This window comes from Bombina bombina, chromosome 9 (assembly GCF_027579735.1).
Source record: "Bombina bombina isolate aBomBom1 chromosome 9, aBomBom1.pri, whole genome shotgun sequence".
Classification (NCBI taxonomy): domain Eukaryota; kingdom Metazoa; phylum Chordata; class Amphibia; order Anura; family Bombinatoridae; genus Bombina; species Bombina bombina.
Genome location: NC_069507.1, coordinates 288698921 through 288771009, shown reverse-complemented (window position 1 = coordinate 288771009; position 72089 = coordinate 288698921).

The window sequence follows — 72089 nt, the reverse complement described above, 5'->3', positions numbered from 1 at the left end:
CGGAATTTACAATGGGTTTCACCCCACATGCTCTCCACAACTGGTTGGTAATCTCGGCCGTAAACTGGGTGCCCCGGTCCGAAATAATCTCCTGGGGAAATCCCATGCGGGAGAAGATTTTCATGAGGGCATCAGCCACGGTCTCGGCATGAATATTAGCCAGAGCCACCGCCTCAGGATACCGGGTGGTATAATCCACGACCGTGAGTATATACCTCTTCCCCGAGGGGCTAGGCTTGGCTAGGGGGCCAATGAGGTCCACCGCCACTCGACTAAAAGGCTCCTCTATTATGGGGAGGGAGTGTAGCTTCGCCTTATATCGGTCTCCTCTTTTCCCTACTCGTTGGCAGGTGTCACACGTCTGGCAATACTGCCTAATATCTTTGGTGATCCCTGGCCAAAAGAAATTCTGAGTTAGGCGGTGCTTTGTCCGACTAACTCCTAGGTGGCCTGACAGCGGAATATCGTGGGCAACCCGTAGCAGTTCTCGTCTATACCTCTGAGTTACTATTAACTGCTGAACGGACAGGGGAATAGATCCAGCCACTATCTTCTCTGCATACCTGTACAGTAACCCCTTGTCCCAACCGTACTTCTCTCCTTCCAACCCCGCCTGATTCTGGCCTACCTTATCCCTATATACTTGCAATGAGGGGTCAGTGGCCACTTCGCTACCAAACTCTAGTGGAGGGGCCCAAGAGACATTAGGGGGGTGATTGTTTACCTGAGCCTCAGAGTGATCAGCCAGTGCGTTGGTGCGGGCCTGTTGTCGGGTAACCACGGGCAGTGCTGCTTGTGGGGAGGTTTGGGGTGCAAACGCTGAAGTCAGCTCCCCTAAGTCGTTGCCCAAAATAACGTCTGCGGGCAAATTTTGCATAAGGCCCACTTCTACGTTCCCCGACCCTGCTGCCCAATCCAAGTGTACTTTGGCCATGGGAATCTTGTAAATGGCTCCCCCGGCCACCAGGACAGCTACACAGTCTCCGGTGAGTTGATTGGTGGAGACTAAATTTTGCTGGAGCAAGGTTATGGTGGCCCCAGAGTCACGCAGCCATTGGACACGTTGGCCCTCTATATAGACCACCTGGCGGTGGCTTTGTAAGTTGTCCGAAGCGGCCTGTACTGGGTTTACCTCATGTAAGATGCCCAAGGGTTCCTCGTGGAAGACTGCGGGTTGGGTCTGTAGTTGGGGCTTGTGTGGTAGCAGTGTACAGCTGCCCGGTTGTTTGACAAGTTGTTCTGGTTGTTCCAGGTGGATCGGTTCTTGTTCCTGGGACAGTCTCTCTGGATATGCCCTTGTTGGTTACAAAGATGGCAACGGATAGCTGATCGAGTCTGGTATCGGGGAGGGGGTGGGTGGATTCCCCCTCCAGGACGGGGTAGCAGAGGTGTGGGAGCTGCAGTGGGGGTTGGAGTGACCCCAATACTGGAGTGTTGCTGTGTTCGTTGAGCTCTCCGAGCGTCTTGGTATTTGTCGGCCAAGGTCGCTGCGGTATGTACCGTGCATGGTTTTCGATCTCTCAGCCAGTTTTGCAATTCGGTGGACACCCCTTGGAAGAATTGCTCCATCAACAGGAGTTGTAAAAGGTCTTCCAACTGGGTGACTTGGGCTGCCTGCAACCAGCCTTTAGCGGCCCTGGTTAGCCGATGCGCCCACTCAGTGTGGGTATCTTTTTCCAGCTTCTTCAGGTCTCGAAACCGCTGTCGGTATGCCTCCGGGGTAATAGCATACCTAGTAAGGATGGCCTGTTTTACCTTCTGGTAGTCCCTGCTGTCTGGAGGACTATTCCTTTGGCTTGGAGGGGGAGCCAAGTCAGCCCCAAAGGGTAGATGTCTTTACCCCCCCCCCACACCAATATCAGGCCAGTCAGGGATTATACCACCAGGCTGAGTGGGTGCACACCAGTCAGCAATGGGACTACCAGTCCATCCGGAGATCTCCACCATCTGCTTCCCTTGGAAGAGCTCCAGCATCTGAGGAGGAGCATATAGCTGTCAGCATTCCTCAGGCAGCACCTCCTGTCATCATCCCTCAGGCAGCACCAGCTGTGATCCCGCAAGCAGCACCAGCTGTGATCCCGCAAGCAGCACCAGCTGTGATCCCTCAGGCAGCACCAGCTGTGATCCCTCAGGCAGCACCAGCTGTGATCCCGCAAGCAGCTCTAGCTGTCATTCCTCAGGCAGCACCAGCAGTTGAGGATGTTCAAGTTGAAACAGCAGCTAGAGGTGAACCTGCGCCTAGAATCCCTGCTGGTGAAGAGCCTTTAGATCCTCTGACTTCCGCCATGGGCGACAAATACATTGCCCTCCAGAGGAGGCAAACATCAACCTGCGAGAGGCTCACATCAACCTGCGAGAGAATGCAGAGAGACCAACGCAGGTTTTACAGGAGCCAACAGACTTTACTACAGCGTTCCATTGAGCTGCAATGGGACATGGCAGCATCTTTAAGTGGTAACGTCCAGAACCAATCTCAGATGCTGAGAGTTATTTCGGACATGCAGATGCAGAGTGACAACAGATGGCTGGAACAAAACCAACTGTTGGGTGTGTTGGTGGAGCATTTCACACACCAGCAGGACATTGCCTCCAGCCTCTCATCTGTGACCAGCACTCAAGCTGAATCATCGGAATCCGCACAACCCAGAAGAACCAGGAGATCCACTCCAGGCACCTTAGAATCCTCATCCAAGAAGGCCAAAAAAAAAAAATATTTCTCTTGTAAGGTGTATCCAGTCCACGGATCATCCATTACTTGTGGGATATTCTCCTTCCCAACAGGAAGTTGCAAGAGGATCACCCACAGCAGAGCTGTCTATATAGCTCCTCCCCTAACTGCCATACCCAGTCATTCTCTTGCAACTCTCGACAAGCATGGAAGTAGTAAGAGAGAAGTGGTGAAACGTAGTTGTTTTTTTCTTCAATCAAAAGTTTGTTATTTTTAAATGGTACCAGAGTTGTACTATTTTTATCCCAGGCAGAAAATAGAAGAAGAATCTGCCTGTGATCTCTATGATCTTAGCAGGTTGTAACTAAGATCCATTGCTGTTCTCACACATAACTGAAGAGAGAGGTAACTTCAGCTGGGGAATGGCGTGCAGGTTATCCTGCTATGAGGTATGTGCAGTTAATTTTTTTTTATAGAGATGTAAATGCTAGAAAATGCTGCTGTTACCAGATTTATGTAAGGTAAGCCTGAATACAGTGATTTAATAGCGACTGGTATCATGCTTACTTTCAGAGGTAATACTCTTATAGATTTTCAATATAAAACGTTTGCTGGAAATGTTTAAACGTTTTTATATGTGCTTTGGTGATAAAACTTTATTGGGGCCTAGTTTTTTTTCCACATGGCTGGCTTAAATTTGCCTAGAAACAGTTTCCTTAGGCTTTCCACTGCTTAGACATAAGTGGGAGGGGCCTAATTTAGCGCTTTATTGCGCAGTATCTTTTACAGACTGAGACATCCAGCTTTCCTCCAGGAGTCCCCTGAATGCTATAGGACCTCTCTAAAGGGCTCTTAGGCTTTCCAAAGTCGTTTGTTTGGGAAGGTAGGGCCACAGCAGGGCTGTGGCAGTTTGTTGTGACTGTTAAAAAACGTCTATATCGTTTTTTTGATCCGTTTTTTTAACTAAGGGGTTAATCATCCATTTGCAAGTGGGTGCAATGCTCTGTTAGCCTATTATACACACTAAAAATTTTGATTGATTTACTGCTTTTTTCAATGTTTTTCAAATTCTGACCTTTTTTATTTTTCTTAAAGGCACAGTACCGTTTTTATTTTTGCTTGTTAACTTGATTTAAAGTGTTTTCCAAGCTTGCTGGTCTCATTGCTAGTCTCTTTAAACATGTCTGACATAGAGGAAACTCCTTGTTCATTATGTTTAGAAGCCATGGTGGAACCCCCTCTTAGAATGTGTACCAAATGTACTGATTTCACTTTAAGTAATAAAGACCATATTCTGTCTTTAAAAAATTTATCACCAGAGGAATCTGACGAGGGGGAAGTTATGCCGACTAACTCACCCCACGTGTCAGACCCTTTGACTCCCGCTCAAGGGATTCACGCTCAAATGGCGCCAAGTACATCTAGGGCGCCCATGGCGTTTACTATTACAAGACATGGCGGCAGTCATGGATAATACACTGTCAGCGGTATTATCCAGACTACCTGGGTTTCGAGGAAAGCGAGATAGCTCTGGAGTTAGAAGAAATACAGAGCATACTGACGCTTTTGTAGCTATGTCTGATACTCCCTCACAATATGCAGAAGCTGAGGAAGGAGAGCTTCTTTCTGTGGGTGATGTTTCTGACTCAGGGAAGAGGATTCAACCTGATTCTGATATGTCAACATTTAAATTTAAGCTTGAACACCTCCGCGTATTGCTCAGGGAGGTTTTAGCTGCTCTGAATGACTGTGATACAATTGCAGTGCCAGAAAAATTGTGTAGATTGGACAAATACTATGCAGTGCCGGTGTGCACTGATGTTTTTCCAATACCTAAAAGGTTTACAGAAATTATTACTAAGGAATGGGATAGACCAGGTGTGCCGTTCTCTCCCCCTCCTATTTTTAGAAAAATGTTTCCAATAGACGCCACCACACGGGACTTATGGCAGACAGTCCCTAAGGTGGAGGGAGCAGTATCTACCCTAGCTAAGCGTACTACTATCCCTGTCAAGGACAGTTGTGCTTTCTCAGATCCAATGGATAAAAAGTTAGAGGGTTACCTTAAGAAAATGTTTATTCAACAAGGTTTTATTCTACAGCCCCTTGCATGCATTGCCCCAGTCACTGCTGCTGCGGCTTTCTGGTTTGAGTCTCTGGAAGAGGCTTTACAGGTAGAGACTCCATTGGATGACATACTTGACAAGCTTAGAGCACTTAAGCTAGCCAATTCTTTTGTTTCTGATGCCATTGTTCATTTGAATAAACTAACGGCTAAAAATTCTGGTTTTGCTATTCAGGCGCACAGGGCGCTATGGCTTAAATCATGGTCAGCTGATGTTACTTCAAAGTCTAAGCTGCTTAACATTCCCTTCAAGGGGCAAACCCTATTCGGGCCTGGTTTGAAGGAGATCATTTCTGATATCACTGGAGGGAAAGGTCATGCCCTTCCTCAGGATAGGTCCAAATCAAGGGCCAAACAGACTAATTTTCGTGCCTTTCGAAACTTCAAGGCGAGTGCGGCATCAACTTCCTCTAATGCAAAACAAGAGGGAACTTTTGCCCAGTCCAAGTCGGTCTGGAGACCTAACCAGACCTGGAACAAAGGTAAGCAGGCCAAAGAGCCTGCTGCTGCCTCTAAGACAGCATGAAGGATCGGCCCCCTATCCGGTAACGGATCTAGTAGGGGGCAGACTTTTGCTCTTCGCCCAGGCTTGGGCAAGGGATGTCCAGGATCCCTGGGCGTTGGAAATTGTATCCCAGGGATATCTTCTGGACTTCAGAGCTTCTCCTCCAAAAGGGAGATTTCACCTTTCACAATTATCTGCAAACCAGATAAAGAGAGAGGCATTCTTACACTGTGTTCAAGACCTCCTAGTTATGGGAGTGATCCATCCAGTTCCAAAGGAGGAACAGGGACAGGGATTTTACTCAAATCTGTTTGTGGTTCCCAAAAAAGAGGGAACCTTCAGACCAATTCTAGATCTCAAGATCTTAAACAAATTCCTCAGAGTTCCATCATTCAAGATGGAGACTATTCGTACCATCCTACCTATGATCCAGGAGGGTCAATACATGACTACAGTGGATTTAAAGGATGCTTATCTTCACATTCCGATACACAAAGATCATCATCGGTTTCTCAGGTTTGCCTTCCTGAACAGGCATTACCAGTTTGTAGCTCTTCCCTTTGGGTTAGCTACAGCCCCAAGAATCTTTACGAAGGTTCTGGGGTCACTTCTGGCGGTCCTAAGACCGCGGGGCATAGCAGTGGCCCCTTATTTAGACAACATTCTGATACAGGCGTCAAATTTCCAAATTGCCAAGTCTCATACGGACATAGTTCTGGCATTTCTGAGGTCGCATGGGTGGAAGGTGAACAAAGAAAAGAGTTCTCTATCCTCTCTCACAAGAGTTTCCTTTCTGGGAACTCTAATAGATTCTGTAGAAATGAGGATTTACCTGAAAGAGACCAGGTTATCAAAACTTCTAAATTCCTGCCGTGTTCTTTATTCCACTTCTCGCCCTTCAGTGGCTCAGTGTATGGAAGTAATCGGCTTAATGGTAGCGGCAATGGACATAGTGCCGTTTGCACGCCTACATCTCAGACCGCTGCAACTATGCATGCTCAGTCAGTGGAATGGGGATTACACAGATTTGTCCCCTCTACTAAATCTGGATCAAGAGACCAGGGATTCTCTTCTCTGGTGGCTATCTCGGGTCCATCTGTCCAAAGGTATGACCTTTCGCAGGCCAGATTGGACAATTGTAACGACAGATGCCAGCCTTCTAGGCTGGGGGGCAGTCTGGAACTCCCTGAAGGCTCAGGGATCGTGGACTCAGGAGGAGACACTCCTTCCAATAAACATTCTGGAACTAAGAGCGATATTCAATGCTCTTCAGGCTTGGCCTCAGCTAGCGACAATGAGGTTCATCAGATTTCAGTCGGACAACATCACGACTGTGGCTTACATCAACCATCAAGGGGGAACAAGGAGTTCCCTAGCAATGTTAGAAGTCTCAAAGATAATTTGCTGGGCAGAGATTCACTCTTGCCACCTATCAGCTATCCATATCCCAGGTGTGGAGAACTGGGAGGCGGATTTTCTAAGTCGTCAGACTTTTCATCTGGGGGAGTGGGAACTCCATCCGGAGGTGTTTGCACAATTGATTCATCGTTGGGGCAAACCAGAACTGGATCTCATGGCATCTCGCCAGAATGCCAAACTTCCTTGTTATGGATCCAGGTCCAGGGATCCCAAGGCGACTCTGATAGATGCTCTAGCAGCACCTTCGTCTTTCAATCTGGCTTATGTGTTTCCACCGTTTCCTCTGCTCCCTCGTCTGATTGCCAAAATCAAGCAGGAGAGAGCATCAGTGATCTTGATCGCGCCTGCGTGGCCACGCAGGACTTGGTATGCAGATCTGGTGGACATGTCATCCTTTCCACCATGGACTCTGCCGCTGAGACAGGACCTTCTACTTCAGGGTCCTTTCAACCATCCAAATCTAATTTCTCTGAGACTGACTGCCTGGAGATTGAACGCTTGATTTTATCAAAGCGTGGCTTCTCCGAGTCAGTCATTGATACCTTAATTCAGGCACGAAAGCCTGTCACCAGGAAAATCTATCATAAGATATGGCGTAAATATCTTTATTGGTGTGAATCCAAGGGTTACTCATGGAGTAAAGTCAGGATTCCCAGGATATTATCTTTTCTCCAAGAAGGTTTGGAAAAAGGATTGTCAGCTAGTTCCTTAAAGGGACAGATTTCTGCTCTGTCTATTCTTTTGCACAAGCGTCTGGCGGATGTCCCAGACGTTCAGGCATTTTTTCAGGCTTTAGTTAGAATCAAGCCTGTGTTTAAACCTTTTGCTCCGCCATGGAGTTTAAATTTGGTTCTTAAAGTTCTTCAAGGGGTTCCGTTTGAACCTCTTCATTCCATAGATATCAAACTTTTATCTTGGAAAGTTCTATTTTTGGTAGCTATTTCCTCGGCTCGTAGAGTTTCCGAGTTATCTGCCTTACAATGTGATTCCCCTTATCTGATCTTCCATGCAGATAAGGTAGTTTTGCGTACCAAACCTGGGTTTTTACCTAAGGTGGTATCTAATAAGAATATCAATCAAGAGATTGTTGTTCCGTCTTTGTGTCCTAATCCTTCTTCAAAGAAGGAACGTCTATTACACAATCTTGACGTGGTTCGTGCTTTAAAGTATTATTTACAAGCTACTAAAGATTTTCGTCAAACATCTGCTTTGTTTGTTGTCTACTCTGGACAGAGGAGGAGCCAAAAGGCTTCGGCAACTTCTCTTTCCTTTTGGCTAAGGAGTATAATACGCTTAGCTTATGAGACTGCTGGCCAGCAGCTTCCTGAAAGGATTACAGCTCATTCTACTAGAGCTGTGGCTTCCACATGGGCTTTTAAAAATGAGGCTTCTGTTGAACAGATTTGCAAGTCGGCGACTTGGTCTTCGCTTCATACCTTTTCAAAATTCTATAAATTTGATACTTTTGCTTCTTCGGAGGCTATTTTTGGGAGAAAGGTTTTACAGACAGTGGTACCTTCTGTTTAAGTACCTGCCTTGTCCCTCCCTTCATCCGTGTACTTTAGCTTTGGTATTGGTATCCCACAAGTAATGGATGATCCGTGGACTGGATACACCTTACAAGAGAAAACATAATTTATGCTTACCTGATAAATTTATTTCTCTTGTGGTGTATCCAGTCCACGGCCCGCCCTGTCATTTTAAGGCAGGTATTTTTTAACTTTAAACTACAGTCACCACTGCACCCTATGGTTTCTCCTTTCTCTTGCTTGTCTTCGGTCGAATGACTGGATATGGCAGTTAGGGGAGGAGCTATATAGACAGCTCTGCTGTGGGTGATCCCCTTGCAACTTCCTGTTGGGAAGGAGAATATCCCACAAGTAATGGATGATCCGTGGACTGGATACACCACAAGAGAAATAAATTTATCAGGTAATCATAAATTATGTTTCTTATAGTTGACCATAAATCTTGTCCTCTGTTATTTACCATATAATTGTCATCCACATCCATGTGAGGTGTGTTTTAGTACATTAATATTGTTAAAACATATAATAATACCTGTGTTGAAATGGCCCAAAAAGGTATTATTATCATGTTTATGACATATTCCTGTTCTATAAACCACATCACATAGTTGTGTATGAAGGGTACATATAGTAATATTCACTTCTAAGATGTAAATCAAGGTTTCTCACATCCAATATAAATTGACACATGGGTATATCTAACTAATAATGTATTTACAGAAGGTGTGAACATAAGGTATAAACATCCATTATCATCATTCTTAATGATAGTCAATAAATCATAGTGAACTAAACATGAATGAAACAAATGAGAAATATACAGTAATTTGGGTTGTTAAGGGAAGGGGGTTGGGATGTAGTAGTTTCACTTACATGCAGTGGAAATCCGCAGTATGTAATTCTGCAAAACATGATATATACACATGCAATGGTTGGTGAGGTACTGTCAAACATCATAATACATGTGAATGTTACGGTTTACTGTACTTATGAACAAGTAACTTACAGGTGAAGTATTCCCGGATGACAAAATCCCTCACTTCATTCCCCCTCAGTGTCCCCCTGTCCACATCCTCAGGTACAGGAACCAGCTGCTGCTGCTGCTCTGGGTCAATGTCCTCCAACAAACGTGTGTCCACAGCAATGTTGTGTAGAATACAGCAAGCATTGACAATGGAACACACTTTGTTGGGGTTATACTGTAGTGCTCCGCCTGTAACATCCAGACACCTGAACCTGGTTTTTAATAGGCCAAAGCGCCTTTCAATTACATTCCTTGTTCTTATGTGGGCCTCCTGGTACCTGAGTTGTGGCTCTGTAAGGGGGTGCACCAAGGGGGTTAATAGCCATGGTTTGCAGCCGTACCCTGCATCACCTGTCATGTAACATATGTATTCTGATTACTACAGGTACATGATGTGCTTAAAGGGACATAACATGGATTTCATTTAAAAGAAATATTTAACCAAAACATTAAATTTGTGCATTGTAAGCAATCTACTTTTATGCCAGGATTAGTCTAGACCAAAATTCTATTTTAAAGGACCAGTCAACACAGTAGATTTTCATCATCAACAAATGCAAGATAACAAGACAATGCAATAGCACTTAGTCTAAAATCCAAATTTTTTTTTTATGACAATTTAAAAAGTTATGTATTTTTCAACTCCCCCTGTACCATGTGACAGCCATCAGCCATTCACAAATGCATACACACTTATTCTTGCACATGCTCAGTAGGAGCTGGTGACTCAAAAAGTTAAAATATAAAAATACTGTGCACATTTTGTTAATGGAAGTAAATTGGAGAGTTGATTAAAATTAAAAGTCCTATCTGAATAATGAAAGTGTAATTTATACTGTCCCTTTAAAAAGAACCTGCAATTTTTAGCAACTTTATAATTTACTTCTATTAGATCATTTGCTCCATTCTCTAGATAACATTTGCTGACAAGCATATTAGATATGCTCATTAGCTGCTGATTGGTGGCTGCACATAGAAGCCTCATATGATTGGCTCATTTATGTGCATTGCTATTTTTTCAACAAAGGATATCTAAAGAATAAATCAAATGAGATAATAGAAGTGAATTGTAATGCTGTTTAACATTGTATTCTCTATCTGAAACATGAGATAATTAATTTGTGTTTAGTGTCCCTTTAGAAGAAATATACAGACAGAATGAAGGTACTCACCAAGCAGCCATCCTCCAGGGAGTGTTCCATTTTCAAACATATGGAATAAGGAGGTCTGGCGCAGGATGTAGGAATCATGTGCACTCCCCGGGAAGCCTGCATACACATGTATGAATTTCAGAGTGGTATCGCAGACCATCTGGCAATTCAATGAGTGAAACCCTTTCCTGTTAATATAGAGGATTGGCTCCTCATGTGGGGCCACGATACGCACATGTGTGCAATCAATTGCCCCCATGACATTGGGAATACCCCCCAGTCGATAGAAGCCTTGTTTAAGATGGTTCCATTCCTGGGGGGTACGGGGGAAATGAATGTATCGTTGGGTCTGGTTATCTAGAGCATTCAAAACCTCCCCTAGAATCCTGGAGAAGGTAGACTGCGCTAGGCCAGACACAAGCCCCTCTGTTGACTGGTATGAGCCGGTTGCCAGGAAGTGTACAACACACAACAGCTTCTTCATACCAGTCAGAGCTTGGTTCCTATACGCTTGAGGGTCAATATCATCCTTCAAGACCTCATATAGGTTAATGAGGCTTGCAGAAGTCAAGCAATACTTTTCCCTGACCTCCACTTCTGTCATCCCAAACAGGGTGACCCTAACCCTGTGTACCCTTGGTGCTCTTCCCCTCTGCTGATGCCTTCATCGTATAGGCCCTGCTGGCCTATGGCCAGCTGCAGCAACAGCAGCATGGGGAGCACCAGGAACAGGGACAACAGCAGGAGGAGCAGGGAGGGCAGCAGCAGCAGCTGGAGCAGGGACAGCTACAGCACCATGACCAGGGACCTCAGCAGCAGGAATACCATCCAAAACAGGGGCTTGTAGGGGTTCCAGCACCCCTTGTGCCCCACGACACTGTCTCACTCTGAATGCAATATATTGAAAGGGAAACATGGTGGCTAATGAGGGTGTGCATTGGCAGGTGTTTTAAGGCTGCAGGTGAGAGGTTGTGCTGTTTGTGATTGGTTTGACACACTTGCAGGGGCAGGAATAATAAATGCTTTTAAGAGGTTAACTATTTGTGATCAAGCTGCTGCTATGTATATTGTTAAGCATGCATTTGTAAGGCCTTCAGAGAGTTACGTTGGTTTCTAAGTCAGTGCAAGGGTTCCTGTGGCTGAAATTTGTGGCAAGATAAGAATGGAGTAGATTTTCTGAAATCTGCGCGCGTAAGTCCTTACGCCGTATATTGGATACCAAACTGCGTGTGTTTTGTATGTCAGTCTATGGGCCAAAAAACGACGGGTGAAGGCAGAATTATACGCGCGTAAGTTACGCCGTATATAGGATACCAAACCCGCGCAAATATTGGCGTCACCGGCTTTTGCGGGCGACGATTTATATCGGATCGGGCCCAACGTTTTTGAAAGTGCTTAAAGAGAAAATATTCAAAGGGAGCAACGTTAGCGGACAATGTAATAAAGCCTTCAGATGGAACGGTGTAACCAAGTTAGATTCCCAATTATATATAGTAATTTGTTCTTTTTCGGTTATCCAGTCTATGGCAAACCTTGCCAGGGCCGCTAAATTATAAGCTTGAATATTAGGTAGTGCTAGACCGGCTGCCATTTTAGAATTCATGAGTTGGTGGATAGCTATCCAGGGTTTTATCTTTTTCCATAGAAATTTTGTACAAGCTTTGTTATAACTAAGAATATCCGCCTTGTGAATATGAATCGGGATATTTTGAAAAATATATAATAATTTGGGAAAAAGTATCGATTTAATCAAAGCAGCACAAGCTGATAATGAAATGGGAAGAAAAGCCCAATCCTCTAGCTTTTTTTTTACAATTCTCCAAACAGAATATATAATTCAATTTATACCATTCATCTTGGTTATTAGTCAATTTGAGTCCTAGGTAAGTAATTTGAGTTACTTCAATAAATGGGTGAATAATTATAGTTGTTGGTCTTTTATCTATCCATAAAAGTTCCGATTTCAATGGATTAATCTTATAGCCTGAAATTGATCCGAACTTAACAATAATATTCTGTAATATTGGCAAGGTATTCTGTATATTGGTCAAAAATAACAGAAGGTCATCCGCGTATAATAATAGCACTAGTTTTTGACCAGCCAACGAAATACCATCAAGTTCTTGCCGAAGAAGTATTGCTAAAGGTTCCAAAGAAATGTTAAATAGTAATGGGGAAAGGGGATGTGACAGACCCTTCTGTCAGTACTGAAAGAGTTAACTTTGTTCAGCTTTAAGAAGCTATTTTCTAAATACAAGGTTGCTGGCATCAGCTATTGTGTGTTGTAATTAAGTTTAAGTGATAAACATTCACATTGTCTAATCACCTCCAGAGTCAGACTGCTAGTTGATAAGATGGACTGCATTGTTTTCTTGTGTTTAAATTGGTTATCTGCTTAAGTAATGTAATTCTTTCAACCCCCCAGCTGGGGTCAGACCTGCATAAATACTAGGCATATAGCCTTTAATAAATTGCATTCTGTTTTAACCTTCAATGTGGAGCCTGGTCTCATGTTTGAGGGGGGAATTAGCTGGGTTGTGAGTTGTTGATCTCACATTCAGGGCATCTTCCATCTGGTATTAACCCTTGGTATCCTGTTGGTACTGTAACAATTGGTGGCAAGCGACGGGAGGATCCTTATCGCCCAGAAGAGCAACTACACATCCAGACCGAATGGGAATACCGTATGAAAGGCTAAAAAGAGCTACCCTTAAAGACCTGCTAGAACAACGGGGCCAACAAACCAGTAACCTCAGGAAGAGGGAGATTATTACAAGATTGACCGAGATGGATGGAGTACCAGGGCACGAAGGAACCAATGAGCCCAGCATATCAGACAGAACCCCCGAAGAAGCAAGCTTTGACCGGGCGGTCAAAATAAGACTGGCAAATTATGGCCCCAACCCATCTGCGGAAATTATCGACCGGGTCATAGCAGCTGTGGAGGCCAACCTACTTCGCCAAAGCGGCGCTGCAGCAGCCCAAGTCACAGCAACCCCAGTGGAAAAGAGAAAAGTGCATTTTACAGCTTTTAAAAACTTCCTGGAAACAGAAGGAGAGATTGATGGGTACCTTGCGGATTTTGAGAGGCAATGTGCACTACACCAGGTACCCGCAGAGGACTGGGTCACGATATTATCTGGAAAATTATCCGGCCGGGCCAGTGAGGCTTTTCGGGCCATTCCAGATGAGGAAGTCGGGGATTATAATACTGTAAAAGAGGCTCTGCTCTCCAGGTATGCGGTTACACCAGAGGCATACCGGAGGCGGTTCAGAGACACTGTTAAATTAGCTGGTGATTCCTACGTTGAGTGGGCATGTAAGGTGCACCGCACAGCAGCTCACTGGATAGCGGGGTGCCAAGCCGTATCTGGGGAAGAGGTGCTGCAGCTATTCCTGTTGGAACATTGCTTTGACAAGTTATCAGCAGGAGTTAGAGAGTGGGTTTGGGACCGTAAACCCTCCACCCTGCATGAAGCTGCTCGCCTGGCAGATGAGTATATGGATGCCCGCAAACTGGACACTGCTACCACTAAGCCCCCTGCTAGAGTGGAGTACAGACCCCCAGTCACCCCAGCAGCTGCCAGTCACCAACCCCCGGCGCACCGCTATACCACACGGCCTCCAGCCACGAACTACCCTCAGAGAGCCCGGTTAAATTCGCGGGGCTACTCACAACCTATTCGGTGCTTTGGATGTAAGCAACTAGGGCACAAAAGAACAGAGTGTCCCCTAAACGCAGCGAACCAAGCACAGTCCTGGAGAAGACCCGCCGGCGGAATCCCACGTAACCCTCAGCCTGCGGCCCACTACGTAGAGGAGCAAGAATGCTGGGGCATCCTACATGAAGCAGACCCCGTGCAAGCTGCCCACCGGAATAACCGGCAACTGGTTAAAGTGAATGGGAAGGAGGTCAGTGGTCTACGGGATACTGGTGCTACCATGACCTTGCTTCAAAAGAACTTGGTGTCTGAGAAACAGCACACTGGAGACACTGTGGCTGTGAGGGTAGCAGGGGGCACTGTGTTCCGCCTACCTGTTGCCCAGGTACATTTGGATTGGGGAGGGGGCGCTAGACCTGTGAATGTGGGGGTCAAGAAGGACTTACCTGCTGATGTTCTCCTTGGAAATAACTTGGCCCCCCTTGTTTCTGCCTATGCTCCCATGGGTCCCACCGATGTTAACCCTGTGCCTACCCGTGCCCAGATCCGTGCTGCAGAGACTGACCCACCTGCTGCTGAGCCCCGGGACGCTGAGCTCAGTAAATCTCTATCCGCTATTGATACGTGGAAGTCCCGTTACAAGGCGCTGATGAAGGAGAAGAGGAGCGCAGAGGAAAAAGCACGTTTAGAACGGGAATCTCTGCTAGACAAGCTGCACCGACAGACTACAGAAAACACCAGCTTGAGAGTGGAACATGAAACATTAAAGACAAACTTAGTGACACTGGAGGAGAAGATGACGCTGGCTCATAGTGAGGTGCAGCAACTCAAGGGCACCCTATGTCAGTATGAAGGGATTGTGGATACCTATAAAGAGCAGGTACAAAAACCACGTAAAGAAGCCGATGATATTTTGAAGGACTGTTTAGCCCTAGTCGGGGCACTGAAGAGGTTGAACCCTTATTTATATGGACAGGGATTCTCTCTCATAACGGGAATACAGATGGATTGCCCCGGCAAACTGACATGCCTACCACCTCCTAGTCCGGTCATCCCCAGGTTGACCCGCCAAAGGGTCAAGCCGGGTCTGCCGGAGTGTTCCACAAGGGGGGAGCTATGTGACAGACCCTTCTGTCAGTACTGAAAGAGTTAACTTTGTTCAGCTTTAAGAAGCTATTTTCTAAATACAAGGTTGCTGGCATCAGCTATTGTGTGTTGTAATTAAGTTTAAGTGATAAACATTCACATTGTCTAATCACCTCCAGAGTCAGACTGCTAGTTGGTAAGATGGACTGCATTGTTTTCTTGTGTTTAAATTGTTTATCTGCTTAAGTAATGTAATTCTTTCAACCCCCCAGCTGGGGTCAGACCTGCATAAATACTAGGCATATAGCCTTTAATAAATTGCATTCTGTTTTAACCTTCAATGTGGAGCCTGGTCTCATGTTTGAGGGGGGAATTAGCTGGGTTGTGAGTTGTTGATCTCACATTCAGGGCATCTTCCATCTGGTATTAACCCTTGGTATCCTGTTGGTACCGTAACAGAGGATATCCCTGCCTAGTCCCTCTTTTAAGGACAAACCGTCGAGAAATCATATTATTAATAATAACCGCAGATGAAGGAGAACTATAAATTAATCGGATGAAATTATTAAAATAAACTATCAAACCAAATTGCTCCAAGGAAGAAAACAGATGATCCAAACTTATCCGGTCAAAGGCTTTCTCTGCATCTACCGTTAGAATAGCCTTATCGGATGACTCGCAAAGTCTAGAAGTCCTATATTTGTCCCAAAAAAAGTCCAAGAGCACCAGAACCTTCCTTGTGTTTCTTACAGGGTTTCTCCCGGGCATGAATCCTGATTGATTCTCGTGAATTAAATCCCCGATATGAGGTTTAAGTCGGTTAGCTAAAATAGCAGTTAAAAGTTTATAATCGGAATTCAATACCGAGATAGGCCTGTATGAACTAGGTAACTCAGGGTCTTTGTTCTTCTTTAAAATTAAAGAAATGTTAGCAGATGCAAAATATGGTGAGCCGTATTTTAAGAAAAATAATAGTTGAATAACTTATTCAAAATAGGAATAACATGAATTTGTAATATTCTATAAAATTCTATAGGAAGGGCATCGGGCCCCGGAGCTTTATTTAATTTAGCTTTTTTAATAGCTAATAGAATATCATCTTCTGAAATAGGAGAATTAATTTCCAACATAGTTTCTGTCGAAAGTCTAGGCACTTTGATCTTATCCCAAAATTCTTTTTTATTACTTATATTGGGATTTTCACAATTGTATAAATCACTAAAATAGTCAAAAAATACTTTTTCAATATCTGGTTGTTTAGTGAATCTTTCCGTACCCTTTTTAATTGCTGGAATAGCATTCTTTGAGACTGTTTTAGTAATTATAGCAAGAAACTTGGCTGATCTTCCAGTATACCCGCCATATATAGCTTTAACTCTAAGTTCTTCTTGGGCATTTTCTTGTTTAAGCTTAACATCTCGAGCTGTTTTCGCTTTAACATATGTGTCCCAACAAAGTTTATTAGGGTTATCTATATAAGCTCTATATGAGTTTTTAACTTGATTGGCTAGCTGAATTTTGATACGATTAAATTTTTTCTTCTGATGGGACATAAAAGATTTCATTTCACCTCGCAAAACAGCTTTGGCTGTCTCCCAGAACACTTCTATTTTGTTAAGGTAATTTGAATCATTGTTATAAAATTCCACAAATCTATTACTTAACCATTTATGGAAATTAATATTATTGATTAAATGTTTAGGAAAGTAAATGTTATTGTTAACTGGCCCTTTTAAATTAGAGTTGCATTTTAATGATATGGCAGCTTGGTCTGAAATTACAATATCATCAATTTCGGCCACCCAAATTAGTTTAAGTAGGGAATCTGAAATAAAAAATTAATCAATCCTGGATAATGATTGATGTGCTTTGGACATGCATGTGTATGCCTGAACATCAGGGTTTTGAACTCGCCAAATATCTACGAGACCCAATTGAAAACAAAATTTTTGTCAAATTCGTATTTTTCTATCTCTAGTAAATATTGTTTTTTTGTTGGATCTATCTAAAATCGCATCTGCAATTAAGTTAAAGTCGCCGGCTACAATTAAATTTTGTCCAATATATCTATGTAGTTTGTTATGGTTTAACCCCCAAGCATAAAAGGGTTAAACCGCCATTTAGTAGATCTTCCCTTTCAGAGGCACAGCATACAGTTCAGTTGCCATGGAGCCAAAGTCTTTCGTTATACAATTGGGCTACATGGCATAGCAATCTGGGGTATCACTGTCCAAATAGGGCAAGTACTGAATGGCCCGGCTTTCGTGTCTTTGCAGGGGAAAAGTAAGCATTTCAAAATGGGGCCATAGTCTAAAGGCAGCAGGCGGGCAACCAGGCTCCTCCAATGCACAGTGGCGAGATTGGTCTCGTCACATCTCTCCCCTTTTCCAAACAGACTAACAGGGTATCTGACCTCCTGCCGGTCAGTGCCCTGGTTAGTCCAGCAACCCACCCAAGAAACACAATCAGCAGTACAGCCCACCCACAATAAATGGTCACTACACCTGGGTAGAGTAGAAACTTGTCCATGTCCAGGTGCCTCACTACGGCTGTGTGGGGGACTGGTATGCTGAATTGGTGGGTTGCGAGGTGGGCAGAGACCAGCTGTACTCTGCCTTGGTGCCAGCACTACCACGAAAGTAACCTGGTGGGAGCTTGGTTGCTGGAGGGGGAGACCTAATGTCTCCCCTTTGGATACATAGCTGTGCTGCTGGAGGGGGAGACCAATCGTCACCCCTTTGGACAAAGCACCATGCTGCTGTGGGGGGAGACCGACTGTCTCCCCTTTGGCTAAACAGCCCTGTTGCTGGAGGACAGGACCGACTGTCCCTACCCCCTGTGCTGTAAGTGCAGAGACCACGGTCCCATCTGCACGGTTGTGGGGCTTACTGTCTCCCACTGGTGCGTTAAGCTGCCGCTGGGGAGAGGGGGTAACAAGCTCCTCTCCCATACATACTTCCAGCTGCTGGGGAATGAAGACTGGGCTCCCAATCCCCTGCATCTCACTCTGCTGATGGGGGGCAGAACCAACTGTCTCTGCCCCCTGCAACTCAGCCTGCCGCTGGGGAATGGAGTATGGGCTCCCAATTCCCTGCATATCACTCTGCTGCTGGGGGACAGGACCAACTGTCTCTGCCCCTGTAACTCAGCCTGCCGCTGGGGAATGGAGTCTGGGCTCCCAATTCCCTGCAGGACCGGTGGAGAGACCTCGGTCCCATCTCCACCGGCCACCTGGGGTCCTTCCCAGTAAATCTCCACAATATCTTCCCAGCTGAACGGGTCTGGGTCTTTCACCTTGCTGTCCTGCTGAGCCTTCCCAATGGAGTGGAAGAGATCTCGGTAGTCCTGCTCCAGTTCCCACTCCAGGGCTTCTAAGTGAGCCAGGTCTTGCTCTACCTCATGGGGGTAAGCCCAGTCATGCCTAGCCTCCCTCTCATAGAAAATGTCCTGAAGTCTGGTCTGCGCAGGGCTCCCAAAGTCAGGCTCTGCAAATGACTCCCATAACAAGCCAGGACCATCAAACTCCTCTCCCTCTGGTTTGGTATGCTCGGCTGTCCAGGGTATATACTGTGCCATATACCACCAGAGCGCCTGGTAGGCATCCTCCAGCCATAGCTCCTGCCATACCCGGTGCTCTAGTTCCTTCACCCATTCCTCCAGGGGCTGCTCTCCCAGGAAGGGCATCCGCAGGGCCACTTGCTTCTGCAACCACTGCTCTTCACTGGGGAGACTCTCACCCCGCTGGTATTGTACATTATCCAGGGCCTGGTACCAGATGCCTTTCCTTAATGCATCCTGGCCATCCAGATCCTCCTCCTCATATAACACTGCTGGTTCCATTCTGTTGCTTTTAGGGTCGTTGTACTGGGACATGCGTTGCCCCCAACTTGTAAATCCTCTGAATGGTGTCTCCTGTAGCTGTCCTTCTGGCTGTGGGAATGATCCTGCCGCTTGCCACCAATTGTTATGGTATAACCCCCAAACATAAAAGGGTTAAACCACCATTTAGTAGATCTTCCCTTTCAGAGGCACAGCATACAGTTCAATTGCCATGGAGCCAAAGTCTTTTGTTATACAAATGGGCTACATGGCATAGCTATCTGGGGTATCACTGTCCAAATAGGGCAAGTACTGAATGGCCCGGCTTTCGTGTCTTTGCAGGGGAAAAGTAAGCATTTCAACATGGGGCCATAGTCTAAAGGCAGCAGGCGGGCAACCAGGCTCCTCCAATGCACAGTGGCGAGATTGGTCTCGTCACATAGTTTTACTGTTAATTTTATCCAAAAATCGCGGTCCACATTATTGGGGCCATATATATTTCACAAAATATAACGTATCTTGTGAATAGTTATTTCTATAATTAAAAATCGTCCCTCAGGGTCCAATTCTGTATTTTCAATATGATATTCTAACTTTTTGTTTAAAAGAATAGCGACCCCACTCTTCCTAGAATCATGTGTGGCGGCAATAACCTCTCCAACCCATTTTATTTTAAGTTTAGGTATTTCTAGTGATTTTAAATGTATTTCCTGTAATAGCACAATATCAGGCTTAGATTTCCCCAGATATTTAATTATAGACTTCCTTTTGATTGGAGAGGTTATCCCGCCGACATTCCAAGAAATTAAGTTAAGAACTGATATCGCCAGCCTAAATTAGCTAAATATAAATGTAGTATGAGAGATCAGAATGAAAAAGAGAGTGGAGCAATGAGAGAGAAAAAAACAAACAAAAAAACACACAACTATTTTAATATAAAAACAACAGCAACATTTAAGACACTTCAATACATCCTCCATTCCATAATCACTCTTAATAATAATGTTATGTTTTTACAGCAGTTACTATCCATTAGCATATGCCAGCCTCTCTACAAAATGTTTCAGCTTTCTGAGTATTATTATTATTATTATTCTATATTTATAAAGCGCCGACAGATTCCGCAGCGCTGCCCATGGGTACAAGGATAACAGTACAGTGGAGAAACAATACGATAAGACACAAAATTTTACAGACAAATACAGGGGGAATTGAGGGCCCTATTCCCGTGGGAATTTACAATCTAGACGGGTAGGAGGATTGGAAACAGGAGGTGGGGACTGCAGAGGTGAGAATGATATTAGTGAGGAGATAGAGGGCAACTGTTAGTTAAGTGAAGTTAGTTTGTTAATAAGTCAGGCGATAAGCTTTCCTGAACAGAAAGGTCTTTAGGGAACGTTTAAAGGAGGAGAGGTTAGGGGCAAGTCTGACATCTCTAGGAAGTGCGTTCCAGAGGGTTGGTGCCGCACAAGAGAAGTCCTGTTGTCTAGAATGAGAGGAGATGATGGTAGAGGACGCAAGGAGCAGGTCGTTGTTGGATCTTAGGGGACGGGCAGGAGTATATTTGTTGATGAGTGAGGACAGGTAGGGTGGAGCAGCATTGGTGAGGGCTTTGTAGGTCAGGGTGAGAATTTTGAATTTAACTCTGTTGTGAATGTGGAGCCAGTGAATGGACTCACAGAGAGGTGCAACAGAAACAGAGCATCGAGAGAGGTGGATTAGCCTGGCAGATGCATTTAGGATGGATTGGAGGGGAGAGAGGCGGGAGAGAGGGAGGCCAGTTAGTAAGTTGTTACAGTAGTCAAGTCGGGAAATTACCAGGGAGTGGATGAGCTGTTTGGTAGTTTCAGCACTCAGAAACGGACGGATTTTGGAGATATTGCGTAGGTGGTTGCGGCAGGATGAAGAGAGCAGTTGGATTTGGGGAATGAAGGACAGATTTGAGTCAAGCGTGACTCCGAGGCAGCGGACTTGGGGTGATTGGGAGATAGTGGTGCCGCCAACAGTGAGTATTATTAAGAGTATGAGAAGTTCCTCCTTTCATAACTATTAGCTTGGCTGGGTAAATCAGTTTAATATTATAATTGGCCCTCATAAGTTTACCATAGAAAGGGGGACATTTCCTTTCTTTTAGTTAGAGTTTCTGATGAAAAATCCTGAAAAATTAACACTCTGTGGGGGCCAACTAAAAAGGGATTAAATTTCCTGTAGTGTTTAAGATAAAGTCATTTGTCTTGGAAGTTAATAATTTTAAATATAACAGATCTTGGCTTAATATGTTTGCTGTTCTCTTTCAAATATCTAATTCTATGTACCCTCTCTACCTGGAAGGGGATAGATCGAGGAGGGACAAGTGACAGTGACAAAAGTCATTAAATCCTGAAATTCTGGAGATTCCGGGAGACCTATAACCTTTAAATTATTACGTCTCGAGCGATCCTCAATTTTTGATTGTAAAGCTGCAATTGTCTTGCTGTGTGTCACTGAGACGGGTTCTTGTAAATTAAAGCGGTCCTCTAAGTCTGATACTCTATTCTCCACCTCATCTAATCTTATTGAGAACTGTCTGACTTCTGTGGTCAAATGAGATATTTCTTTCCTGATCTCAAGTTTTATCTAATCAGATTGCGGGGTTAAGATTTTGGCGACTTTAGCTGTAAATTCTGCCATATCATTAGTCATAGAATTACTTATCCCTTTATCTTGGGATACACTGTATCTATATTAGAATCCAGATTCCTGCTGTTCCCTTTTTTTTCTCTTTGTTTAGGTGGCATGTTGGGCGAAGAACTCTTATTGAGCATATATCTATCCATGGGATCCAAGCCTACAGGTGGCGTGTCTGTTATCTAACGCATATATTTTTTTCTCTTTGTTTAGGTGGCATGTTGGGCGAAGAACTCTTATTGAGCATATATCTATCCATGGGATCCAAGCCTACAGGTGGCGTGTCTGTTATCTAACGCGTATATTTTTTTCTCTTTGTTTAGGTGGCATGTTGGGCGAAGAACTCTTATTGAGCATATATCTATCCATGGGATCCAAGCCTACAGGTGGCGTGTCTGTTATCTAACGCATATATTTTTTTCTCTTTGTTTAGGTGGCATGTTGGGCGAAGAACTCTTATTGAGCATATATCTATCCATGGGATCCAAGCCTACAGGTGGCGTGTCTGTTATCTAACGCATATATTTTTTTCTCTTTGTTTAGGTGGCATGTTGGGCGAAGAACTCTTATTGAGCATATATCTATCCATGGGATCCAAGCCTACAGGTGGCGTGTCTGTTATCTAACGCATATATTTTTTTCTCTTTGTTTAGGTGGCATGTTGGGCGAAGAACTCTTATTGAGCATATATCTATCCATGGGATCCAAGCCTACAGGTGGCGTGTCTGTTATCTAACGCATATATTTTTTTCTCTTTGTTTAGGTGGCATGTTGGGCGAAGAACTCTTATTGAGCATATATCTATCCATGGGATCCAAGCCTACAGGTGGCGTGTCTGTTATCTAACGCGTATATAAGCGCTATAGTGCAGTGCAAAATATGTGATAGGTGATGAACTTGTATAAAACAAGTAAAAATAGGTGTAACACTTATTAGATCAGTATTGTTAAAGGTCTATTATTCTTCCTAAACCTGAATTACTAGTATAATGCTTAACTGCAAAGTATTCATCTAACTATATACAATACCCTTGCAAAATAAATTTTGATCCTGAAAATATCTTATATAGGACAACAGGGTTAAGTATCTAATAATAATTTTAGATCCTGACCAATGGTGTAGTGTTTTCTTAAATAGTGTTAGTGTGAGTGTTGCAGTGATAAGTGCAAATGGTTATTAAAAAAAAGAAAAACAAAAAAACCTCTTATAATCTAAACAAACAAAAAAAAAAGTGTGAACCAAAATATTTGAAGTGTTCCACCTGTAGTATTTAGAAATTTTTACAAGCCCCTATATAAATTCCGCAAGTGTGTCAAACCGTATTAGCAGAACTCTAAATTAATAACTATAACTTGTTTTATGATTGAATTAGGCTCTGAAAATCGACTTAAATCTATTGAAAAACAATCTTTATAACATTACCTATTAATCTGTATTATTTATATACCAACAGGAAACCTTGAATTATACAGTGCACACAGACTTATACAATATATATTCCAGTAATATCTATGTCCCAAGTTAGTTCCATCTATCATTCATTCTTGTAAAATATACCTGAATAAATCTTCGTTTTTGTTTAGATAGATATGTGGCAATTATACCATGAGGGAGAAAAAAAAAAAAAAAAAACACAAAAACACATTATTCCCTCTTACTATACTATGTCTAGGGTGCATTCAAATATTTCACAATATTTTATTAAGAACCAGCCTTATAACCTTTGTCTACAGACCAGTTCTCTTATTGATAATAATGGTGACCTTTAATTAATCACTCAGTATTTTATATATTGGTGCTGTTAGCAGTGGCGGCTGGTGAATTTTTAGGTTGGTGGTGCACAAGACCCCGCCCCTTTGAAAAGCCACGCCCCTTTGGAAAATTGCACCCCCTTGAAAAGGACACGCCCTTTTTAAGAAGCCATGCCCCTTTGAGAAAGTCACGCCCCTCAAATGGCCCCACCCATTTGAACCAGCAGTGTTTTTGGTCATTGTCTTGTTGAAATATCCAGCCCCTGGGGTAACTTCAACTTTGTGACTGATTCCTCAACATTATTCTCAAGTATCTGCTGATATTGAGTGGAATCCATGCGACCTTCAACAAGATTCCCAGTACCGGCACTGGCCACACAGCCCCACACTGCATGATGGAACATCCACCAAATTTTACTGTGTGGGTAGCAATTGTTTGTCTTGGAACGCTGTGTTCTTTTGCCGACATGCATAACACCCCCTTGTTATGACCAAATAACTCAATCTTTGATTCATAAGTCCACAGCACCTTCTTCCAAAAGGAAGCTGGCTTGTCCAAATGTGCGTTTGCATACCTCAAGCAACTCTGTTTGTGACATGTGTGCAGAAAAGGCTTGTTCCACATCACTCTCCCATACAGCTTCTCCTTGTGCAAAGTGTGCTGAATAGTTTAACGCTGCACAGTGACACCATCTGCAGCAAGATTATGTTGTAGGTCTTTGGAGGTGGTCTGTGGGCTGTTTTTGACTGTTCTCACCATCCTTTGCCTCTCTGATATTTTACTTGGCCTGCCATTTCTGGCCTTAACAAGAACTGTGCCTGTGGTCTTCCATATCCTCACCATGCTCACTATGTTCCTCACAGTGGACACTGACAGCTTAAATCTATGCAATAGCTTTTTGTAGCCTTCTTCTAAACCATAATGTTGAACAATCTTTGTTTTCAGGTCATTTGAGAGTTGTTTTGAGGCCACCATGTTGCCACTCTTCAGAGGAGAGTCATAGAGAACAACTTGCAATTGGCCACCTTAAAACCTTTTCTCATGATTGGATATACCTGTCTATGAAGTTGAAGGCTTAATGGGCTCACCAAACCAATTTTGTGTTCCAATTAATCAGTGCTAGGTAGTTAAAGGTATTCAAATCAACAAAATGACAAAGGTGCCCAAATGTATGCACCTGTCTAATTTTGTTTTGATTACACATTTTCTGTCAATCCAATAAACCTCATTTCACTATTGAATGTTTACTGTGTCCTTCATTTATTTGATAGATCAAAATGAAATTACTGATCCAAACAGCCAATTATTTATAACTGAAAATCATGGAAATTGTCAGGGGTGCCTAAACTTTTGCATACAGCTGTATATGATTTCATGCACTCAAACTGTATTAAAGTAATGTACTCAGATATGAAATATATTTTTATTAAATGTAATATCAATTTTATATATATATACTATGCTCCAATACAGCTCACAGGCAGGATATCTAAAAAATATACAAAGGGAACAAAGATTCTTTACTTCATCGCTTAATGAGATTAGATCTCTACAAACAAGATAACCATGTTACCTCTGGGGTGACAGAGAAACAATTCCGTACTTTAGTTCAGATATGCTCAGAATCTTCAGGAAAGTAAGTAATTATCACTTGTATGATATACAAATGATGGGACAAAGAATACTTTTGAAGGTCTGAATCCACATATACGTCTGGAAAGGTTTTCTAGCTCAGATGCAAGCATATAGAAGACAAAATTTCATATGAAATGACTTGTACCTAATTTTCATATAGTTTAATATACTCCTATACTTTATTAAGGAATGACTTCAAATATGGAATATATTTATATTAAAGTGGGATAATAAGCAAATATAAATATTGTTACAATAAATTAATCACTACAGAATTCTAATTAAATGCAATGTAATATCAGCATATGAAATGATTAATCTATTGAATTCAAATAGTTAATAGTATAACTGATTATTAGTATCATACTGAAACTAAGTATTAAATTACAATCCTTTTAAGTCTCCCAATATTTAATGAATCATCGCGTTCATCATGTCCTCGAAGTGCAAGCTCAAATGCACTGGAAAATAGAATACAATTCATAATTTAGGAAAGAACATAACGGTTAGTGGTTACTTGATCATTGTGTTTTTTAACATTCAAACAATATGCACTGACAAGTTGTTGGAATATCAACCCATCCTAGCAAATTAAACTCTAATGGGGAGTATAAATGTGATTGGTAGCAATTATTTTTATTTTTTTAGTTAAATGTGATAAATCGGCGACACCATAACTCACCCAACTTGAATCCCCACTTTGTTTTTCAAAAAGGAGACAATAAAAACAAGATCCTGTTTGCAAAATGACTATTAAGTGCATCTCTTAAGATATTATCAGTAGGAAGTATATATATTATAATATTTAATATTATGACCATGTCTAATATTTAAATATACAAAAATCCATACTCTTCAGTATACGCATGTCTAGTCTTAAAATATACATGCTCAGTTAAATTATATAATAACATATATATTAACCAGATGATTAATTAAAGCTGAGAAATAATAAGTATATTGAATGTACATTTATGAAAATATATATACTCCTGGATTTAAAGAACCTTCCACTTTATAGAGAAATAAAACCACATTTCAATTATTGTTGCCCCCAGTGTTCGATATTAGCCAATGCGGCCAAAGGGTATTGGGTTGTCAGGAGAGCTACATTTTCAGTAGCCAATGAGAGCTAACGGTGTACACAGACTATTTCCTGGAATGATTTAGAAATGAAGGTGGAGTTTGTCACAGACAAAAACACGATGCAAAGAAGGGAAGACACAAAAAAAACACACTTTGGTTTTGGGGCCTGACTTTGAACAACTCTCTGTGTTGGAAAGAGAGATATACCTCTGTGTTTGTTATACCCTGTTTGCAAAATAGTGATACCTGGCTTCACGTATGAGTGACTTTCGAAAAACTCTGATTGGAAAAGCTGAAACTCAGAAATATTGGTATCTGGTATTAATGTATTAGCAGTTTAATGTCTTTATATATAATGTTATAATTTAATAATTTATAGCAATGTTATTCTTTATTGCAAGAGTTAAATTGAAGCTGTATTTAAAGGTGTAATGTATAGTTATAATTGATATTTCATAGACCTGTGTAGTCCATAAATAATTATATTAGTGCTAAGTAAATGTATTATTAAGAGGAAAGGATAGGATTTAGTATTTTCATTTTCATTACGTTAAACCAAAGCTACTGTGATATATTTTAAAAATTGCATATATTATAGTAGTTAGATTTAATTTATTTCATTTGATATTAATTGGTATATGTTGAATTGATCGTCGACGTCGTGTGAAATCTATAATTCTATTTTAGGCCAAATAGTGAATTATATCTTTCTGGAAATTCCATTAGGCTTATTGAATTTGAACTAAGACTCTTAGTATAATCTAAGGATTTATTTGCTAATTTTGCTACTAACTTAGTAATCCATATTTTGGAATCTACTGTATTAATTGGAGATATTGCTGATAATAATTTTATGATTGTTATTAATTATTAATAAATATAATAATATAATTGGTGGCAACATTAAGATAAATACACCAACATTTTACTTTCTACAAAAGAAGATTATTTCTATTACACTAGTGCTTAATAATTTACTTCAAAGGTAAACATTAAATCAGAATGTTGATAACTCAAGTACAAGTTTTGTAAATTAAGTCAATCCGCCTGTGTTTTTTTGAGGCAAATAAATCAATAGCATTTTCGTTGAATTTAATAATGTCATTTATCAATTGTTTTTCAATTGTGAGCATGGCTAGAGCGGCCAGTCTTTCCTCAGTCATGGTGCTCCTTAGAAATGTCTTAACTCGTTTTAAAGTTGAGAAACATCTCTCAGCCTCAGCAGTTGTCACGGGAATAGTCGAAATAATTTGCAGCAGTTTGTAGGTCTCCGAGAAAGTACTGTCCAAGTTGTTTTCTATTACAAACTGTAGAAGACTAATGGCACCATTCATATTTCTGAAATCTGGTCTTCTGTAAATTATTCCTAGTTCAGTTTTCAGGCGATCTTTCTGTAATATGTGATAAACAGCTGATGTTTGGTCAAGAAGGAACATTTTTCTTGCAATCCGCAAATTTTTCAGCTTGGCGGAGAGAAACAGCCGAGTAGTGAGTTATAAAAGAAAATCTATCGTTTACTTGATTTGTGATAACATCGCATATCTCTTTAGCTGCCACAGTCTGAGTAATGTGAATATTTTCTCTCTTCCTTTTCCTTGATGTTTCCTCTGTTTCTGATATCGTCATGGTCACTGTGTCCATTCTTTTCCTTTAGTTTTCCATTGTCTGCTGGAAAGTGTTAACATGTTTTCTAATAAGTGCCGCATCTGTTAGTGTTTTCTGAAGTTGGTTGTATAACACATCTACATGTGGCATAATATTGTGAAAAACTGTAAGCCAAAACACGAATACCGAGTCTTGTAACATACGCCGAATAGCCCCTGCTTGATTTATTGCTATTTCTTTTTTCGATGTTGACTCTATTTTTTCCATGCATTCAATTAACTGTTCCCTGTTTTCAAACACCGTATCGACGGTTCGACTCTTGAAATTCCACCTGGTGGCTGAACCATGAGGTATCCTTCTTCTAACAGTTTCATCTAGAATAGCTATCCTTTGTGGCGAGTTACTAAAAAAGTTAGTAATGTCACTTAGGTTTGAAAAAAATACTCAAACTTGTTGATTCTGACTGCTTGCTTGGCTGACAATTAAATTGAGCTGATGTGCATAGCAATGCACAAAATGTGCATTCTTGTAGGTACGTTTAACTATAGCCTGAACACCTGCATGCTGACCACTCATTACGCTTGCACCGTCGTAACTCTGCGATATCAGTTTCTCTGGGTTGTCTATAACTTTTTCCAAAGTAGCTTGAATACACGTAGCTAAAGATTCTGCATCATGTCCAGCTGGATTAGTGAATTCCCAGAATCTCTCAACCGGTTGTCCGTTACCTATAATGTATTGAAAAACAACAACCAATTGGAAGGCAGATGAAACATCAGTAGTTTCATCTGCTATCACTGCTACAAAACTTGCTTTTGAGATTTCCTTTTTTATTTGGTTCTGGCAAACAGTAAGCATACATTCTAATAAATCGTTTTGAATTTCTTTTGACGTTCCTTTAAAAACAGTGGCACTAGCGAGATGTTCTTTTAGCGATGCATCAAGTTCTGATGAGAAGTTTATAAGACCTCGGAAAATGCCTGGATTTAATGAATCATCGCGTTCATCATGTCCTCGAAGTGCAAGCTCAAATGCGCCGCAAAATAAAATACAATTAATTATTTTTGAAAGAACATAACGATTTTCCGTTACTTGCTCATTATCGGCTAGATTTGGAGTTTTGTCAGTAACGACCCGAAAATCTAACGCCGGCTTTTTTCTGGCCGCACCATAAAAATAACTCTGGTATTGAGAGTCCAAAGAATGGCTGCGTTAGGCTCCAAAAAAGGAGCGTAGAGCATTTTTAACGCAGCTTCAACTCTCGATACCAGAGTTGCTTACGCAAGCGGCCAGCCTCAAAAACGTGCTCGTGCACGATTCCCCCATAGGAAACAATGGAGCTGTTTGAGCTGAAAAAAAACCAAACACCTGCAAAAAAGCCGCGTTCAGCTCCTAACGCAGCCCCATTGTTTGCTATGGGGAAACACTTCCTACGTCTGCACCTAACACTCTAACATGTACCCCGAGTCTAAACACCCCTAACCTTACACTTATTAACCTCTAATCTGCCGCCCCCGCTATCGCTGACCCATGCATATTATTATTAACCCCTAATCTGCCGCTCCGTAAACCGCCGCTACTTACATTATCCCTATGTACCCCTAATCTGCTGCCCCTAACACCGCCGACCCCTATATTATATTTATTAACCCCTAATCTGCCCCCCACAACGTCGTCTCCACCTGCCTACACTTATTAACCCCTAATCTGCCGAGCGGACCTGAGCGCTACTATAATAAAGTTATTAACCCCTAATCCGCCTCACTAACCCTATAATAAATAGTATTAACCCCTAATCTGCCCTCCCTGACATCGCCGACACCTAACTTCAATTATTAACCCCTAATCTGCCGACCGGACCTCACCGCTATTCTAATAAATGGATTAACCCCTAAAGCTAAGTCTAACCCTAACACTAACACCCCCCTAAGTTAAATATAATTTTAATCTAACGAAATTAATTAACTCTTATTAAATAAATTATTCCTATTTAAAGCTAAATACTTACCTGTAAAATAAACCCTAATATAGCTACAATATAAATTATAATTACATTGTAGCTATTTTAGGATTAATATTTATTTTACAGGCAACTTTGTAATTATTTTAACCAGGTACAATAGCTATTAAATAGTTAAGAACTATTTAATAGTTACCTAGTTAAAATAATAACAAAATTACCTGTAAAATAAATCCTAACCTAAGTTACAATTAAACCTAACACTATACTATCATTAAATTAATTAAATAAAATACCTACAATTACCTACAATTAAACCTAACACTACACTATCAATACATTAATTAAATACAATACCTACAAAAAAATACATTTAAATAAACTAACTAAAGTACAAAAAATAAAAAAGAACTAAGTTACAAAAAAAAAAAATATCTACAAACATAAGAAAAATATTACAACAATTTTAAACTAATTACACCTACTCTAAGCCCCCTAATAAAATAACAAAGCCCCCCAAAATAAAAAATGCCCTACCCTATTCTAAATTACTAAAGTTCAAAGCTCTTTTACCTTACCAGCCCTGAACAGGGCCCTTTGCGGGGCATGCCCCAAAAAGTTCAGCTCTTTTTCCTGTAAAAAAAAACATACAATACCCCCCCCCCAACATTACAACCCACCACCCACATACCCCTAATCTAACCCAAACCCCCCTTAAATAAACCTAACACTAAGCCCCTGAAGATCATCCTACCTTGTCTTCACCTCACCAGGTATCATCGATCCGTCCTGGCTCCAAAATCTTCATCCAACCCAAGCGGGGGTTGGCGATCCATCATCCGATGGCTGAAGAGGTCTAGAAGAGGCTCCAAAGTCTTCATCCTATCCGGGAAGAAGAGGCGATCCGGACCGGCAACCATCTTGATCCAAGCGGCATCTTCTATCTTCATCCGATGACGACCGGCTCCATCCTGAAGACCTCCACCGCGGACCCATCTTCTTCCGGCGACGTCCAACTGAAGAATGACGGTTCCTTTAAGGGACGTCATCCAAGATGGCATCCCTCGAATTCCGATTGGCTGATAGGATTCTATCAGCCAATCGGAATTAAGGTAGGAATATTCTGATGTTCCGATCAGCCAATAGAATGCGAGCTCAATCTGATTGGCTGATTGGATCAGCCAATCGGATTGAACTTGATTCTGATTGGCTGATTCCATCAGCCAATCAGAATATTCCTACCTGGTAAGGTAAAAGAGCTTTGAACTTTAGTAATTTAGAATAGGGTAGGGCATTTTTTATTTTGGGGGGCTTTGTTATTTTATTAGGGGGCTTAGAGTAGGTGTAATTAGTTTAAAATTGTTGTAATATTTTTCTTATGTTTGTAAATATTTTTTTATTTTTTGTAACTTAGTTCTTTTTTATTTTTTGTACTTTAGTTAGTTTATTTCATTGTAGTTATTTGTACATATTGTATTTAATTAATTTATTGATAGTGTAGTGTTAGGTTTAATTGTAGGTATTTTATTTAATTAATTTAATGATAGTATAGTGTTAGGTTTAATTGTAACTTAGGTTAGGATTTATTTTACAGGTAATTTTGTTATTATTTTAACTAGGTAACTATTAAATAGTTCTTAACTATTTAATAGCTATTGTACCTGGTTAAAATAATTACAAAGTTGCCTGTAAAATAAATATTAATCCTAAAATAGCTACAATGTAATTATAATTTATATTGTAGCTATATTAGGATTTATTTTACAGGTAAGTATTTAGCTTTAAATCTGAATAATTTATTTAATAAGAGTTAATTTATTTCGTTAGAATAAAATTATATTTAAGTTAGGGGGGTGTTAGTGTTAGGGTTAGACTTAGCTTTAGGGGTTAATCCATTTATTAGAAATAGCGGTGAGCTCCGGTCGGCAGATTAGGTGTTAATGTTTGAAGTTAGGTGTCGGCGATGTTAGGGAGGGCAGATTAGGGGTTAATACTATTTATTATAGGGTTAGTGAGGCGGATTAGGGGTTAATAACTTTATTATAGTAGCGCTCAGGTCCGCTCGGCAGATTAGGGGTTAATAAGTGTAGGCAGGTGGAGGCGACGTTGAGGGGGGCAGATTAGGGGTTAATAAATATAATATAGGGGTCGGCGGTGTTAGGGGCAGCAGATTAGGGGTACATAGCTATAATGTAGGTGGCGGCGCTTTGCGGTCGGCAGATTAGGGGTTAATAAGTGTAGGCAGATGGAGGCGACGTTGAGGGGGGCAGATTAGGGGTTAATAAATATAATACAGGGGTCGGCGGTGTTAGGGGGAGCAGATTAGGGGTACATAAGGATAACGTAGGTGGCGGTCGGCAGATTAGGGGTTAAAAAAATGTATTCGAGTGTCGGCGATTTGGGGGGACCTCGGTTTAGGGGTACATAGGTAGTTTATGGGTGTTAGTGTACTTTAGAGTACAGTAGTTAAGAGCTTTAGAAACCGGCGTTAGCCCAGAAAGCTCTTAACTACTGACTTTTTTCCTGCGGCTGGAGTTTTGTCGTTAGATGTCTAACGCTCACTTCAGAAACGACTCTAAATACCGGAGTTAGAAAAATCCCATTGAAAAGATAGGATACGCAATTGACGTAAGGGGATCTGCGGTATGGAAAAGTCGCGGCTGAAAAGTGAGCGTTAGACCCTATTTTGAGTGACTCTAAATACCGGCGGTAGCCTAAAACCAGCGTTAGGAGCCTCTAACGCTGGTTTTCATGGCTAACGCCAAACTCCAAATCTAGGTCTAAGTTTTTTAATATTCAAACGATATGCACTGTCAAGTTGTTGCAGAATATCAACCCTTCCTAGCAAATTAAACTCTAATGTGGAGTTTAAATGTGATTGGGAGCAACTATGTTTATTTGTTTTTTGACTTAAATGTGATAAATCGGCGACACCATAACTCACCCAGCTTGAATCCCCACTTTGTTTTGCAAACAGGAGACAATAAAAACAAAAGAGCCTGTTAGATAATTCACAACCACAAATCCTTGGATATTTATCATATACCTCGGGTTTGAATTCTCTTTTGTAATCTCTAGTTTTACATTTTGTCACCAGGGTAAGGTTAAGCATAGGTGTTGGCCTGAGCATTTTAATTTCAATTTTTCTTTCCATGGGCAACGTTGAAAAATGTAATTACTTTAGCTCAGACACACTAATTTTACTAAGTGCCATCTTAACTGTTAGTTTACACACAAAGAACAGTCCTTTGCTCTTATCTAATATATAACTTGTAGGTAGGTAGCTCTGCAGCTGTTATAAAATATACAACTAGAACTAATAGGTAAGTAGCTGTGCGGTTGTTATTTAATATATAACTTGTATGCAAGTAGCTCTGCAGCTGTTATAAAATATACAACTAGAAGTAATAGGTAAGTAGTTGTGTGGTTGTTATCTAATATATAACTTGTATGTAAGTAGCTCTACAGCTGTTAGAAAATATACAACTAGAAGTAATAGGTAAGTAGTTGTGCGGTTGTTATCTAATATATAACTTGTAGGTAAGTAGCTCTGCAGCTGTTAGAAAATATACAACTAGAAGTAATAGGTAAGTAGTTGTGCGGTTGTTATCTAATATATAACTTGTAGGTAAGTAGCTCTGCAGCTGTTAGAAAATATACAACTAGAAGTAATAGGTAAGTAGTTTTGCGGTTGTTATCTAATATATAACTTGTAGGTAAGTAGCTCTGCAGCTGTTAGAAAATATACAACTAGAAGTAATAGGTAAGTAGTTGTGCGGTTGTTATCTAATATATAACTTGTAGGTAAGTAGCTCTGCAGCTGTTATAAAATATACAACTAGAAGTAATAGGTAAGTAGTTGTGCGGTTGTTATCTAATATATAACTTGTAGGTAAGTAGCTTTGCAGCTGTTAAAAAATATACAACTAGAAGTAATAGGTAAGTAGTTTTGCAGTTGTTATCTAATATATAACTTGTAGGTAAGTATCTCTGCAGCTGCTAGAAAATATACAACTAGAAGTAATAGGTAAGTAGTTTTGCGGTTGTTATCTAATATATAACTTGTAGGTAAGTAGCTCTGCAGCTGTTATAAAATATACAAATAGAAGTAATCGGTAAGTAGTTGTGCGGTTGTTATCTAATATATAACTTGTAGGTAAGTATCTCTGCAGCTGTTAGAAAATATACAACTAGAAGTAATAGGTAAGTAGTTTTGCGGTTGTTATCTAATATATAACTTGTAGGTAAGTAGCTCTGCAGCTGTTATAAAATATACAACTAGAAGTAATCGGTAAGTAGTTGTGCGGTTGTTATCTAATATATAACTTGTAGGTAAGTAGCTCTGCAGCTGTTAGAAAATATACAACTAGAAGTAATAGGTAAGTAGTTGTGCGGTTGTTATCTAATATATAACTTGTAGGTAAGTATCTCTGCAGCTGTTAGAAAATATACAACTAGAAGTAATAGGTAAGTAGTTTTGCGGTTGTTATCTAATATATAACTTGTAGGTAAGTAGCTCTGCAGCTGTTATAAAATATACAACTAGAAGTAATCGGTAAGTAGTTGTGCGGTTGTTATCTAATATATAACTTATAGGTAAGTAGCTCTGCAGCTGTTAGAAAATATACAACTAGAAGTAATAGGTAAGTAGTTTTGCGGTTGTTATCTAATATATAACTTGTAGGTAAGTAGCTCTGCAGCTGTTAGAAAATATACAACTAGAAGTAATCGGTAAGTAGTTGTGCGGTTGTTATCTAATATATAACTTGTAGGTAAGTAGCTCTGCAGCTGTTAGAAAATATACAACTAGAAGTAATAGGTAAGTAGTTGTGCGGTTGTTATCTAATATATAACTTGTAGGTAAGTAGCTCTGCAGCTGTTAGAAAATATACAACTAGAAGTAATAGGTAAGTAGTTTTGCGGTTGTTATCTAATATATAACTTGTAGGTAAGTAGCTCTGCAGCTGTTAGAAAATATACAACTAGAAGTAATAGGTAAGTAGTTGTGCGGTTGTTATCTAATATATAACTTGTAGGTAAGTAGCTCTGCAGCTGTTAGAAAATATACAACTAGAAGTAATAGGTAAGTAGTTGTGCGGTTGTTATCTAATATATAACTTGTAGGTAAGTAGCTTTGCAGCTGTTAGAAAATATACAACTAGAAGTAATAGGTAAGTAGTTTTGCGGTTGTTATCTAATATATAACTTGTAGGTAAGTAGCTCTGCAGCTGTTAGAAAATATACAACTAGAAGTAATAGGTAAGTAGTTGTGCGGTTGTTATCTAATATATAACTTGTAGGTAAGTATCTCTGCAGCTGTTATAAAATATACAACTAGAAGTAATAGGTAAGTAGTTTTGCGGTTGTTATCTAATATATAACTTGTAGGTAAGTAGCTCTGCAGCTGTTAGAAAATATACAACTAGAAGTAATAGGTAAGTAGTTGTGCGGTTGTTATCTAATATATAGCTTGTAGGTAAGTATCTCTGCAGCTGTTAGAAAATATACAACTAGAAGTAATAGGTAAGTAGTTGTGCGGTTGTTATCTAATATATAACTTGTAGGTAAGTAGCTCTGCAGCTGTTAGAAAATATACAACTAGAAGTAATAGGTAAGTAGTTGTGCGGTTGTTATCTAATATATAACTTGTAGGTAAGTAGCTCTGCAGCTGTTAGAAAATATACAACTAGAAGTAATAGGTAAGTAGTTTTGCGGTTGTTATCTAATATATAACTTGTAGGTAAGTAGCTCTGCAGCTGTTATAAAATATACAACTAGAAGTAATCGGTAAGTAGTTGTGCGGTTGTTATCTAATATATAACTTGTAGGTAAGTAGCTCTGCAGCTGTTAGAAAATATACAACTAGAAGTAATAGGTAAGTAGTTGTGCGGTTGTTATCTAATATATAACTTGTAGGTAAGTAGCTCTGCAGCTGTTAGAAAATATACAACTAGAAGTAATAGGTAAGTAGTTTTGCGGTTGTTATCTAATATATAACTTGTAGGTAAGTAGCTCTGCAGCTGTTAGAAAATATACAACTAGAAGTAATAGGTAAGTAGTTGTGCGGTTGTTATCTAATATATAACTTGTAGGTAAGTAGCTCTGCAGCTGTTATAAAATATACAACTAGAAGTAATAGGTAAGTAGTTGTGCGGTTGTTATCTAATATATAACTTGTAGGTAAGTAGCTTTGCAGCTGTTAAAAAATATACAACTAGAAGTAATAGGTAAGTAGTTTTGCAGTTGTTATCTAATATATAACTTGTAGGTAAGTATCTCTGCAGCTGCTAGAAAATATACAACTAGAAGTAATAGGTAAGTAGTTTTGCGGTTGTTATCTAATATATAACTTGTAGGTAAGTAGCTCTGCAGCTGTTATAAAATATACAAATAGAAGTAATCGGTAAGTAGTTGTGCGGTTGTTATCTAATATATAACTTGTAGGTAAGTATCTCTGCAGCTGTTAGAAAATATACAACTAGAAGTAATAGGTAAGTAGTTTTGCGGTTGTTATCTAATATATAACTTGTAGGTAAGTAGCTCTGCAGCTGTTATAAAATATACAACTAGAAGTAATCGGTAAGTAGTTGTGCGGTTGTTATCTAATATATAACTTGTAGGTAAGTAGCTCTGCAGCTGTTAGAAAATATACAACTAGAAGTAATAGGTAAGTAGTTGTGCGGTTGTTATCTAATATATAACTTGTAGGTAAGTATCTCTGCAGCTGTTAGAAAATATACAACTAGAAGTAATAGGTAAGTAGTTTTGCGGTTGTTATCTAATATATAACTTGTAGGTAAGTAGCTCTGCAGCTGTTATAAAATATACAACTAGAAGTAATCGGTAAGTAGTTGTGCGGTTGTTATCTAATATATAACTTATAGGTAAGTAGCTCTGCAGCTGTTAGAAAATATACAACTAGAAGTAATAGGTAAGTAGTTTTGCGGTTGTTATCTAATATATAACTTGTAGGTAAGTAGCTCTGCAGCTGTTAGAAAATATACAACTAGAAGTAATCGGTAAGTAGTTGTGCGGTTGTTATCTAATATATAACTTGTAGGTAAGTAGCTCTGCAGCTGTTAGAAAATATACAACTAGAAGTAATAGGTAAGTAGTTGTGCGGTTGTTATCTAATATATAACTTGTAGGTAAGTAGCTCTGCAGCTGTTAGAAAATATACAACTAGAAGTAATAGGTAAGTAGTTTTGCGGTTGTTATCTAATATATAACTTGTAGGTAAGTAGCTCTGCAGCTGTTAGAAAATATACAACTAGAAGTAATAGGTAAGTAGTTGTGCGGTTGTTATCTAATATATAACTTGTAGGTAAGTAGCTCTGCAGCTGTTAGAAAATATACAACTAGAAGTAATAGGTAAGTAGTTGTGCGGTTGTTATCTAATATATAACTTGTAGGTAAGTAGCTTTGCAGCTGTTAGAAAATATACAACTAGAAGTAATAGGTAAGTAGTTTTGCGGTTGTTATCTAATATATAACTTGTAGGTAAGTAGCTCTGCAGCTGTTAGAAAATATACAACTAGAAGTAATAGGTAAGTAGTTGTGCGGTTGTTATCTAATATATAACTTGTAGGTAAGTATCTCTGCAGCTGTTATAAAATATACAACTAGAAGTAATAGGTAAGTAGTTTTGCGGTTGTTATCTAATATATAACTTGTAGGTAAGTAGCTCTGCAGCTGTTAGAAAATATATAACTAGAAGTAATAGGTAAGTAGTTGTGCGGTTGTTATCTAATATATAGCTTGTAGGTAAGTATCTCTGCAGCTGTTAGAAAATATACAACTAGAAGTAATAGGTAAGTAGTTGTGCGGTTGTTATCTAATATATAACTTGTAGGTAAGTAGCTCTGCAGCTGTTAGAAAATATACAACTAGAAGTAATAGGTAAGTAGTTGTGCGGTTGTTATCTAATATATAACTTGTAGGTAAGTAGCTCTGCAGCTGTTAGAAAATATACAACTAGAAGTAATAGGTAAGTAGTTTTGCGGTTGTTATCTAATATATAACTTGTAGGTAAGTAGCTCTGCAGCTGTTATAAAATATACAACTAGAAGTAATCGGTAAGTAGTTGTGCGGTTGTTATCTAATATATAACTTGTAGGTAAGTAGCTCTGCAGCTGTTAGAAAATATACAACTAGAAGTAATAGGTAAGTAGTTGTGCGGTTGTTATCTAATATATAACTTGTAGGTAAGTAGCTCTGCAGCTGTTAGAAAATATACAACTAGAAGTAATAGGTAAGTAGTTGTGCGGTTGTTATCTAATATATAACTTGTAGGTAAGTAGCTCTGCAGCTGTTAGAAAATATACAACTAGAAGTAATAGGTAAGTAGTTGTGCGGTTGTTATCTAATATATAACTTGTAGGTAAGTAGCTCTGCAGCTGTTATAAAATATACAACTAGAAGTAATAGGTAAGTAGTTGTGCGGTTGTTATCTAATATATAACTTGTAGGTAAGTAGCTTTGCAGCTGTTAAAAAATATACAACTAGAAGTAATAGGTAAGTAGTTTTGCAGTTGTTATCTAATATATAACTTGTAGGTAAGTATCTCTGCAGCTGCTAGAAAATATACAACTAGAAGTAATAGGTAAGTAGTTTTGCGGTTGTTATCTAATATATAACTTGTAGGTAAGTAGCTCTGCAGCTGTTATAAAATATACAACTAGAAGTAATCGGTAAGTAGTTGTGCGGTTGTTATCTAATATATAACTTGTAGGTAAGTATCTCTGCAGCTGTTAGAAAATATACAACTAGAAGTAATAGGTAAGTAGTTTTGCGGTTGTTATCTAATATATAACTTGTAGGTAAGTAGCTCTGCAGCTGTTAGAAAATATACAACTAGAAGTAATCGGTAAGTAGTTGTGCGGTTGTTATCTAATATATAACTTGTAGGTAAGTAGCTCTGCAGCTGTTAGAAAATATACAACTAGAAGTAATAGGTAAGTAGTTGTGCGGTTGTTATCTAATATATAACTTGTAGGTAAGTATCTCTGCAGCTGTTAGAAAATATACAACTAGAAGTAATAGGTAAGTAGTTTTGCGGTTGTTATCTAATATATAACTTGTAGGTAAGTAGCTCTGCAGCTGTTATAAAATATACAACTAGAAGTAATCGGTAAGTAGTTGTGCGGTTGTTATCTAATATATAACTTGTAGGTAAGTATCTCTGCAGCTGTTAGAAAATATACAACTAGAAGTAATAGGTAAGTAGTTTTGCGGTTGTTATCTAATATATAACTTGTAGGTAAGTAGCTCTGCAGCTGTTATAAAATATACAACTAGAAGTAATCGGTAAGTAGTTGTGCGGTTGTTATCTAATATATAACTTGTAGGTAAGTAGCTCTGCAGCTGTTATAAAATATACAACTAGAAGTAATAGGTAAGTAGTTGTGCGGTTGTTATCTAATATATAACTTGTAGGTAAGTAGCTCTGCAGCTGTTAGAAAATATACAACTAGAAGTAATAGGTAAGTAGTTTTGCGGTTGTTATCTAATATATAACTTGTAGGTAAGTAGCTCTGCAGCTGTTAGAAAATATACAACTAGAAGTAATAGGTAAGTAGTTGTGCGGTTGTTATCTAATATATAACTTGTAGGTAAGTAGCTCTGCAGCTGTTATAAAATATACAACTAGAAGTAATAGGTAAGTAGTTGTGCGGTTGTTATCTAATATATAACTTGTAGGTAAGTAGCTTTGCAGCTGTTAGAAAATATACAACTAGAAGTAATAGGTAAGTAGTTTTGCGGTTGTTATCTAATATATAACTTGTAGGTAAGTAGCTCTGCAGCTGTTAGAAAATATACAACTAGAAGTAATAGGTAAGTAGTTGTGCGGTTGTTATCTAATATATAACTTGTAGGTAAGTATCTCTGCAGCTGTTATAAAATATACAACTAGAAGTAATAGGTAAGTAGTTTTGCGGTTGTTATCTAATATATAACTTGTAGGTAAGTAGCTCTGCAGCTGTTAGAAAATATACAACTAGAAGTAATAGGTAAGTAGTTGTGCGGTTGTTATCTAATATATAGCTTGTAGGTAAGTATCTCTGCAGCTGTTAGAAAATATACAACTAGAAGTAATAGGTAAGTAGTTGTGCGGTTGTTATCTAATATATAACTTGTAGGTAAGTAGCTCTGCAGCTGTTATAAAATATACAACTAGAAGTAATAGGTAAGTAGTTGTGCGGTTGTTATCTAATATATAACTTGTAGGTAAGTAGCTCTGCAGCTGTTATAAAATATACAACTAGAAGTAATAGGTAAGTAGTTGTGCGGTTGTTATCTAATATATAACTTGTAGATCAGTAGCTCTGCAGCTGTTAGAAAATATACAACTAGAAGTAATAGGTAAGTAGTTGTGCGGTTGTTATCTAATATATAACTTGTAGGTAAGTAGCTCTGCAGCTGTTATAAAATATACAACTAGAAGTAATAGGTAAGTAGTTGTGCGGTTGTTATCTAATATATAACTTGTAGATCAGTAGCTCTGCAGCTGTTAGAAAATATACAACTAGAAGTAATAGGTAAGTAGTTGTGCGGTTGTTATCTAATATATAACTTGTAGGTAAGTAGCTCTGCAGCTGTTAGAAAATATACAACTAGAAGTAATAGGTAAGTAGTTGTGTGGTTGTTATCTAATATATAACTTGTAGATCAGTAGCTCTGCAGCTGTTAGAAAATATACAACTAGAAGTAATAGGTAAGTAGTTGTGCGGTTGTTATCTAATATATAACTTGTAGGATCAGTAGCTCTGCAGCTGTTAGAAAATATACAACTAGAAGTAATAGGTAAGTAGTTGTGCGGTTGTTATCTAATATATAACTTGTAGGTAAGTAGCTCTGCAGCTGTTATAAAATATACAACTAGAAGTAATAGGTAAGTAGTTGTGCGGTTGTTATCTAATATATAACTTGTAGATCAGTAGCTCTGCAGCTGTTAGAAAATATACAACTAGAAGTAATAGGTAAGTAGTTGTGCGGTTGTTATCTAATATATAACTTGTAGATCAGTAGCTCTGCAGCTGTTAGAAAATATACAACTAGAAGTAATAGGTAAGTAGTTGTGCGGTTGTTATCTAATATATAACTTGTAGATCAGTAGCTCTGCAGCTGTTAGAAAATATACAACTAGAAGTAATAGGTAAGTAGTTGTGCGGTTGTTATCTAATATATAACTTGTAGGTAAGTATCTCTGCAGCTGTTAGAAAATATACAACTAGAAGTAATAGGTAAGTAGTTGTGCGGTTGTTATCTAATATATAACTTGTAGGTAAGTATCTCTGCAGCTGTTAGAAAATATACAACTAGAAGTAATAGGTAAGTAGTTGTGCGGTTGTTATCTAATATATAACTTGTAGGTAAGTATCTCTGCAGCTGTTAGAAAATATACAACTAGAAGTAATAGGTAAGTAGTTGTGTGGTTGTTATCTAATATATAACTTGTAGGTAAGTAGCTCTGCAGCTGTTATAAAATATACAACTAGAAGTAATAGGTAAGTAGTTGTGCGGTTGTTATCTAATATATAACTTGTATGTAAGTAGCTCTGCAGCTGTTATAAAATATACAACTAGAAGTAATAGGTAAGTAGTTGTGCGGTTGTTATCTAATATATAACTTGTAGGTAAGTAGCTCTGCAGCTGTTAGAAAATATACAACTAGAAGTAATAGGTAAGTAGTTGTGCGGTTGTTATCTAATATATAACTTGTAGATCAGTAGCTCTGCAGCTGTTATAAAATATACAACTAGAAGTAATAGGTAAGTAGTTGTGCGGTTGTTATCTAATATATAACTTGTAGGTAAGTAGCTCTGCAGCTGTTATAAAATATACAACTAGAAGTAATAGGTAAGTAGTTGTGCGGTTGTTATCTAATATATAACTTGTAGGTAAGTAGCTCTGCAGCTGTTATAAAATATACAACTAGAAGTAATAGGTAAGTAGTTGTGCGGTTGTTATCTAATATATAACTTGTAGGTAAGTAGCTCTGCAGCTGTTATAAAATATACAACTAGAAGTAATAGGTAAGTAGTTGTGCGGTTGTTATCTAATATATAACTTGTATGTAAGTAGCTCTGCAGCTGTTATAAAATATACAACTAGAAGTAATAGGTAAGTAGTTGTGCGGTTGTTATCTAATATATAACTTGTAGGTAAGTAGCTCTGCAGCTGTTATAAAATATACAACTAGAAGTAATAGGTAAGTAGTTGTGCGGTTGTTATCTAATATATAACTTGTAGGTAAGTAGCTCTGCAGCTGTTATAAAATATACAACTAGAAGTAATAGGTAAGTAGTTGTGCGGTTGTTATCTAATATATAACTTGTAGGTAAGTAGCTCTGCAGCTGTTAGAAAATATACAACTAGAAGTAATAGGTAAGTAGTTGTGCGGTTGTTATCTAATATATAACTTGTAGGTCAGTAGCTCTGCAGCTGTTAGAAAATATACAACTAGAAGTAATAGGTAAGTAGTTGTGCGGTTGTTATCTAATATATAACTTGTAGGTAAGTAGCTCTGCAGCTGTTATAAAATATACAACTAGAAGTAATAGGTAAGTAGTTGTGCGGTTGTTATCTAATATATAACTTGTAGGTAAGTAGCTCTGCAGCTGTTATAAAATATACAACTAGAAGTAATAGGTAAGTAGTTGTGCGGTTGTTATCTAATATATAACTTGTAGGTAAGTAGCTCTGCAGCTGTTATAAAATATACAACTAGAAGTAATAGGTAAGTAGTTTTGCGGTTGTTATCTAATATATAACTTGTAGATCAGTAGCTCTGCAGCTGTTATAAAATATACAACTAGAAGTAATAGGTAAGTAGTTGTGCGGTTGTTATCTAATATATAACTTGTAGGTAAGTAGCTTTGCAGCTGTTAGAAAATATACAACTAGAAGTAATAGGTAAGTAGTTGTGCGGTTGTTATCTAATATATAACTTGTATGTAAGTAGCTCTGCAGCTGTTATAAAATATACAACTAGAAGTAATAGGTAAGTAGTTGTGCGGTTGTTATCTAATATATAACTTGTAGATCAGTAGCTCTGCAGCTGTTAGAAAATATACAACTAGAAGTAATAGGTAAGTAGTTGTGCGGTTGTTATCTAATATATAACTTGTAGATCAGTAGCTCTGCAGCTGTTAGAAAATATACAACTAGAAGTAATAGGTAAGTAGTTGTGCGGTTGTTATCTAATATATAACTTGTAGGTAAGTAGCTCTGCAGCTGTTATAAAATATACAACTAGAAGTAATAGGTAAGTAGTTGTGCGGTTGTTATCTAATATATAACTTGTAGGTAAGTAGCTCTGCAGCTGTTATAAAATATACAACTAGAAGTAATAGGTAAGTAGTTGTGCGGTTGTTATCTAATATATAACTTGTAGGTAAGTAGCTCTGCAGCTGTTATAAAATATACAACTAGAAGTAATAGGTAAGTAGTTTTGCGGTTGTTATCTAATATATAACTTGTATGTAAGTAGCTCTGTAGCTGTTATAAAATATACAACTAGAAGTAATAGGTAAGTAGTTGTGCGGTTGTTATCTAATATATAACTTGTAGGTAAGTAGCTCTGCAGCTGTTATAAAATATACAACTAGAAGTAATAGGTAAGTAGTTGTGCGGTTGTTATCTAATATATAACTTGTAGGTAAGTATCTCTGCAGCTGTTAGAAAATATACAACTAGAAGTAATAGGTAAGTAGTTGTGCGGTTGTTATCTAATATATAACTTGTAGGTAAGTAGCTTTGCAGCTGTTAGAAAATATACAACTAGAAGTAATAGGTAAGTAGTTGTGCGGTTGTTATCTAATATATAACTTGTAGATCAGTAGCTCTGCAGCTTTTATAAAATATACAACTAGAAGTAATAGGTAAGTAGTTGTGCGGTTTTTATCTAATATATAACTTGTAGGTAAGTAGCTTTGCAGCTGTTAGAAAATATACAACTAGAAGTAATAGGTAAGTAGTTGTGCGGTTGTTATCTAATATATAACTTGTATGTAAGTAGCTCTGCAGCTGTTATAAAATATACAACTAGAAGTAATAGGTAAGTAGTTGTGCGGTTGTTATCTAATATATAACTTGTAGATCAGTAGCTCTGCAGCTGTTAGAAAATATACAACTAGAAGTAATAGGTAAGTAGTTGTGCGGTTGTTATCTAATATATAACTTGTAGGTAAGTAGCTCTGCAGCTGTTATAAAATATACAACTAGAAGTAATAGGTAAGTAGTTGTGCGGTTGTTATCTAATATATAACTTGTAGATCAGTAGCTCTGCAGCTGTTAGAAAATATACAACTAGAAGTAATAGGTAAGTAGTTGTGCGGTTGTTATCTTATATATAACTTGTAGGTAAGTAGCTCTGCAGCTGTTATAAAATATACAACTAGAAGTAATAGGTAAGTAGTTTTGCGGTTGTTATCTAATATATAACTTGTAGATCAGTAGCTCTGCAGCTGTTAGAAAATATACAACTAGAAGTAATAGGTAAGTAGTTGTGCGGTTGTTATCTAATATATAACTTATAGATCAGTAGCTCTGCAGCTGTTAGAAAATATACAACTAGAAGTAATAGGTAAGTAGTTGTGCGGTTGTTATCTAATATATAACTTGTAGATCAGTAGCTCTGCAGCTGTTATAAAATATACAACTAGAAGTAATAGGTAAGTAGTTGTGCGGTTGTTATCTAATATATAACTTGTAGGTAAGTAGCTCTGCAGCTGTTATAAAATATACAACTAGAAGTAATAGGTAAGTAGTTGTGCGGTTGTTATCTAATATATAACTTGTAGGTAAGTAGCTCTGCAGCTGTTATAAAATATACAACTAGAAGTAATAGGTAAGTAGTTGTGCGGTTGTTATCTAATATATAACTTGTAGATCAGTAGCTCTGCAGCTGTTATAAAATATACAACTAGAAGTAATAGGTAAGTAGTTGTGCGGTTGTTATCTTATATATAACTTGTAGGTAAGTAGCTCTGCAGCTGTTATAAAATATACAACTAGAAGTAATAGGTAAGTAGTTTTGCGGTTGTTATCTAATATATAACTTGTAGATCAGTAGCTCTGCAGCTGTTAGAAAATATACAACTAGAAGTAATAGGTAAGTAGTTGTGCGGTTGTTATCTAATATATAACTTGTAGATCAGTAGCTCTGCAGCTGTTAGAAAATATACAACTAGAAGTAATAGGTAAGTAGTTGTGCGGTTGTTATCTAATATATAACTTGTAGATCAGTAGCTCTGCAGCTGTTAGAAAATATACAACTAGAAGTAATAGGTAAGTAGTTGTGCGGTTGTTATCTAATATATAACTTGTAGATCAGTAGCTCTGCAGCTGTTATAAAATATACAACTAGAAGTAATAGGTAAGTAGTTGTGCGGTTGTTATCTAATATATAACTTGTAGGTAAGTAGCTCTGCAGCTGTTATAAAATATACAACTAGAAGTAATAGGTAAGTAGTTGTGCGGTTGTTATCTAATATATAACTTGTAGATCAGTAGCTCTGCAGCTGTTATAAAATATACAACTAGAAGTAATAGGTAAGTAGTTGTGCGGTTGTTATCTAATATATAACTTGTAGGTAAGTAGCTCTGCAGCTGTTAGAAAATATACAACTAGAAGTAATAGGTAAGTAGTTGTGCGGTTGTTATCTAATATATAACTTGTAGGTAAGTAGCTCTGCAGCTGTTATAAAATATACAACTAGAAGTAATAGGTAAGTAGTTGTGCGGTTGTTATCTAATATATAACTTGTAGGTAAGTAGCTCTGCAGCTGTTATACAATATACAACTAGAAGTAATAGGTAAGTAGTTGTGCGGTTGTTATCTAATGTATAACTTGTAGGTAAGTAGCTCTGCAGCTGTTAGAAAATATACAACTAGAAGTAATAGGTAAGTAGTTGTGCGGTTGTTATCTAATATATAACTTGTAGGTAAGTAGCTCTGCAGCTGTTATAAAATATACAACTAGTAGTAATAGGTAAGTAGTTGTGCGGTTGTTATCTAATATATAACTTGTAGATCAGTAGCTCTGCAGCTGTTAGAAAATATACAACTAGTAGGCAAGTAGTTTTGCGGTGCCGGTTGTTATAAAATATATTGCAGCTGATAGAAAATATCAACTAGAACTAATAGGTAATATCTTATAATAATTATAATATAGCTCACTAGAGATAAACTATAAAATGTTAAATATGCAGGTTTACTGCCTAATTTTAGTATCAGCAGCAGCACAGCAGTTAACTGCTTTTTTCTTTAAAAAAACAACTTTTAACTTTTTTTTGCAAAACTTCTAATTGCAATCTGCTAATTAATTAATCTGCTAAAATACTTAAATGTATTAATAGTAAGCAGCCGTGACAGCCGTCAACGGTCAACTAGTAAAATCAAAATGTCTCTCAGTCTTCTGCTGGCCTGCTGTTCAGGCAGCCTCTCTCAGTCAGAAAGAATCAGAAATTAATAAAGCAAATTGTTTTAAAATAAAATATTATTTTATTATTCCCAAATTACTCCACTCCCTACTCTAATCTTTATCACTGTCTGTCTAAGACTAACTTAAACTGTCTCACTCTTTCTGTGTGTCACTGTCTAGTGTCTCACTCTAGTCTTCTTCAGAATAGTTCAGGGTGCCCCAGCCCCAGGCAGGCAGATGATTCAGTCCGGTTCCAAATGTTCAAACACAAGTTAGTCAAGCAAGTGACAGTCAACTAATAAGCTGCAGGCCTGCAGCAAAAAAAGATATCTGCCCAAGTCAGATCTTCCTCCCTATCTATCTCACTGTCTCACAAAGTCAAACAGGCAGCAGTAGATTGCTTGCTTGCTAATATGCAAGAAGCACAGCAGGGCTAACTAGCAGCAGGCAGCAATAGTATAATTTTTTTTTCAAAAAACACAGAGCTCTGTAAATTAGGCTCCTCTCCGCTCAATGGTTATCTCCACAATGAGATTTTCGCGCCGTTGAGGGGGAGGAGCTTCATGGGGGCCATGACGTGTACACAACAGCGTATCACAGAAGATGGCTCAGGCAGTGGGAGGAGGCAGAGCACAGGCTGAAGTGAAGTCGCACACTTCAGCCTGTGCGATTAAGCCTCTATAGGCAATGCCAGGCTGGGAGGAGCTATGCCTGCACAGTAAATGCATAGATCACTGTGCAGGCATAGGGGCTCTCTACCGCACGTGCGATGTGCGGATTAGGTTAGGTTAGCTTAGCACACAGCCTTAGCACACACCACTGAGTGAGAGAAGCGTGGTGACGTCAGCTGTCAACCGAGGCAAATACTGTCATCCACCCGGTCCTAGCTCCTACTCCTTTTGCCTTGTTTGCTGTGTATGTATTAACTATGTTGTACTACTACTACTATGTACTTATGTAGTAAGATATACAATAATAATTGAGTGACCATCTGCACTGTCTGCATTCTGAATTTCTTGGGGATAATAATAAAATATTATTTTTCCGATAGGAAGCTATTTGAAAAATTATATTTTATTCAACAAATTATATTATAACCCTTAATATAGCATAACTGAACAAATCTGTCCATGAATATAGAAGTAAAAGACCCCTTTAGTTCTTAAGGGTATCTAATGCCTTAGGAGTGTCCTGTATCTTTGCAAACTGTATAGCCCTTAGTATTCCCGGGGTTGTATTCAATTGTTCTTATTTTTTTACAAAGAACCCAGGTAATTCTATGACTTTAGTATCTGTTATCTATTTCTCGTAATGATTAGATGTTGACAGACTGGTTTAATCTTGGAGAGATAGCTCCTATTTGGGTAACAATCTTTGACTGAAGCCTTCCTTTGACGATGCAGGGATATAGACTCTTTCTTGCTCCTACCCCATAGGGTTATGGGAGCTCCCTGTTGTTCAGTCTCCTACCCGGAGGGTTAGGGGATTAAGGAATAACAGGCTATATTCTCCAATAAAGTAAAGTGCCTTACTGTGTTTATATTGTTGTACAGTTAATCACTTAAGTCTGTGATACTCAGGTTGTATCTGAAAAACACACACAGGTATCACAATACACAGATATCACAGTACACACACACAATATTACAATACGCAGATATCACAGTACACACACACAGGTATCACAATACACAGATATCACAGTACACACACACAGGTATCGCAATACACAGATATCACAGTACACACACACAGGTATCGCAATACACAGATATCACAGTACACACACACAGGTATCGCAATACACAGATATCACAGTACACACACACAGGTATCGCAATACACAGATATCACAGTACACACACACAGGTATCGCAATACACAGATATCACAGTACACACACAGGTATCACAATACAAATATATCACAGTACACACACACAGTATTACAATACACAGATATCACAGTACACACACACAGGTATCACAATACACAGATATCACAGTACACACACACAGTATTACAATACACAGATATCACAGTACACACACACAGGTATCACAATACACAGATATCACAGTACACACACACAGGTATCACAATACACAGATATCACAGTACACTCACACAGGTATCACAATACACAGATATCACAGTACACACACACAGGTATTGCAATACACAGATATCACAGTACACACACACAGTATTAAAATACACAGATATCACAGTATACACACACAGGTATTGCAACACACAGATATCACAGTACACACACACAGCAGTGGAGGCTCCTCCATTTGTGCACTTTGCACGTGAACCCCTAGGGACAAGCAGCAAAAAAAAAAAAAAAGCAAAAAAAAAATGAGCAAAAAAAAAATACAAATTTGTTGAATAAAATATAATTTTTCAAATAGCCTCCTATCTGAAAAATAATATTTTATTATTATCCCCAAGAAATTCAGAATGCAGAACGTGCAGATGGACACTCACTTATTATTGTATATATTACTACATAAGTACATAGTAGTAGTACAACATAGTTACTACATACAAAGCAAACAAGGCAAAAAGAATAGGAGCTAGGACCGGGTGGACAACAGTATTTGCCTCGGCTGACAGCTGACGTCACCACGCATCTCTCACTCCGTCTCTGACATCAGGCTGTGTGCTAAGCTAACCTAACCTAATCTGCACATCGCACGTGCGGTAGAGAGCCCCTATGCCTGCACAGTGATCTATGCATTCACTGTGCAGGCGTGGCTCCTCCCAGCCTGGCATTGCCTATAGAGGCTTAATCGCACAGGCTGAAGTGGTGCAGGCCCAGGCTTCAGTTCCGCGTGGTGGCCACAGCATTGACTTCCGGTGTGTGCGTCCCAACGTCACTTCCGCCCACGGCACCAAATCCTTGGTTGTCGGGCAGAGCAGATCCCAAGTCATGTCTTGATCCACTCCAGATTAGTATAAGATCGTCTATATACCTTCACCCTTGGATCTTTAACACAAGAGCAGGCACTTATAAAGAAGAACCAGGACTCTGTAAGATATTAATATTATCAACAGCCATAATGGGTTTATGCTATGCTACGCCTCATGTTCTAGTTTGGTTATAAACCCCTTAGATTATCAGATGTGCCTTGTTATATGCCCTCCATATAAAGTATCAATAGTATATAATCATTGATGTCTAATATACTTATGGTACATGCATATCATTATGATTCCCACTTCTTTCATGTATGTTGCAATTTGATTATGTTATTGTAGCGTCCCCTGCATTAATTCTGCATGATACTTTTGACTGAATAGATTGCTCGGGTTTGGGCATATAGTGTGTAAACTTGCATAGGTGTTGGAATTATCATGCAGAAAGAATGATCTAATTGTATATCTCATCATTTGCTTCTTTTTTGTAATGTATCACTCCTCTGTACTTATGCAAACCGTGTATGTGCTGCATTATACTTACGTGTTTTTAACTTTGCTTTTTACGTTGGCCCAAAGGGAGACCGGTAGTCCTGTGTGCGCATGCACAGTTGCGCTGTTCGGTTTCCAGATGCGGCAGAGCGTCTACACCTGGGGATGTAATGGTAGCACTTAAGAGGGTGGTAAGTAATCTGTACTTTGTATGTCTGAGGACGGGCTACAGCCCGAAAACGTTCACTATTATATGCTTTCTGCACAGTAAAATATCTGCTTTACATAAAACGCCAGTAAGTGCTTGCTTTCTTGGGGACTTTGTTGTACTATTGTTTTGCAGGCACCCTGGGAGCTGGATTAATGAGTGTTTGCTGGGTTTATGGACTTTGTATATATATATATATATATATATATATATATATATATATATTACATTCCAGTGTACTGCCCCTTTATGCAAGGACTTTCCAGATGCAAGGAGGTATTTTATCTATGATTTTAACATCTGCATAAAATGTTATACTCTCAGACTAAGATTACTCAGTGTTTGAAATGAGACAGGTTAACTTAAAACTGTTCAGTTTACACTACAGCTGACTTAATTTTGAAATGCATACAAACAAGCCTAAATCCTGCATTTAACCAGATCTAATGGTATGAGTACCACAGCTTATGGTTCCACCAAGACCATATAGAGTACAGCATTTTCAAAATCCATAAGTACAGCTGACAGATGAGAACATTTTTACACTATATTTGAAGAGGTGCTCTAGGTTGGGGAAAATGGGGAAGCAAAAACAAAACAAACATATGTCAACCTTTTAAAAGTACTTTTCTTCATCTAGCCATCTACCCAGATCATTAATGTACAATTTTGAATTCACAGAATTATTTTTGTATGCACATTTACAAATATGATTCTTTAAAAAGTGATCTCTTAATTTCTGAATTTTTTTTTATCATGCATGTCACACACTGTTGATTTAGGGGATGCAATGTGCAGAAATGTTACCTCCTGGGAGTGTTTCTGTGGGTGTCTGTGTTTATGTCTTTGTGCTTTTGTTTGTGTCTCTATGAGTGTGTTTGTATTTTTTTTCTGTGGGTCTCTCTGTAAGGGTGGGTGTGTATGTCATTGTGCATTTTATGTGGATGTCTGTGAGGGTGTGTGTGTGTGTGTGTATGTCTTTGTGCTTTTTCTATGGGTGTCTCTGTGTGGGTGTATATACAGGGAGTGCAGAATTATTAGGCAAATGAGTATTTTGACCACATCATCCTCTTTATGCATGTTGTCTTACTCCAAGCTGTATAGGCTTGAAAGCCTACTACCAATTAAGCATATTAGGTGATGTGCATCTCTGTAATGAGAAGGGGTGTGGTCTAATGACATCAACACCCTATATCAGGTGTGCATAATTATTAGGCAACTTCCTTTCCTTTGGCAAAATGGGTCAAAAGAAGGACTTGACAGGCTCAGAAAAGTAAAAAATAGTGAGATATCTTGCAGAGGGATGCAGCACTCTTAAAATTGCAAAGCTTCTGAAGCGTGATCATCGAACAATCAAGCGTTTCATTCAAAATAGTCAACAGGGTCGCAAGAAGCGTGTGGAAAAACCAAGGAGCAAAATAACTGCCCATGAACTGAGAAAAGTCAAGCGTGCAGCTGCCAAGATGCCACTTGCCACCAGTTTGGCCATATTTCAGAGCTGCAACATCACTGGAGTGCCCAAAAGCACAAGATGTGCAATACTCAGAGACATGGCCAAGGTAAGAAAGGCTGAAAGACGACCACCACTGAACAAGACACACAAGCTGAACGTCAAGACTGGGCCAAGAAATATCTCAAGACTGATTTTTCTAAGGTTTTATGGACTGATGAAATGAGAGTGAGTCTTGATGGGCCAGATGGATGGGCCCGTGGCTGGATTGGTAAAGGGCAGAGAGCTCCAATCCGACTCAGACGCCAGCAAGGTGGAGGTGGAGTACTGGTTTGGGCTGGTATCATCAAAGATGAGCTTGTGGGGCTTTTTCGGGTTGAGGATGGATTCAAGCTCAACTCCCAGTTTCTGGAAGACACCTTCTTCAAGCAGTGGTACAGGAAGAAGTCTGCATCCTTCAAGAAAAACATGATTTTCATGCAGGACTATGCTCCATCACACGCGTCCAAGTACTCCACAGCGTGGCTGGCAAGAAAGGGTATAAAAGAAGAAAATCTAATGACATGGCCTCCTTGTTCACCTGATCTGAACCCCATTGAGAACATGTGGTCCATCATCAAATGTGAGATTTACAAGGAGGGAAAACAGTACACCTCTCTGAACAGTGTCTGGGAGGCTGTGGTTGCTGCTGCACGCAATGTTGATGGTGAACAGATCAAAACACTGACAGAATCCATGGATGGCAGGCTTTTGAGTGTCCTTGCAAAGAAAGGTGGCTATATTGGTCACTGATTTGTTTTTGTTTTGTTTTTGAATGTCAGAAATGTATATTTGTGAATGTTGAGATGTTATATTGGTTTCACTGGTAAAAATAAATAATTGAAATGGGTATAAATTTGTTTTTTGTTAAGTTGCCTAATAATTATGCACAGTAATAGTCACCTGCACACACAGATATCCCCCTAAAATAGCTATAACTAAAAACAAACTAAAAACTACTTCCAAAACTATTCAGCTTTGATATTAATGAGTTTTTTGGGTTCATTGAGAACATGGTTGTTGTTCAATAATAAAATTAATCCTCAAAAATACAACTTGCCTAATAATTCTGCACTCCCTGTATGTATGTCTTTGTGCATTTTCTCTGGATGCCTCTGTGAGGGTGGGTGTGTATGTCTCTGTGTTTTCTGTGGATGTCTCTGTGAGGGTGGGTGTGTGTATGTATGTCTGTGTTTTCTGTGGATATCTCTGTGAGGGTGTGTGTTTTCTGTGGGTGTCTCTGTGAGGGTGTGTGTATGTCTGTGCATTTTCTGTGGGTGTCTCTGTGAGAGTGTGTGTATGTCTTTGTGTGTTTTCTGTGGATGTCTCAGTGAGGGTGTGTGTGTATGTATGTATTTGTGTGTTTTATGTGGTTGTCTCTCTCTGTGTGTATGTCTTTGTGTGTTTTCTGTGGGTGTCTTTCTGTGTGTGTGTGTATGTCTTTGTGTGTTTTCTGAGGCTGTCTCTGTCGGTGTTTCCTTGGGTGTATGTGCAAGTTTGTGTTTGAGTGTGTGTGTGTGTGTGTGTGTGTGTGTCGATTATCTGTTCCTTTTTAGGACATTTTGACCTTACTACTGATTATTCACATCTTTCTACAAACCTTGGCCTCTAGTTATCAAGCCGTCAACCGCAAATACGCTGGAATTCCGCAGCATATTTTTGGCGAGGCTGATTCGCCTTAGTTATCAAAGGCTAGAGACCAACAAAAGTAGAATATAGCGACGTAAGCTACGATCTGCCGGTCTCAGTCCGACACAGATCGATTCTTACGTCACTCCAGATGTGCCGAACGCAAGTATGACTGCTTTTGCTAGTTATCAAAGAACTAGCAGGTATGCTCGGCAATTTTTCTGGCCCAGCGTACCTGGTTTTCAATCCACCGCCCTGGAGGCGGCGGATCCCATAGGAATCAATGGGAGTCTGACAGCAGCGAAAGCTCATGTTCACTGCTGCCCGATATCTCATTGATTTCTATGGGAGATGTCTGCACCTAACACCCTAACATGTACCCCGAGTCTAAACACCACTAATCTGTCGCCCCTACACCGCCGCCACCTACATTATACTTATTAACCCCTAAACGGCCACTCCCGGACCCTGCCACAACTAAATAAACTTACTAACCCCTAAAACGCCGCTCCCGGACTCTAACTCTAAATAAAAAATAATATTATTAACTAAATTATTCCTATTTAAAAATAAATACTTACCTATAAAATAAACCCTAAGATAGCTTCAATATAACTAATAGTTATATTGTAGCTATTTTAGGATTTAATTTTATTTTACAGGCAACTTTGTATTTATTTTAACCAGGTACAATAGTTACTAAATAGTTATTAACTATTTAATAACTACCTAGCTAAAATACTTACAAAATTACCTGTAAAATAAATCCTAACCTAAGTTACAATTAAACCTAACACTACACTATCATTAAATTAATTAAATAAATTAACTACAATTACCTAAAATTAAATTCAATTAAATAAACTAAACTATAGTACACAAAAAAACAAACACTAAATTACAGAAAATAAAAAAAGAATTACAAGAAGTTTAAACTAATTACACCTAATCTAAGCCCCCTAATAAAATAATAAAGCCCCCTAAAATAAAAAAATGCCCTACCCTATTCTAAATTACAAAGTAATCAGCTCTTTTACCAGCCCTTAAAAGGGCTTTTTGTGGGGCATTGCCCCAAAGTAATCAGCTCTTTTACTTGTAAAAAAAAATACAACCCCCCCCAACATTAAAACCCACCAGCCACATACCCCTACTCTAACCCACCCAAACCCTTAAAAAAACCTAACACTAACCCCCTGAAGATCTCCCTACCTTTAGCCGTGTTCACCCAGCCAGGCCGAATTCTTCATCCAAGCAGGGCAAGAAGAGGTCCTCCATCCGGTAGAAGTCTTCATCCAAGCGGGGCAGAAGAGGTCCTCCATCCGGTAGAAGTCTTCATCCAAGCGGTGTCTTCTATCTTCATCCAACCGTGGCTCCATCTTGCAGACCTCCGATGCGGAACATCCTGCTGGCCCGACGACTACCTGACGAATGAAGGTTCCTTTAAGGGACATCATCAAAGATGGCGTCCCTCGAATTCCGATTGGCTGATAGGATTCTGTGAAAAAGCCCCCCTAAATACCGGGATATGACTGAAACCTGTCAGGCTTTTCCATTAACAACAAACTATGTTTTTAAATAAATAAATTTCACTTACACATAATATTTATATGTGGTAAATTTAATAAACAATAGGCAATTACAATAAGAGTAAGAGAAGCGTCTGATATACAAGGCTCTATTCATCTAACCTGTCTACACTATAAACTAATGCCTGTGGGTGGGTGCATGCGAAGATTGCTGCAGTCTGTCTATTACCTGTTGGTGTTATGTGTCCTTCCTACCTGTCTGTTCTTTCCACAGCATATTTAAAGAAATATAGCCCCACCTTGAAGAATGTCTTAGCCAATCAAATGCTTAAATGTCCAGTTGATAATTGCTTAAATGTCCAGTTGATAAGTCCCAGCAAAAGTAGCCAGCTACCTGTAGGTGTCACTGTTGTCCAAGAAATGACATTTGACAGGACTCCAGGACATAAGCTGTTATTGCTTAAATGTCCAGTTGATAAGTCCCAGCAAAAGTAGCCAGCTACCTGTAGGTGTCACCGTTGTCCAAGAAATGACATTTGACAGTACTCCAGGGCATAAGCTGTTAACCTCCTTTGATGTTGGACAACACACTTGACAGGACTCCAGGCGTACACTGTTTGATGTTGGACAATGCTGTTTATGATCCTTTGAAGTTCCAGGAATGTGTTGGACAATGGTGTTTATGATCCAAGGACTTCATAAGCCTTTATCTCTGTGGTGATTGTGAAACGACATCATTTGAATTTCTGTTCAAAGATACAATCTGTTGTATTTCAGTCTAGTACATATTTGCAATGAGATACCACTCTCTAGTTAGTTCAATTTGTTCCTAGAAACTGGTTTAGATATTAAGTCTGAATTCAACAAGAAATTGTAATCCAAATTATACTTCTTACATCCCCTCTTTGTGTCTGAATGACACACGAGTATTTTTTGTGTTAGAACAGTAACATTTCCTTTTCAGACCTGTGGTTTTATCAGTGTGGGTTATGGATATGCTGGCCGAACAGATGAGTTATGATTTCAACTACCTTAAGTGTATATATCTAACTTCTCTAATCATGTGTCTAGCCTTGGATGTCATACGCTTAACTTTTGTACAAAGAACAATTTGTATAACAAAACATACAATAGAACAAATAAAGATAATAAACATAGGATGAATCAAATAATATGCAAAATTATTTACAGTGGAAGATTGTCCAAATATGCGATGCCAAATATTCGTGTTAGAAACTGATTCGATGTGGGGAATAAGTTGCTCAATTTGACCTTGAAAATGTTGAATAACTACTTTAGTTTGCTCGTCAGAGTCTTTCATCTGTTTGAGGAGCACAATGTCTGATTCAATTATTTTACCCCATTTTAGTAGAACAGATGCATTCCTTATATTTAGAGGTACTAAAGAAATATTTATACTAGGGCTATACCCAACTGAGTATTGTGAAATAAATGGAACCGTAAACACCATTCCTGAAATATTCAGTAAATGCAAGTTATCCCCACAATAAAGTCCCCTTGGCAAATCCTGATTCCCCTGACACCCATTGTAAGACAACCATTTAATTTGACTGAGCTCATTTTAAGAGTATAAAACAAACCCTACCATGTCCCATATAAGACACAATGTTATTAGAAGAGACTGTTTCAACAACCACTTGACATTGAGAATTGTTATGCCAGCATGATGTATATACTTATCTGTACTGACCAGGTGTACACACATAGGTTTTAGTAATAGGGTGTTGGACACAGAAAGACAGGTCCATCTGTGTCCATTTCCCATTCCTAAAGATAAGAGTGTAGCTTGAGTGTCAGAAACTGGAATTCCTAAGGAAACCAGTCTCTGAAGCTCAGTTCTGACCCCTGCCACAGGAATTAGAGATGATGCAGTACACATGCTATTATTATATTCATGCCAGTCATTTACCCATAGTTCATATTGTTTAAAGCAAAATTAGTAAGACCACGTTTAACATTAATAAACATTAAAGGCACATGACCATCAGACAATGTTTGCATCATACTTTTGAAATTGGCTGATAGTTCTGCCTGTGTCTGTCTACACGCCAAACCAAATGAAATGTCTGATGTTGCATTGATTTCACTGTTGATTAGATCATTTACAACCCCTAGCTGTGATTCAATGTTTATTTACACATCTAGAACACCTTAAGTTAAATTAAATGACCATTAAATACAGTATAATTGCAAGTAACAAGTGCATTATAAAAATAAAATGCAATATCGCTTACTCTGATCTTCCAAAAAGCAGTAGATTTTTCAGAATGTATTATTATTATTGTTATATTTTTAATTTGACTACCCTTGTATCATGTAATAGCTATCAGTCAATCACAGAATAGTATACATATACACTGTGACCATGCACATCTGCTCAGTAGGAGCTGGTCCCCCAGAAAATGTTGAATAAAAAGACTATAAAATCTGACAATGGAGGTAAATTGAAAACTCTCCCAAAAATGCATGTTCTATCTGAACTATGAAAACAAATTTTGATTTTAGTGTCTCTTTTAAATAACGTTAGCATTAGCATCTCCTGACATCCCAGCAATTGCAGATTGTTGTATTTGTTTATACATAACACAATATAGTTTGGAAACACTCCCCTCTTTTATGGAGTTAAGAGCTAAGCTCGGCCTCCATAAAGATAGAAAAAGTAACAACAAATAAACCAATAACAACCCATCACAAACTGTGTATTTTTTCTATTTACAGACAGATACCAAACCACCCATTCCTTTTTGTAAATTATCTTATGTAATCATCACAATAATCACACCCATTGTGATAAACATTAGCTCTTTTCTGTCTTAAAACATGTTTCTGTTTTAACAAAATTATTTTAAAAAAAAATAAAATAAAAAAAATTATAGAAACATTTGCATTGAAGATAAGAATGTCATTAGAAGTTAGCCTTTGTCATTCTCTCTTTGTGAGAAAAATTAAAAAAAATAAAAATAAAAATAAAATAAAAGTAATCACAAACTACAAGCAAAGAAACATCACATTAAAAGTACTGGTCTACACACATTAATTTGTTTATCTTTTGCATTTTCTAATCATTAAACTTTTTAATCTTGATTTTTCTATTTATAATTTAAAATGACTATAAATGCAAAAGTACAGTTGATCTGTGTTTTCCTCATTTAACTGTGTGTACTATCTGCAGAAATTACCTGAGGAAAGAGAGAAAAAAAATTAAAATTACATCTAAAGTTAGGTTCATCATATCCTGCAAAAATAAACCAAGTGAGTTATCCACAAAAGTTAGAAGTGAAAACAATTCATATGCAAATTTAAAAACAAAAATATTTTTCTTACACAGTGGCCACATTAATAATAAAAATAAAAATAATAGAATTGTTTGCAAACAATTTAGTTTTGAGCTCAGATTTCTACCACGTGGTTTTGATTTCATATTACAAAAATGTTTATCATTTTACCCTGTATTTGCACATGAAGTAACCAAATGCTATGTCAGCCAATATGAATAAAAACACAATCTTTTTCTTGAGAAATCCTGCAAAACAAATGTAAAAGTGAAAACATAAAACAAATAGCTACATTCAAAGAAAGCAACACTGTTTATAATTTGTTTACTTTCTTACTTTATGTAATTTTAAACAATCTTTAAAAGTGGAGGAAACATAGTTTCCCATGTTTGATAATTTTTTATTTTATTTCTGGGATGATAGAGTTTTACATTTGTTGGTTTGCACTTCCAATTTCTATAATTAACACCAGCAAATTCCTGGCCTGTTCTTTTCTGGAAACTTCTATTGTACCAACAGTATCTTCTTTTGTGTCCCATCTTCCCACAAACAAAGCAAAAAGTGGTTTGTGGCATGTATATGTTGTTGTTGTTATTGTTATTATTATTGCAATTATTTCTATGTGTTAGCTCTGGCGGTGCATTTTTAAATTTTGACTCATTTTGCCAGTCTGCAAGAATGCAAAGGAATTCCTTGAAATTACGTGCTCTAGCCAGTAAATTTCTATTAACAAAATCAAGTCCTTCATATTTTCCTGCTAGAATTCTTAACATTCTGGGATCTCCAATCTCTAAATTTGGTGTGCCTTTTAGATTACAGTATAATTGATGAAATTTATTACAGAAAGCAAATGGTTCTTCCATTGGGTGTGGAACTACTGTGTCTAAAAATGATGTATCTGTTAAATCCACAGCAGTTAGTTCTAACAACATGTTAGCACGTGTCTCTTTGTCAGCCCATAACCCATTCTGCTGTAAAAGCTGCAGTGCTTTACTGTAGTATGCTGGCAGCCAGAACTTAAATAGATAACACGCAGTCTGATCATCTAAGCTATACTGTGCTACATGTTGCTCAAATTTAACTATACTATACAGGATATGCAATTTTGGGTCAAATGGTGGAATTAAAGCTTTGATTTTCCTAGCATATTTTTTATATGGGTCTTCTGGTGCACTAGTCAGCACAGAGGTAGTCTGTACACTGTCTCCAATAGTAGGAGTCCCTGTTGTTTGTGGACTTTCTAATCTATCCTGGCACATGGTAGAAATAGGTTTTAGCTCTGTTGTGGTATTTACACTAAACAATGGCAGTGTCTTAGATTTACCTTCTTCTAATGTATTTGTTGTTTCTATTGTAGCATTTCTTTTTTTCTGTGAATGTTCAACTACATTCTCTGTCTGGCTAGATTCACTTTTGTGACAAACACCATGCTTAGCATAATTACTGTTTACACATCTATCTTTTTCTGATAAAACAGGGGACAATTCTAACCTTTCCAATGCACCTTTGTACTGTACAATAAGTTTTGCTAAATTACCATTATACTTAACTTTCTTATTCAACACAGACTTCTTTATTTTACAAACAGCATCCTCAAATTGTTGCAACAAATCATTAAATAATTCTAATGCATTTAAATTATTTTTACACACATATTCAATAGTACTATTATTTGCACATCTGTTAATAACTTCCATCTCACCTGCTCACACTGACCAGTCCAGAATTCTTGTTTTGATATAGCCTTCCAGTGCGCTCACGTCTGAGTCCTGCCACAACTGTTGCTTGTACTGGGTTCTGCAATAGTTTGTCGTCTCAAAAAAAAAAAAACTGGAACGCTCTCCTGGCTGGCTCGCCAATGTGAAAAAGCCCCCCTAAATACCGGGATATGACTGAAACCTGTCAGGCTTTTCCATTAACAACAAACTATGTTTTTAAATAAATAAATTTCACTTACACATAATATTTATATGTGGTAAATTTAATAAACAATAGGCAATTACAATAAGAGTAAGAGAAGCGTCTGATATACAAGGCTCTATTCATCTAACCTGTCTACACTATAAACTAATGCCTGTGGGTGGGTGCATGCGAAGATTGCTGCAGTCTGTCTATTACCTGTTGGTGTTATGTGTCCTTCCTACCTGTCTGTTCTTTCCACAGCATATTTAAAGAAATATAGCCCCACCTTGAAGAATGTCTTAGCCAATCAAATGCTTAAATGTCCAGTTGATAATTGCTTAAATGTCCAGTTGATAAGTCCCAGCAAAAGTAGCCAGCTACCTGTAGGTGTCACTGTTGTCCAAGAAATGACATTTGACAGGACTCCAGGACATAAGCTGTTATTGCTTAAATGTCCAGTTGATAAGTCCCAGCAAAAGTAGCCAGCTACCTGTAGGTGTCACCGTTGTCCAAGAAATGACATTTGACAGTACTCCAGGGCATAAGCTGTTAACCTCCTTTGATGTTGGACAACACACTTGACAGGACTCCAGGCGTACACTGTTTGATGTTGGACAATGCTGTTTATGATCCTTTGAAGTTCCAGGAATGTGTTGGACAATGGTGTTTATGATCCAAGGACTTCATAAGCCTTTATCTCTGTGGTGATTGTGAAACGACATCATTTGAATTTCTGTTCAAAGATACAATCTGTTGTATTTCAGTCTAGTACATATTTGCAATGAGATACCACTCTCTAGTTAGTTCAATTTGTTCCTAGAAACTGGTTTAGATATTAAGTCTGAATTCAACAAGAAATTGTAATCCAAATTATACTTCTTACAGATTCTATCAGCCAATCGGAATTAAGGTAGGAAAAATCCGATTGGCTGATCCAATCAGCCAATCGGATTGACCTTGCATTCTATTGGCTGTTCCGATCAGCCAATAGAATGCAAGGTCAATCCGATTGGCTGATTGGATCAGCCAATCGGATTGAGCTTCAATCCGATTGGCTGATTAAATCAGCCAATCGGATTTCTCCTACCTTAATTCCGATTGGCTGATAGAATCTTATCAGCCAATCGGAATTTGAGGGACGCCATCTTGGATGGCGTCCCTTAAAGGAACCTTCATTCATAAACATTCAATTTAGTTGCGGCGGGGTCTGGGAGCGGTGGTTTAGGGGTTAATTAGTTTAATGTAGGTGGCGGCGGTGTAGTGGGGGGCAGGATAGGGGTTAATAAATGTAATGTAGGTGGTGGTGGGCTCCGGGTGCGGTGGTTTAGGGGTTAATGAGTTTAATGTAGGTGGCGGCGGTGCAGTTGGGGGCAGGATAGGGGTTAATAAATGTAATGTAGGTGGTGGTGGGCTCCGGGTGCGGCGGTTTAGGGGTTAAACAATTTATTTCCGGGATCCGCAGGATAGGGGTTAATAACTTTAATATAGGTGGCGGCGGTACAGGGGGTGGCAGATTAGGGGTTAATAGGTATAATGTAGGTGGCGGCGGGGTCTGGGAGCGGCGGTTTAGGGGTTAATATATTTATTATAGTTGTGGCGGGGTCCAGGAGCGGCGGTTTAGGGGGTAATAACTTTATTTAGGTGCGGGGGGCTCCGGGAGTGGCAGTTTAGGGGGTAAAACAGTATAGTTTAGTGTGGGTGCTTAGTGACAGGCTAGCAAGAAAGCTGCGAAGAAGCCGATGAGCAGCGAGATTGATGACTGTTAGTTAACAACAGTCTACTGCTCATCGCCCCGTACTTGGTGCGCAGCTTCTTGACAGCTTTCTTGATAACTTTGGCGAACGTATTCAGGTCCGCGGCAGCGATGGTAGGCAAGCTTAGGCGAGCGTATTGGGCCGGCGAATGCAGGAAAGTAGACGGCTTCATACATAGAGGCCCTTGAGACTAATGAGACCTTTCTGGAAGTCACCAGTGTATAGTTATTCTACAGGTCCCAGAGAAAGATAAGTATAGTTATTCTACAGGCCCCAGAGCAAGATAAGTATAGTTAATATACAAGCCCCAGAGGAAGATAAGTATAGTTATTATACAGGCCTCAGAGGAAGATAAGCATAGTTATTATACAAGCCCCAGAGCAAGATAAGTATAGTTATTCTACAGGTCCTAGAGGAAGCTAAGTATATTTATTCTACAGGTCCCAGATAAGTATAGTTATTCTACAGGTCCTAGAGGAAGCTAAGTATATTTATTCTACAGGTCCCAGAGCAAGATAAGTATAGTTATTCTACAGGCCCTAGAGGAAGCTAAGTATATTTATTCTACAGGTCCCAGAGCAAGATAAGTATAGTTATTATACAGGCCGCAGAGAAAGATAAGTATAGTTATTATACAGGCCCCAGAGGAAGATAAGTATAGTTATTATACAGGCCCCAGAGGAAGATAAGTATAGTTATTATACAAGTCCCAGAGGAAGATAAGTATAGTTATTATACAGGTCCCAGAGGAAGATAAGTATAGTTATTATACATGTCCCAGAGGAAGATAAGTATAGTTATTCTACAGTTCCCAGAGGAAGATAAGTATAGTTATTATACAGGCCCCAGAGGAAGATAAGTATAGTTATTCTACAGGCTCCAGAGGAAGATAAGTATAGTTATTCTACAGGCCCCAGAGGAAGATAAGTATAGTTATTCTACAGGCCCCAGAGGAAGATAAGTATAGTTATTATACAGGCCCCAGAGGAAGATAAGTATAGTTATTCTACAGGCTCCAGAGGAAGATAAGTATAGTTATTCTACAGGTCCCAGAGAAAGATAAGTATAGTTATTATACAGGCCCCAGAGGAAGATAAGTATAGTTATTATACAGGCCTCAGAGGAAGATAAGTATAGTTATTCTACAAGTCCCAGAGGAAGATAAGTATAGTTATTCTACATGTCCCAGAGAAAGATAAGTATAGTTATTCTACAGGCTCCAGAGCAAGATAAGTATAGTTATTCTACATGTCCTAGAGGAAGATAAGTATAGTTATTCTACAGGCCCCAGAGGAAGATAAGTATAGTTATTCTACATGTCCTAGAGGAAGATAAGTATAGTTATTATACAAGTCCCAGAGGAAGATAAGTATAGTTATTATACAAGTCCCAGAGGAAGATAAGTATAGTTATTCTACAGGCCCCAGAGGAAGAAAAGTATAGTTATTCTACAGGCCCCAGAGGAAGATAAGTATAGTTATTATACAAGTCCCAGAGGAAGATAAGTATAGTTATTCTACAGGCCCCAGAGGAAGATAAGTATAGTTATTCTACAGGCCCCAGAGGAAGATAAGTATAGTTATTATACAGGTCCCAGAGGAAGATAAGTATAGTTATTCTACAGGCCCCCGAGGAAGATAAGTATAGTTATTCTAAAGGCTCCAGAGGAAGATAAGTATAGTTATTATACAGGCCCCAGAGGAAGATAAGTATAGTTATTATACAGGTCCCAGAGGAAGATAAGTATAGTTATTCTACAGGTTCCAGAGGAAGATAAGTATAGTTATTATACAGGCCCCAGAGGAAGATAAGTATAGTTATTATACAGGCCCCAGAGGAAGATTAGTATAGTTATTCTACAGGCCCCAGAGGAAGATAAGTATAGTTATTATACAAGTCCCAGAGGAAGATAAGTATAGTTATTATACAGGCCCCAGAGGAAGATAAGTATAGTTATTATACAGGCCCAGAGAAAGATAAGTATAGTTATTATACAGGCCTCAGAGGAAGATAAGTATAGTTATTATACAGGCCTCAGAGGAAGATAAGTATAGTTATTATACAAGTCCCAGAGGAAGATAAGTATAGTTATTATACAAGTCCCAAAGGAAGATAAGTATAGTTATTATACAAGTCCCAGAGGAATATAAGTATAGTTATTATACAGGCCCCAGAGGAAGATAAGTATAGTTATTCTACAAGCCCCAGAGGAAGATAAGTATAGTTATTCTACAGGCCCCAGAGGGAGATAAGTATAGTTATTATAAAGGCCCCAGAGGAAGATAAGTATAGTTATTATACAGGCTCCAGAGGAAGATAAGTATAGTTATTCTACAGGCCAAAGAGGAAGATAAGTATAGTTATTCTACAGGTCCAGAGGAAGATAAGTATAGTTATTATACAGGCCCCAGAGGAAGATAAGTATAGTTATTATACAGGCTCCAGAGGAAGATAAGTATAGTTATTCTACAGGCCCCAGAGGAAGATAAGTATAGTTATTCTACAGGCCCAGAGGAAGATAAGTATAGTTATTCTACAGGCCCCAGAGGAAGATAAGTATAGTTATTCTAGAGGCCCAGAGGAAGATAAGTATAGTTATTCTACAGGCTCCAGAGGAAGATAAGTATAGTTATTATACAAGTCCCAGAGGAAGATAAGTATAGTTATTCTACAGGCCCCAGAGGAAGATAAGTATAGTTATTCTACAGGCCCCAGAGGAAGATAAGTATAGTTATTCTACAGGCTCCAGAGGAAGATAAGTATAGTTATTCTACAGGCTCCAGAGGAAGATAAGTATAGTTATTCTACAGGCCCCAGAGCAAGATAAGTATAGTTATTATACAGGCCCCAGAGGAAGATAAGTATAGTTATTCTACAGGCCCCAGAGGAAGATAAGTATAGTTATTCTACAGGCTCCAGAGGAAGATAAGTATAGTTATTCTACAGGCCCCAGAGGAAGATAAGTATAGTTATTATACAGGCCCCAGAGGAAGATAAGTATAGTTATTATACAGGCCCCAGAGGAAGATAAGTATAGTTATTCTACAGGCCCCAGAGGAAGATAAGTATAGTTATTCTACATGTCCCAGAGGAAGATAAGTATAGTTATTCTAAAGGCTCCAGAGGAAGATAAGTATAGTTATTCTACAGGCCCCAGAGGAAGATAAGTATAGTTATTATACAGGCTCCAGAGGAAGATAAGTATAGTTATTATACATGCCCCAGAGGAAGATAAGTATAGTTATTATACATGCCCCAGAGGGAGATAGGTATAGTTATTCTACATGTCCCAGAGGAAGATAAGTATAGTTATTCTACATGTCCCAGAGGAAGATAAGTATAGTTATTCTACAGGTCCCAGAGAAAGATAAGTATAGTTATTATACAGGCCCCAGAGGAAGATAAGTATAGTTATTCTACATGTCCCAGAGGAAGATAAGTATAGTTATTCTACAGGCCCCAGAGCAAGATAAGTATAGTTATTATACAAGCCCCAGAGGAAGGTAAGTATAGTTATTCTACATGTCCCAGAGGAAGATAAGTATAGTTATTCTAGAGGCCCAGAGGAAGATAAGTATAGTTATTCTACAGGCTCCAGAGGAAGATAAGTATAGTTATTATAAAGTCCCAGAGGAAGATAAGTATAGTTATTCTACAGGCCCCAGAGGAAGATAAGTATAGTTATTCTACAGGCCCCAGAGGAAGATAAGTATAGTTATTCTACAGGCTCCAGAGGAAGATAAGTATAGTTATTCTACAGGCTCCAGAGGAAGATAAGTATAGTTATTATACAGGCCCCAGAGGAAGATAAGTATAGTTATTCTACAGGCTCCAGAGGAAGATAAGTATAGTTATTCTACAGGCCCCAGAGCAAGATAAGTATAGTTATTATACAAGCCCCAGAGGAAGATAAGTATAGTTATTCTACAGGCCCCAGAGGAAGATAAGTATAGTTATTCTACATGTCCCAGAGGAAGATAAGTATAGTTATTCTACATGTCCTAGAGGAAGATAAGTATAGTTATTATACAAGTCCCAGAGGAAGATAAGTATAGTTATTATACAAGTCCCAGAGGAAGATAAGTATAGTTATTATACAAGCCCCAGAGGGAGATAGGTATAGTTATTCTACATGTCCCAGAGGAAGATAAGTATAGTTATTCTACATGTCCCAGAGGAAGATAAGTATAGTTATTCTACAGGTCCCAGAGAAAGATAAGTATAGTTATTATACAGGCCCCAGAGGAAGATAAGTATAGTTATTCTACATGTCCCAGAGGAAGATAAGTATAGTTATTCTACAAGTCCCAGAGGAAGATAAGTATAGTTATTCTACAAGTCCCAGAGGAAGATAAGTATAGTTATTCTACAGGCCCCAGAGGAAGATAAGTATAGTTATTATACAGGCCCCAGAGGAAGATAAGTATAGTTATTCTACAGGCTCCAGAGGAAGATAAGTATAGTTATTATACAGGTCCCAGAGGAAGATAAGTATAGTTATTATACAGGCCCCAGAGGAAGATAAGTATAGTTATTATACATGTCCCAGATCAAGATAAGTATAGTTATTATACAGGCTCCAGAGGAAGATAAGTATAGTTATTCTACAGGCCCCAGAGGAAGATAAGTATAGTTATTATACAGGCCCCAGAGGAAGATAAGTATAGTTATTATACAGGTCCCAGAGGAAGATAAGTATAGTTATTATACAAGTCCCAGAGCAAGATAAGTATAGTTATTCTACATGCCCCAGAGGAAGATAAGTATAGTTATTATACAAGTCCCAGGGGAAGATAAGTATAGTTATTCTACATGTCCCAGAGGAAGATAAGTATAGTTATTATACAAGTCCCAGAGCAAGATAAGTATAGTTATTCTACATGCCCCAGAGGAAGATAAGTATAGTTATTATACAAGTCCCAGGGGAAGATAAGTATAGTTATTATACATGCCCCAGAGGAAGATAAGTATAGTTATTATACAAGTCCCAGAGCAAGATAAGTATAGTTATTCTACATGCCCCAGAGGAAGATAAGTATAGTTATTATACAAGTCCCAGAGGAAGATAAGTATAGTTATTATACAGGCCCCAGAGGAAGATAAGTATAGTTATTCTACAGGCCCCAGAGGAAGATAAGTATAGTTATTCTACAGGACCCAGAGGAAGATAAGTATAGTTATTATACAAGTCCCAGAGGAAGATAAGTATAGTTATTATACAAGTCCCAGAGGAAGATAAGTATAGTTATTCTACAGGCCCAGAGGAAGATAAGTATAGTTATTCTACAGGCCCCAGAGGAAGATAAGTATAGTTATTCTACAGGCCCCAGAGGAAGATAAGTATAGTTATTCTACAGGCCCCAGAGGAAGATAAGTATAGTTATTCTACAGGCTCCAGAGGAAGATAAGTATAGTTATTCTACAGGCCCCAGAGCAAGATAAGTATAGTTATTATACAAGCCCCAGAGGAAGATAAGTATAGTTATTCTACATGTCCCAGAGGAAGATAAGTATAGTTATTCTAAAGGCTCCAGAGGAAGATAAGTATAGTTATTCTACATGTCCTAGAGGAAGATAAGTATAGTTATTATACATGCCCCAGAGGAAGATAAGTATAGTTATTATACAAGTCCCAGGGGAAGATAAGTATAGTTATTCTACATGTCCCAGAGGAAGATAAGTATAGTTATTATACAAGTCCCAGAGCAAGATAAGTATAGTTATTCTACATGCCCCAGAGGAAGATAAGTATAGTTATTATACAAGTCCCAGGGGAAGATAAGTATAGTTATTATACAAGTCCCAGAGGAAGATAAGTATAGTTATTCTACAGGCCCCAGAGGAAGATAAGTATAGTTATTCTACAGGCCCCAGAGGAAGATAAGTATAGTTATTCTACAGGCCCTAGAGGAAGATAAATATAGTTATTATACAAGTCCCAGAGGAAGATAAGTATAGTTATTCTACAGGCCCAGAGGAAGATAAGTATAGTTATTCTACAGGCCCCAGAGGAAGATAAGTATAGTTATTCTACAGGCCCCAGAGGAAGATAAGTATAGTTATTCTACAGGCCCCAGAGCAAGATAAGTATAGTTATTCTACAGGCCCCAGAGCAAGATAAGTATAGTTATTATACAAGCCCCAGAGGAAGATAAGTATAGTTATTCTACATGTCCCAGAGGAAGATAAGTATAGTTATTCTAAAGGCTCCAGAGGAAGATAAGTATAGTTATTATACAAGCCCCAGAGGAAGGTAAGTATAGTTATTCTAAAGGCTCCAGAGGAAGATAAGTATAGTTATTCTACATGTCCTAGAGGAAGATAAGTATAGTTATTATACAAGTCCCAGAGGAAGATAAGTATAGTTATTATACATGCCCCAGAGGGAGATAGGTATAGTTATTCTACATGTCCCAGAGGAAGATAAGTATAGTTATTCTAAAGGCTCCAGAGGAAGATAAGTATAGTTATTCTACATGTCCTAGAGGAAGATAAGTATAGTTATTATACAAGTCCCAGAGGAAGATAAGTATAGTTATTATACATGCCCCAGAGGGAGATAGGTATAGTTATTCTACATGTCCCAGAGGAAGATAAGTATAGTTATTCTACATGTCCCAGAGGAAGATAAGTATAGTTATTCTACAGGTCCCAGAGAAAGATAAGTATAGTTATTATACAGGCCCCAGAGGAAGATAAGTATAGTTATTCTACATGTCCCAGAGGAAGATAAGTATAGTTATTCTACAAGTCCCAGAGGAAGATAAGTATAGTTATTATACAAGTCCCAGAGGAAGATAAGTATAGTTATTCTACAGGTCCCAGAGAAAGATAAGTATAGTTATTATACAGGCCCCAGAGGAAGATAAGTATAGTTATTCTACATGTCCCAGAGGAAGATAAGTATAGTTATTCTACAAGTCCCAGAGGAAGATAAGTATAGTTATTATACAAGTCCCAGAGGAAGATAAGTATAGTTATTCTACAGGCCCCAGAGGAAGATAAGTATAGTTATTCTACAGGCCCCAGAGGAAGATAAGTATAGTTATTCTACAGGCCCCAGAGGAAGATAAGTATAGTTATTATACAAGTCCCAGAGGAAGATAAGTATAGTTTTTATACAAGTCCCAGAGGAAGATAAGTATAGTTATTATACAAGTCCCAGAGGAAGATAAGTATAGTTATTATACAAGTCCCAGAGGAAGATAAGTATAGTTATTATACAAGCCCCCAAGGAAGATAAGTATAGTTATTCTACAGGTCCCAGAGGAAGATAAGTATAGTTATTATACAGGTTCCAGAGGAAGATAAGTATAGTTATTCTACATGCAGTGTAGGTTTTAGTATAAGCCTGGAGCAGTCTAAGGGTTAAGGCTGTAGGAGAGTGGGTTAGAAGAGAGAGGGAAGGTGCTGGGTGCAACATTGTTGCAATTTAGGGTAGGCCCCTCCTTACCAGTAGATAAGCCGAGTTCCCCCCTTGCAACTTCCTCTTCTTCTCCGGATCCTGGCAGAAGCAGTTTTTCTTAGCAGTTCTGTCATCACCAGTGCAGCTATGCATCGTTCCAGGCGTTCTACTCTGCCTCCTAGACGTTACCAGTCAGAGCAGGAACCTCCTGGACCTGCAAAAGAAAAAATAAAGATAAGTGTTCCATCTGTTACTGAGGATGATTTAGATATCATTCCCCCAACTCAATATACTACTGTTGTGTCAGCCCAGGTTCATAATGTGGAAGAGCAGGGACCTATTGATATTGAGTTAGCTCAGGAATCCCCCAGACCGCAAGCATTGCAGACCCAGCAGGTTAATTTACCCCTTGATAGTGTACAGGCCTCATTTCTTAGTGCAGTACCCCCTGCTGCTATGTCAGCAGTTTCTGACCTGTTAAAAAACATAATATCCGCAATGGCTGCAGCCTCCCCAGGGCCCAGCGTGACACCAGTTGTTCTCCCTCCTGATCCTTCTAGTCAGGATCAGGATCCCGCTTTATCTACCCCCGGCAGGCATCGCCCTTTCACACCTCTCATTGAGGCACCACACGTGGCAACACGCGGTCCCCAGCCCGGCCGGGACATGGCCTCTGTAGCTGCCCCTCAACCCGCAACACCCGGTCCACTTGCCCACAGGCGCACCATACCCGAGGCCCATGCTACCCCAGGGCCTATGTTGGACTCCCCAGGGCCTAGCGATCTCCTTCGCCAGCCGCGTGGTCTGGGGCCGACTTCCGGTGTCAACGCCATGTTAGTGACGTCACCGGAAGCGGCCATCGGCACTTCCGGCTTGGCAGACTCCCGCGCGGTCGCAAGGACATCGGCTCCCGGGGCAACGCCACTTGCAGGTGAGCACCGAGAGCCGTCCTTGGCCGTTGGCGGGTTATCAGTGGGGGGTCGGAGGGGCCTTAGCAGCGCAAGCAAACAGCGCAAGCGACCAGCACATTTGAACGTTAATCCTCAGGGGCATCAAAGGGGTCGCTCCATCATAAGAGGTAGTACCAGGCAGATAGCCAGTAATAGGGGTAGGGGGGCACGCAGTGTTAACCCTTCCAGGGCAATGAGGCCATTACAGTTTTTACAAATGGGAGATAACGCAAATGCCATTCAGCAGGCCGCTCCCGATATTGTTAACCCACACAGGGCTGACAGTGGTTTAGTTCAAGCGGCCGCTCAGCCGCAGGATATTGTCATTAATACACAAATGTCTGATAATAGTCTGCATGTGACTCAGGGCAACGATCGCAGTATGCATGTGAATCAGAGCATTGAGTATCATTTACCGTCTCATCATTTACCATCCCCCATTGGTGTGAATGCGGTTTGGCATGGTGTGAATGTACAAGCAGCAACTCAGGGACATAATACACCCCTGGTTGGCATGCATAATGCAAGTGTGCAATCTTTAGGCCAGGTACAACATCCCATTATGACAGGCATACATGGAGTACAAGCCCTTGCTCAGGGTCTCCACTCCCCCATTGCAGCCACGCAGGGCGCTCATGCACACTCATTAAGCCATGCACAATCAATAAGCCAGGCTAGCCATAACCCTATTGTAGACCAGCAGGGTGTGAATGCACAGACATCTGCGAATGGACAGTCAGCGAGTCAGGGATTTCATACACCTATGGTGATGTCTGCAAATAATACTCAGGTTGCAAACACGCTTCATATAGCTCATCCACCCCTTGCTACTGATAATCCAGACACATCCATTGGGCAAAGTGCTCGCAAAATTCTATCTCTTTTGCAGGGAGCAATTGGATCACAAAGTGCAGCAAAAACACGGACCACCACTGCCACAGTCATGAGTGGGGCAGATGCAGGAGTAGCAGGCAGCATTACAGCAGGAGCAGCAGCCACCACTTCCACTGCACAGCAAGGGTCTTCAGGAGTCGCCCTCCAAAACCAGCAAGCAGGCCAGCCCGTTACCAGCATGGGTCAGGGACCTCCTGCCATTAGTCACGGTGAGAATGCTTTATTTACACACAATGACCATTCTTCCTCTGACTCATCCTCCTCTGACTCAGGGTCTGAGACTGACTCTTCCTTGGGTTTACAGGGGTCAGGTCAGAGGAAAATGTTTAGAATGATTAAGAAAATTTTAAAGAGGGGGGTCGCGCCAGATAATAAGCAGGACAGCGCTAGTAACACCGCCCCGCAAAACCCATCTACCTCTGCAGAGGTGCCAGCTGAACCTCTCCCTACCAGGGCCATCTCTGAAAGGCGAGCAGCCCTTTATGGGGACGCAAGCCCAGGAAAAATATACTCATTGCATAGACACCTACGCAAAAAGGTGGTCAGTAGGATTCACCGTGGAAAATATGTTAATATATTTGACCTTTCGGTGGAGGCGTATAGGCAGAGAGAGAGGAGCGCTGAGGGAACAGGGCCTAAAAAATTTAAATGCCCAGACACTTTCGATGAGTGGCTCCAGTGCTTCAGAGTTTTTTCCTCCTGTTATATAGAAAAGTACCCCTCCCAGAGTTTGCCTATCCTAAAATACACGGACACTATTCACTGGATTCAGCGTAATCACAGTGAAGGTGTGTGGAGGGAATATGATGCTGAGTTCAGGAGGAAAATGGCAGGAAATCCTTCCCTGACTTTTGACTCTACTGACAACCAGTTGTGGCAGCGGATGGACCCAAAAGGGGGCGCACCCGCTGCTGTAACTTCAACTCAGCAATCAGCGCAGCAGTCCTTTCGCAACACTAGAAGCAGGAAACGGGGGGGAACTTGCTGGCCCTTCCAGGATAAAAAATGTGACAAGGGTAGCGCCTGCACCTTCAGACACGTCTGCAGGTACTGCTCCAGTCCACACCCTGGCAGTGACTGCATCAAACGTAGGGACCATACCAATAAGCCCCCTTCAGCAAGCTTGGGCCAGAAAGGCGGAAACGCCAGTTAAGGTACATGCGATGGCACCCTGGTTGTGGGCTTACCCAGACCAGGCTGCGGCACGTATGTTATGGGAGGGTTTTTCATTTGGTTTTCATATCCCCACAGTTAGGCAAATCAGGGGTAAGAAATTTAATAGGAACCTTATTTCAGCATACCAACACCCTGAAGTAGTGAGGGATAAAATTAATAAAGAAGTGGCTTTAGGGCGAATGGCTGGACCCTTTGCTGCCCCACCTTTACCTGATTTGGTCATTTCCCCGTTGGGGGTGGTTCCCAAGAAAGATCCGGGGAAGTTTCGCCTCATTCAGCACCTGTTGTACCCAAAAGGTAGCTCAGTCAATGATGCCATTGA